Source organism: Oncorhynchus clarkii, chromosome 7, assembly GCF_045791955.1.
Source record: "Oncorhynchus clarkii lewisi isolate Uvic-CL-2024 chromosome 7, UVic_Ocla_1.0, whole genome shotgun sequence".
In the NCBI taxonomy this organism is placed as follows: domain Eukaryota; kingdom Metazoa; phylum Chordata; class Actinopteri; order Salmoniformes; family Salmonidae; genus Oncorhynchus; species Oncorhynchus clarkii.
In genome coordinates, this window is record NC_092153.1 from 72687840 (window position 1) to 72759928 (window position 72089).

The 72089-nt window shown below is 41.8% G+C and overlaps 1 protein-coding gene across 1 annotated transcript; it reads right to left on the minus strand.

Moving 5' to 3' along the window:
• Positions 1-6908: 6908 nt before the first annotated feature.
• Positions 6909-44565, minus strand: LOC139414442 (V-set and transmembrane domain-containing protein 2-like protein). The gene is made up of 4 exons (XM_071162357.1): positions 44225-44565; positions 10868-11034; positions 9007-9048; positions 6909-8854 (listed from the first exon to the last, which is right to left on the minus strand). The coding sequence occupies exons 1-4, from the start codon at positions 44337-44339 to the stop codon at positions 8540-8542; spliced, it is 639 nt and encodes a 212-aa protein (XP_071018458.1). The 5' UTR covers positions 44340-44565; the 3' UTR covers positions 6909-8539.
• Positions 44566-72089: the final 27524 nt, after the last annotated feature.

Genomic DNA, 72089 nt, shown 5'->3' on the forward strand with positions numbered 1-72089 from the left:
ACTTAGGCAATGTCATTTACAAAATAGCGTCCAGCACTCTACTCAGAAAATTGGATGCAGTCTATCACAATGCCATCCGTTTTGTCACGAAAGCCCCACATACTACCCACCACTGCGACCTGTATGCTCTCGTTGGCTGGCCCTCGCTTCATATCCGTGGCCAAACCCACTGGCTCCTGGTCATCTTTAAGTCGTTGCTAGGTAATGCCCCGCCTTATCTCAGCTCACTGGTCACCATAGCAGCACCCACCCATAGCACGCGCTCCAGCAGGTATATTTGACTGGTCATCCCCAAAGCCAATTCCTCCTTCGGCCACCTTTCCTTCCAGTTCTCTGCTGCCAATGACTGGAACAAACTGCAAAAATCACTGAAGCTGGAGACTCATATCTCCCTCACTAGCTTTAAGCACCTGTACATAGCCAATCTGTAAATAGTCCATCCAACTACCTCATCACCATATTGTTATTTATTTTGCTCCTTTGCACCCCAGTATCACTACTTGCACACTCATCTTCTGCACATCTATCACCCCAGGGTTTCATTTGCCATACTGTAATAATTTCACCACTATGGCCTATTTATTGCCTCACCCCCCTTATCCTACCTCATTTGCACACACTGTATATAGACTTTATCTATGTATTGTTGACTGTATGTTTGTTTATTCCATGTGTAACTGTGTTGTTGTTTGTGTCGCACTGCTTTGCTTTATCTTGACCAGTTAGCAGTTGTAAATGAGAACTTGTTCTCAACTAGCCTACCTGGTTAAATAAAGGTGGAGTAAAACAAATACAGATTGGACACATGGAAATTCCTTTCCTTAGCCATTAATCATCCACTGAGTCCACTGAGCCACCAGGATGGAGCAAATGTGCCAGGTATTTTTGCGCAAACGAAACTGTTAATTTCAGTCTATTCACACAGACTCCATTTCAAAGGAAACAAGAACTCATTAAAATCAGGTGTTGCCAATTAGTGGGCGTGGCCAACACACCTGAACACACTCAACAAGATAGAGGATATAGAGCATTTTGTAGACGCTGAGAATGGAATGTATATGTTTTTAAATAACATTCTTAAAACATTCTCTGAGAGTTAATCAAGTTCTTGTAGTTTTTATGGAAAATGTTTACATTCTCAGAACAATTTGAGAACATGACTTTAAATAGAATCATAATGAAACCTGTTGGAAATGTTATGCTGAAGAACTGAAATTCTTAACGTTCTCTGAACTATTTGAGAAAATTACCAAAGTCAAACTAGAATGGAGAACGTTCCTAAAACATTACCAAAATTGAAATGAAAAGTAACCATGTTTTAACTTTTAGGAAACGTTATGTTAAAGAAATGAAATACCAAGAATATAAAGTTGTTTTTGTAAAATGTGTTAAATGTGCTGAGAACTATACTATTTTGCACGATTTCCAGAAAGTTTTGGAAAGGTTGTATGCAAAATAACCATATGATACCCACTATCTCAAAAAGCTCTAAGAAACATCTGGTTCTCAGAACATTATGTGCTAGCTGGATAATGTCCGTCATTGGATGATGTTGCCATAAAGAATAGGTGTGCCATTAAGTACATACAGTTGAAGTCGGAAGTTTACATATACCTTTAGCCAAATAGTTTTAAACTCAGTTTTTCCTGCAGCAAAGCACCCCCACAACATGATGCTGCCACCCCCGTGCTTCATGATTGGGATGGTGTTCTTCGGCTTGCAATCGTCCCTCTTTTCCTCCAAAAATAACGTTAGTCATTTTGGCCAAACAGTTATATTTTTGTTTTATCAGACCAGAGGACATTTCTCCAAAAAGTACGATCTTTTTCCCCATGTGCAGTTGCAAACCATAGTCTGGCTTATTTATGGCGGTTTTGGAGCAGTGGCTTCTTCCTTGCTGAGCAGCCTTTCAGGTTATGTCGATATAGGACTCGTTTAACTGTGGATACAGATACTTTTGTAGATGTTTCCTCCAGCATCTTCACAAGGTAATTTGCTGTTGTTCTGGGATTGATTTGCACTCCAGTATGTTCATCTCTAGGAGTCAGAACGCGTCTCCTTCCTGAGCGGTGTGACGGCTGCGTGGTCCCATGGTGTGTATACTTGCATACTATTGTTTGTACAGATGAACGTGGTACCTTCAGGCGTTTGGAAATTGCTCCCAAGGATGTACCAGACTTGTGGTGGTATACCATTTTTTTTCTGAGGTCTTGGCTGATTTCTTTTGATTTTCCCATGAGGTCAAGTAAAGAGGCACTGAGTTTGAAGGTAGGCCTTGAAATACATCCACAGGTACACCTCCAATTGACTCAAATTATGTCAATTAGCCTATCAGAAGTTTCTAAAGCCATTATATAATTTTCTGTAATTTTCCAAGCTGTTTAAAACTTCTTAGGGCTGCAATCCCGTTACCGGGATCGATATGACAACAGCCAGTGAAAGTGCAGGGCGCCAAATTCAAAACAACAGAAATCTCATAATGAAATTTCCTCAAACATAGATGTATCTTATACCGTTTTAAAGGTAATCTTGTTGTTAATCCCACCACAGTGTCCAATTTCAAATAGGCTTTACAGCGAGAGTACCACAAACGATTATGTTAGGTCACCACCAAGTCACAGATAAACCCAGCCATTTTTCCAGCCAAAGATAGGAGTCACAAAAAGCACAAATGGAAATAAAATTAATCAATAACCTTTGATGATCTTCATCAGATGACACTCATATGAATTCATGTTACACAATGCATGTATTTTTTGTTTGATAAAGTTCACTAGTTCCAAAACCATCCTGTGATATTGCATAGCCCCATCCATTTGACAGAAATACTCATGATAAATGTTGATGAAAATACAAGTGTTACAAATGGAATTATAGATATACCTCTCCTTAATGCAACCGCTGTGTCAGATTTAAAAAAAGCTGTACGGAAAAAGTAAACCATGCAATAATCTGAGAACGGCGCTCAGAAAAAGAATACAATTATCCGCCATGTTGGAGTCAACAGAAATCAGAAATAACATTATAAATATTCCCTTACCTTTGATGATCTTCATCAGAATGCACTCCCAGGAATCCTAGTTCCACAATAAATGTTTGATAATGTCCATTATTTATGTCCAAGTAGCTACTTTTGTTTGCGCGTTTACTACACAAATCCAAACGCTTGTGCATGTCCAGCCGAACGTTGGACGAAAAGTTCAAAAGGTTATATTACAGGTCGTAGAAACATTTCAAACTAAGTATAGAATCAATCTTTAGGATGTTTTTATCATAAATCTTCAATAAAGTTCCAACCGGAGAATTCCATTGTCTGTAGAAAAGCCATGGAACGCAGGTCGCTCTCATGTGAAATGCGCGTGACCAGGACCTAGCTCTCTGCCAGACCACTGACTCAAAGAGCTCTCATCCGGCCTCACATCACAGTAGAAGCCTCATTCAAGTTTCTAAAGACGGTTGACATGTAGTGGAAGCCCTGTGAAGTGCAACTTGAACCATATCCCACTGTGTATTGGATAGGGCTGAGTTCAAAAACTACATACCTCAGATTTCCCACTTCCTATTTGGATTTTTTTCAGGTTTTTGCCTGCCATGTGAGTTCTGTTATACTCACAGACATAATTCAAACAGTTTTAGAAACATCAGAGTGTACTAATAATATGCATATATTAGCAAATGGGACTGAGGAGCAGGCCGTTTACTCTGGGTACCTTATTCATCCAAGCTACTCAATACTGCCCCTGCAGCCATAAGAAGTTTTAATTAAAGGCACAGTCAACTTAGTGTATGTACATTTCTGACCCACTGGAATTGTGATACAGTGAATTATAAGTGAAATGATCTGTCTGTAAACAATTGTTGTAAAAATGACTTGTGTCATGCACAATGTAGATGTCCTAACTGACTTGCCAAAACCATAGTTTGTTAACAAGAAAATTGTGGAGTGGTTGTAAAACAAGTTTTAATGACTCCAACCTAAGTGTATGTAAACTTACGACTTCAACTGTATGTAGGACCTTATTTTTATCACCCTGTTGCTGGAGACCTTTCCTGCTAAAATGTGTATTTGTGGTTTAAAAAGGCTTCTGATGTTCGTATTTCCACTTTGACATTTTAGACTTGATTTTCCCTTATGAAAAATGTATCCATCAAATACATTTGGGTTTCAGTTTGTGGTGGCACTGTGGTAACACTCAACCCACACACAATATCATAAAAAATATCCCCATGCTTCTGAAATTCTGTTCTACCAGACATCTCTAAGAAGAATTCGGGGAATTTTATCCCGGGAATATGCCATGTTGGGAAGGTTTGGTGATACTACCTGTTAAATACTACCACTAAACCTTTGCACTGGGTATAATCCATTCACTTCCATTGATTCTACACCACCAATCTCCTACAGGACTTCAGCTAAAGAAACATTAAGAGCAGGTTAGAAGGCATAAGCAGGCTATGATGGGAAGTGTTGGTGAGGGGACCAAGGTGCAGTCAGAAGAAACAGGTCTCCAGTCTTGGCTGTAAAGCTCAGTTGACCTCAGTGAGAGGAGCTAGTAATCCATCAGTTTACATATAGTACCATGCAAAAAGCTGAGGGAAATCAAATCCATGGGGGAAATGCACAAACAAATTCCAAAATGTTGATGTAACGGTCTGGTTCTGGTTAGGTTCAGCTCTATGGTTTTTACGAGTGGACCTCCATTTTGTGGTGCACAGCCAAGTTAGCCACAAGGAAGATTATATGCACTGATTGTTCATTTTATTGTTAACTTTGACAAAACATTACGTTGTATTTATAAAATGTCAGATACCATAAAATCTGCTGCTACCAAGAGATGGTGACAGGTTTACAAAACCACTCTCCCAAGAAATTCTGAATTATTTATCTCTTACATTATGATTTCCTGTTAAATAATTTGATTGTTTGAAAACAAGCTAAACAAGTACAAGTATAAGTTGTAAAGCAAATGCGCAAACACAAACATACTATTATTCTGAAGGTAGTTTTACCAATGACCTCAGACAACTCTAACCTGGCCTTGGCATATTCTCAACATTGCAGCTGTTGTGTCATGTTGATGCATTGATCACTTCAGCGTGTTCATCTGGGCTGGATTTCCTACAACATTTCCAGACACGCTTAAAGTGACAATCAGCAGTTGAAACAATAACAAAGCATTCTCCCCTTCCGTTTCAGTAAAAAACTGAGGGATGGAGCTGGAGAAATGTGACCACTCTCAAATTCATATACAGAGCTATTGATGCAAGGACTGACCATCCCTGGTATTGAAATTATAGTTTTTGACGCTACATGGTGCTTCTTTACATTGGCTTTGTTTACAAACATTGTAATAAACAAGCTTATATTTTGGGTTCTGATGGGGTATAATGGTTGAACTAAGCTCATGATTCTTCAAGAATCAATGGCTACATGTAATTGATGTGGTAACTGCAGATTGCCTCTTTAAGAGCACTACAGTGAACTAGGTCTGCTGAAATGAAGAATGTTTCCAACCATCTGAAAAGACCTGAACTGCCTCACATCCATGCGGGAATTACCTCACATGCATACGCAAAGACAATATGGTTCCCCCTTATCTACGAGCTTTAACTGTAACTTCACAGTGGATATTTTGGCATCAGCAGAACCTCATGAACATAACCGTACTTTTCTAAGTTAGGAAGACAGAGAATTGACTGCATGGTTCATGGTGCAACCTTTTGTTACTGTGGTCCGTGATTGTAAAATCCCTCCACTGAAAACTGCACCAGAGTCGTTACTGAGAACGTACATTTTAAAGGGATAAAGTAGTCTCAGATACGTGTAATGGCAGGTTAGGGTCCTGTTTTTGTTATGGTCAATATGGTCAGCAGGTGATAGGATGTGTAACACGGACCTCTATTGTTTAAACAAGGAAGTGCAATGAAGCAGGCTGAGAAGCACTGGTCATTGTAATTCATTGTTAGGACTGTGTGTGGCAGTAGTGCACTGCAAATAGAGGCTAAGAAGATGGGAAGAGTGAAAAGGGGGGATGTGTAACACTTTATATTCTGTTGTTGTGTCCTCAAACCAACATAGACCAATTGAAGGGACCAAATATATATATTAATAAATATGACAGGAATAGTTCCATATATTTCCTAAAATATTTCACAATGGCAGCATAACATTGATGATGTTGCATTCCACTTCCCATCTTTCCTTTTAAATGTTCAGAGAATATAACCGTCACCTTACCTTCCAATGATATGTAATGAATGGTTTAACTTTTTTTTAAACATAGAACTCTGTCCGTCAGTGTACAGTGACAACTTCATTGTACTCCAAAGCAACTTTTAAGAGAAGCGTAAAAAAACAATCAATTGATCCACACCTCGTATATTTGAATGCACTAATTGTAAGTCGCTCTGGGTAAGAGTGGGTGCTAATTGTCTAAAATGTAATTTTCAGGATTGTACAGTTAATATATCATTCATGGATTATTCAGGGTTTTGTTAAATATGTACCTGTCCGTTTATCTTGTAAATACTAACAGGTGGTACATAGTCTGTCCTAAAATCTCAAAACACTGCAATAATGAAGCTTCTATTCTCCTTACGGCTTCTATTCTCCTTACAACTATATCTGACAGATGCTTCAAAAGGTGTTTGCTGGTGTATTCCTGATCACAGCAAAGCAGATGAAGAATAATACAAGCATCCAGGGTCCTGTTGTGCATTTAAGACCTCTCTTTCCTTCGCATATTTCAAACAGCGCACTCCGCCTATTGAGAATCAACTGTTTCATCAACCATCAAGTTCAAATGTTTTGATTTCTGTGAATTACTTTTTTTTCTCTGACAGGAGATCACGCAGACATAACAGTACTTTAACTGAAACAATCAAATAAATTATCTAAAGACCAAAGGTTTCCCATCAAATTAATGTATTTAACAGAATAGATATCAAACAGCAGCATTTAGATTGAAGAACAAACACTGTCAAGAAGACAAACATTAAAAGAGTTGAAAAAAACATACCTTAAATGTCATTTTAACTCTACTGATGAAATAATTGCACAAAAAAGAGCTACACTAGTTGGAAATAGAATGACAAAAAAGCAAGGATTAACATACTCTGGGGAGGTTTCTCTGACACAGATTAAGCCTAGTCCAGGATTAAAAATCATTCTCAATGGAGAATTTCCATTGAAAGTGCAGGCTTAATCTGGGTCCAGAAAGCCAACCCACTATGTGCCATATGATTCATTTGGTTACTTAGCACTGAATAAATTGTGTGGTGTTGATAGGAAAAGTGTGTGTGTGTGTGTGTATTGTGTGAAGACAATATTATACCATTTATTCCAAGTAATGAAGGCATACATGTATGTTTGGATTTCCATTAGACTTTCTAGAAGTGGTTTAAATAGTTCCATTTTGCTTTATCGAAAGGGTGTAAGTACAAACCAAAAAACAACTCTCAAAAGTACTTTCACGGACCTTGATAAAATAAAAAGTGTAGTTTGCATGTAAATACTGTAGCTTTTTTTGGCATACATTTCCATAAAACACCACTGAGGAACGAGGCATTTCAATGTATACATCATTGAGAGCAAAATCTCCCTATCCAATCAATCTATCATGGGTTGTGTTTTTCTCTCCTTGTCTCCTTTACTTTATAACTACAGATAGGGAAAGATCTGGATTGGTTCCTACTATATTGCCTTGCCCCTTTCCAGACATTTCACATCAGTGCTTAAGAAGGAAAGGAGACAAGGGAAGGAAGGAAATTCAGACTTTTGAGACACAGGCCTTACCTCCATCTCCTCTCCAGCCAACAATATCCTCATCTTCACCCATCACAATCCCAGAGTCAGAAATCATGTACAAAGCATTTAAAGGTCAAATACAAACATATTTATCTCAATGTCAAATCATTTTTGGGTAACAATTAAGTACCTTATTGTGATCATTTTATTTGGAAACTGCAAAAAATAAACACAAATAGGTTCTTAGCAAAGAGCAATTTCTAAACCAAGAATGTTGATAGGACTGTCTGGGAGTGGTCCGAGTGGGGAGGGGAAACTATCTGCCAGAGAGGTCTGGAACTCTTTCTTATTGGTCCATTATGATGTCACAAGGCAGGCCAAACTCCTTCCCACCGAAACAGCTATTACACTAAAAGGGCACAATCATCATTTTGACAATTTCACAGTATTAATCAAACCTCATGGTGTGGAAACATATATAAAACACAGGAAAACACGTTTTTGATTGCACTGGGGCTTTAACGAAAGCAGCGAGAAATAACATTACATTGAGAACCAAGATAACGTACGATCATGCCCTCTGGTGGTCTCTGACAATCCTAATCCAAACAATCATAAATAAATGTAAGACAAACAAACAAGCCAAACAAATCGATTCAGAAATTAACATATAAATTAAGCAGAAAGAGTCCTGTTTTTGTCCAGGCCTCTCTGTGGGTGTTAAAACAATCATCCTTCTTATGAAAATCGGGAACATGCACTCCTGTTCTTCCCATCTGGACACAATAACCTCTAGAGCACACAGCTCTCAGTGCAGTCCGTGGTGCTGTCATCGGCCGAACGCCTCTTCAGTTCCCAGCCCTCTGTTTGGTGTATGTCCGCCTGGCTCCCCTGTCCCCTGTGCCGAGGCTCCTGAGGCAGGGTGTCTGCGGAGATGTGGCCCAGGCTTCGTTCAGCCTCCACCTGCAGGTAGGCCCGGACGCGGTGGTGTTGCGCCACGCTGCCGCTGAAGTCGATAACACGGCACTCGTACGTGCCCTCGTCCGACCGCTTGATGTTGGAGAGACGAAGCTTGTGGGAGATGTTGCTCCCGGCCACTTTTACCACCTGTGGCAGAAGATAATGTATTTGTAAATCTTAAGCATATTAATCCTATTCCTCGGTATCAATAGTTTGTACGTTGACAATGAGTTAATCATGTTTAGCTTACAGTCAATTTAGTTTCCAGTGCAGTACTGTACACTGATGTGTCTACTCACACTTATTTTGGCGGCATCTTTAGACATCTCCATGGGAACCACCTATAAGGAATTGATGGAAAGAAGTCAGGCACATGGCTGAAATAACAATAGCAAGTGACATACAGTATCAGTGTAGATAAGAATCAAATATCACTTGAAATATGTCGACCCTTTCAAATATGTTACACGTCAGATCATCAACAAATGAAAATGTGTTGCAGTCCACCACCTAAAATGGTATGTAGTACTGTGTACATATTCACACATCTGCAATTCATAATCTTTAGTACTGTGATTAAATAAACAATTTCCTATCCACACTGGGAAGTCTAATATTTGGTTATTATGTCACTGGGTAGCCTAATATCTTGGTTGTTATGTCACTGGATAGCCTAATATCTTGGTTGTTATGTCACTGGGTAGCCTAATATCTTGGTTGTTATGTCACTGGGTAGCCTAATATCTTGGTTGTTATGTCACTGGGTAGCCTAATATCTTGGTTGTTATGTCATTGGGTAGCCTAATATCTTGGTTGTTATGTCACTGGGTAGCCTAATATCTTGGTTGTTATGTCACTGGGTAGCCTAATATCTTGGTTGTTATGTCACTGGGTAGCCTAATATCTTGGTTGTTTTTATGTCACTGGGTAGCCTAATATCTTGGTTGTTTTTATGTCACTGGGTAGCCTAATATCTTGGTTGTTTTTATGTCACTGGGTAGCCTAATATCTTGGCTGTTTTTATGTCACTGGGTAGTCTTATATCTTGGTTGTTTTTATGTCACTGGGTAGTCTTATATCTTGTTTGTTTTTATGTCACTGGGTAGTCTTGTATCTTGGTTGTTTTTATGTCACTGGGTAGTCTTGTATCTTGGTTGTTTTTATGTCACTGGGTAGTCTTGTATCTTGGTTGCTGTTGTGTCACTGGGTAGTCTTGTATCTTGGTTGCTGTTGTGTCACTGGGTAGTCTTGTATCTTGGTTGTTTTTATGTCACTGGGTAGTCTTGTATCTTGGTTGCTGTTGTGTCACTGGGTAGTCTTGTATCTTGGTTGCTGTTGTGTCACTGGGTAGTCTTGTATCTTGGTTGCTGTTGTGTCTGATAGCTAGCTATTTCGGGGCATCAAGTGAATAAAATATCTGTGAAAGTTGGGGAGGGGAAGGAATTATTTTGGGGCATAGGTATGCATTATGCATCGAACAGAGATGTGGAAAATCTATTTCTTCCTTTGTGCCAATTATAGTGTCTAGTACCACAGCAGGAGCTCTAAGTTTCCCTAAGTTAGAGAAGTCAACCTGCTCCCACAGTGCTAGAAAAATGCTAATCAGCAATTATCTATTCTTTCCTGTGCCAAGGGCTGCAGCTAATGTTTTCCTCTGCCTGCTGTATTGTAGGCTAATGTGGATTCAGTCAATTCAGTTCTGTCCACAGTCATGTACATTATCTCTTTGTATGGTAATAGTGCGTTAACAAAGTCTATGTGGGCTTAATGAATGTTTTTTGCATGATGATGATAATCAGATACAGGGCTCCTCTTTTAAGAAACAAGCACATAAGTCAAGTGAATAATGCATTGACCTGTAAGGGAGGAGGTTATACACATGCCGACAAACATATCTCAAATTAGGATTTAGGGCTTCATTTGTAACCTTTCAACAGACAAACCAGGGTTGACAGTTACTAATCTCTTAGTGGCTAGGTCTACATTGTTTCATTGTGCTAATCAAGTCCTGAGCAAACACAAGCACTGCTACTCTATGTCGAGCAGAATCACAGACAGTTACTCGGATTCAATAACTCACAGATGTCACCCCCGGGCCAATAAAACTCTCCCTTAAATAAAATTCTCCCTGCGACCATGACATTTCTCTCAGCGGCTCACCTGATTGGTGGTCCAAGTAGGTTTCTCTGGCCAGTCTCTGTGGTTCTTCATGTACCACCACTGGATCTCCAGGGAGTAGGAGGGGCCCGCCCCCCGGAACGAACAGGCCATCTCCACGTCCTGACCGCTCTGCGTTGTGATGTCATGAGGAACCTCCGTGAAGACAGCTGAGTGAAGAGAGAAGGAATGAAAAGAGAGAGAAGAGTATTTATGCACCTGAAAAGTGACTCAAAAACGTGACCGACCAATCAAGCAATCAATGAAACAAATGACTCTAACATCTGTACAATCTGTAACTTTCCTTCCCAGTGAAGAAAAGCCACCCCCAAAGTTTACAAACAGGTGATGGCGTACCACTGGAAATAACGGTTATAGATCAAAGGTTAAAAATCCAAATCTTTCTCCTGAGACGGCCTCTGAATGTTTAATGTTGCCAAACATTTTGCTACAGAAAATGAAAAAGACTGTTTCTTATTGGACAAGTCCGGGTAGTCCCTTCATATTTCAGTCCCTTTTCTTCCATTTGGTGCCTAATGAATAGGACCCAGCTCTGTTGACTCAGACAACGTCATGTGTGGGCTTTTTTTGTTTTCCGTTCCTAATCCTTCAGGGGGCCAAAGTAGCCTGGGACATTTCTCAAACGAAAACATCACTCCCCCATATCCCTTATCTATCCTCACACATCTAGCTATTAGGCTAAATCCTCTTGCCAGTTCTGTTTAAAACACATTGCTAATTCAAGAGACTAATCCTCCTTTATAACTTCACCACCACAGAGACTTCCTCCACCGAGAGCTTCAGTCTTATAGACAAGTCTATAAAAGATAAAGTAGTCAATGGTATTTTGTTTAAGCGATGTGCTGTTGTTTAAGATGCACCATCTGCCGACTATTACGAGGATAAAACTTCAGCAAGAAACAACAGGCGGATGAAGATAATTAAGTTGAAGGGCACTTTGGGGATTTTTGGGAGGATTTTTTTTGCATGTGGTTGGGAGATGTGTCTTCAAGAAAGGGAGATATGTTTTGTGTGTCTTAGTTAATTTGTATAGACATTGGAAATGTATCAGACAAATGTTACTTTACTGGATAATCTAATTATATTTTTGAATCATGCTTCTTATGGATGTTGTCCTTCAGGTAATGAGAAGCATGAGTACAAAATGTATCATAATACATAACTACTTCCATAGATTATGAGAGGTGGTGTCAGAGGAAGGCCCTAAAAATGGTCAAAGACCCCCGCCACCCCACTCATAGACTGTTATCTCTACTGCCGCATGGCCAGCGGTACCAGAGTGCCAAGTCTAGGACAAAAAGTTTTTACCCCCAAGCCATAAGACTCCTGAACCGGTAATCAAATGGCTACCCGGACTATTTGCATTGTGTTCCCCCCCCAACCCCTCTTTTTACACTGCTGCTACTCTCTGTTGATCATATATGCATAGTCATTTTAACTATACATTCATGTACATACTACCTCAATTGGCCCGACCAACCAGTGCTCCCGCACATTGGCTAACCGGGCTATCTGCATTGTGTCCCACCCCCCCACCCCTCTTTTATGCTACTGCTACTCTCTGTTCATCATATATGCATAGTCACTTTAACCATATCTACATGTACATACTACCTCAATCAGCCTGACTAACCTGTGTCTGTATGTAGCCTCGCTACTTCTATAGCATTGCTCTGTCTTTTTACTGTTGTTTTATTTCTTTACTTACCTATTGTTCACCTAATACCTTTTTTGCAGAACCTGTAAGTAAGCATTTCACTGTAAGGTCTACACCTGTTGTATTCGGCGCACGTGACAAATAAACCTTGATTTGAGATGTGTCTTATCTATAAAGATATAGCATGATCGAAGTGTTACATGTCACAATCCTTCTCCTTGAAAGCCTATTGTTTTCCTACTGTCTTACCCCTTGTGTTAGAACATGTAAGGAAACATTATACCTGTCATATAGCATCCTTCCACACAGTATCACTGTATCAGGCCTCTATCAATTCAAGGTATTTTCCAGGGGTCTCCAAATCTCATCCAGGGTGTGCAGGCTTTTACTCCAGCCCAGCATAACACACCGGTTTCAAATAATCAATTAATCATGATCTTCGATGTGGACCATGATTAGGTGAATTAATTGAGTTAGTGTTGGGCTGAAACAAAAGCTTGCACACCCAGTAGCTCTCCAGGGCTGGACTTAAGAGTTCCCTGGTCTATGCAACGCCATGCAGGGCAACCGGTTAATTTTGTACCACATCCATCATGTTGATCTATTATCATACCGTGCTAATGAAAGTGGTTAACAATGTGTGGTGAAACTATATGCATGTTCAGTACATTCAGTTCCTCATCTACAAAGTGTAGAAGTTGAGCCTGAGGTCATGTGGTGGTAATCTCATCACACCCCATTGAGTCTCACATTTTAGACTTTAAATGTCTCTATTTTTCTCTCTCTCTCTCTTTCGCCATATTGATTTTATATGACTATGTACTTACAGTGGTGAAGTATTGTGGAAGTGAGTGCTTTGTCCTGTATAAGTGGGTCTCTCCTATTTGTTCACCTTATACTCTTGCACAAATGTTGTTTTTCAGTAAAGAGACCTTGCAGAGTAGCTCTAAGCAAATAACATTTTGCAAAGGACACAAAAGGAGGACAAAAGTAAAAGGTCTGTAAGTTAAAACGTACATAACCACTGCTGTACTTCAAAAGCCAAATGTTTTAATCCTGAGAGGAAAGCATGTGTCCATCTGGGACCATAAAACAGACAAGTGTGAGAGCGCCACAGCAGCAGCCAATGTGTGGTGTTCAAATTAGGCCTACATTCCATGAGACTTTTGAAAAAAAAAACATGTAGTGATTGACATTAACCTGTTTATCCACTTGTCCGTCAGACAAGGAGGTGACTGAAAATGTTGTGTTGTTTGATGCAAGAAACTACTTTACAAAATAAAGTTAATTAGTATTCCTATACAATTATTACAGAGAAACAGGCTAATTATGCTACCCTCTGCCTATTGGCTACTTAGCTTATTCAAGCCTGTCACAAAATACAACACTGACCCTTTAAGACAGAAAAGAAGCTCTTTACCTGACTTCTTTTTCAAAGATGGCTAAAAAAAAGAACACGTTTTGTGCTCTTGTAGGAAGCAACCACTCCTCCATTGTTGACTAGAAATTAGCTATAACTGGGCTAATAACTCACTTACTAGCAAAGAATATGAACAAATGTGCAAACATGGCTGCATGCAGCTCTCACTTTGATTTCAAAACAAGACCACTCATGCTATAAACATTGTCCAGTTCATAGTGAATGGCACAGATCCATATATGGCAATGGTCTATTTGCATATAGGGATACTGCAGCTTGAATTGGTTATGGTGCACCGGTCTCTGTAGATTATCGGCCTGTCATGCCTGTCAATGCAATAGAATCTTACTCCAATGTGCTCTGCATACAAGAAAATCTCTTGCATAGTTTGTTTTTGTTTCGGTATTGTTTCGGTATGTTGCATTGAAAGTTGATTCAATCACAATTCCCACAGTAGAGGTAAAAATTTATAGTGTTAACTAAAGAGGAAAACTAGAAAGTTTAATCTCGTGCTTCTCTGTGCAGGCTGATATTTCATCTGCGCACGCGCACAGCTTGGAGGGGACATTGCTCCACATATCTCTATTGGGGTACCACAGGGTTCAATTCTCTGGCCGACTCTTTTCTCTGTATATACAGTGCCTTGCGAAAGTATTCGGCCCCCTTGAACTTTGCGACCTTTTGCCACATTTCAGGCTTCAAACATAAAGATATAAAACTGTATTTTTTTGTGAAGAATCAACAACAAGTGGGACACAATCATGAAGTGGAACGACATTTATTGGATATTTCAAACTTTTTTAACAAATCAAAAACTGAAAAATTGGGCGTGTAAAATTATTCAGCCCCCTTAAGTTAATACTTTGTCGCGCCACCTTTTGCTGCGATTACAGCTGTAAGTCGCTTGGGGTATGTCTCTATCAGTTTTGCACATCCATAGACTGAAATGTTTTTCCCATTCCTCCTTGCAAAACAGCTCGAGCTCAGTGAGGTTGGATGGAGAGCATTTGTGAACAGCAGTTTTCAGCTCTTTCCACAGATTCTCGATTGGATTCAGGTCTGAACTTTGACTTGGCCATTCTAACACCTGGATATGTTTATTTTTGAACCATTCCATTGTAGATTTTGCTTTATGCTTTGGATCATTGTCTTGTTGGAAGACAAATCTCCGTCCCAGTCTCAGGTCTTTTGCAGACTCCATCAGGTTTTCTTCCAGAATGGTCCTGTATTTGGTTCCATCCATCTTCCCATCAATTTTAACCATCTTCCCTGTCCCTTCTGAAGAAAAGCAGGCCCAAACCATGATGCTGCCACCACCATGTTTGACAGTGGGGATGGTGTGTTCAGCGGTGTTGCTTTTACGCCAAACATAACGTTTTGCATTGTTGCCAAAAAGTTCAATTTTGGTTTCATCTGACCAGAGCACCTTCTTCCACATGTTTGGTGTGTCTCCCAGGTGGCTTGTGGCAAACTTTAAACAACACTTTTTATGGATATCTTTAAGAAATGGCTTTCTTGCCACTCTTCCATAAAGGCCAGATTTGTGCAATATACGACTGATTGTTGTCCTATGGACATAGTCTCCCACCTCAGCTGTAGATCTCTGCAGTTCATCCAGAGTGATCATGGGCCTCTTGGCTGCATCTCTGATCAGTCTTCTCCTTGTATGAGCTGAAAGTTTAGAGGGACGGCCAGGTCTTGGTAGATTTGCAGTGGTCTGATACTCCTTCCATTTCAATATTATCGCTTGCACAGTGCTCCTTGGGATGTTTAAAGCTTGGGAAATCTTTTTGTATCCAAATCCGGCTTTAAACTTCTTCACAACAGTATCTCGGACCTTCCTGGCGTGTTCCTTGTTCTTCATGATGCTCTCTGCGCTTTTAACGGACCTCTGAGACTATCACAGTGCAGGTGCATTTATACGAAGACTTGATTACACACAGGTGGATTGTATTTATCATCATTAGTCATTTAGGTCAACATTGGATCATTCAGAGATCCTCACTGAACTTCTGGAGAGAGTTTTCTGCACTGAAAGTAAAGGGGCTGAATAATTTTGCACGCCCAATTTTTCAGTTTTTGATTTGTGAAAAAAGTTTGAAATATCCAATAAATGTCGTTCCACTTCATGATTGTGTCCCACTTGTTGTTGATTCTTCACAAAAAAATACAGTTTTATATCTTTATGTTTGAAGCCTGAAATGTGGCAAAAGGTCGCAAAGTTCAAGGGGGCCGAATACTTTCGCAAGGCACTGTATCAATGATGTTGCTCTTGCAATGTTGCTCTTGCTGCGGGCGATTCCCTGATCCACCTCTACGCAGACCATTCTGTATACTTCTGGCCCTTCCTTGGACACTGTGCTATCTAACCTCCAAACGAGCTTCAATGCCATACAACACTCCTTCTGTGGCCTCCAACTGCTCTTAAACGCTAGTAAAATCAAATGCATGCTTTTCAACCGTTCGCTGCCTGCACCCGCACGCCCGACTAGCATCACCACCCTGGATGGTTCCGACCTAGAATATGTGGACATCTATAAGTACCTAGGTGTCTGGCTAGACTGTAAACTCTCCTTCCAGACTCATATTAAACATCTCCAATCCAAAATCAAATCTAGAGTCAGCTTTCTATTTTGCAACAAAGCCTCCTTCACTCACGCCGCCAAACTTACCCTTACCCAAACTCACCTTATACCACCCACCACTGCGACCTGTATGCTCTAGTCGGCTGGCCCTCGCTACATATTCGTCGCCAGACCCACTGGCTCCAGGTCATCTACAAGTCCATGCTAGGTAAAGCTCCACCTTATCTCAGTACACTGGTCACGATCGATACACCCACCCGTAGCACGCACTCCAGCAGGTGTATCTCACTGATCATCCCTAAAGCCAACACCTCATTTGGCAGCCTTTCCTTCCAGTTCTCTGCTGCCTGTGACTGGAACGAATTGCAAAAATAGCTGAAGTTGGAGACTTTTATTTCCCTCACCAACTTTAAACATCTGCTATCTGAGCAGCTAACCGATCGCTGCAGCTGTACATAGTCCATCTGTAAATAGCCCACCCAATTTACCTACCTCATCCCCATACTGTTTTTATTTATTTACTTTTCTGCTCTTTTGCACACCAGTATCTCTACCTGCACATGCCCATCTGACCATTTATCACTCCAGTGTTAATCTGCTAAATTGTAATTATTCGCCTACCTCCTCATGCCTTTTGCACACAATGTATATAGACTTTTTTTTACTGTGTTATTGACTTATTGTTCACTCCATGTGTAACTCTGTGTTGTTGTCTGTTCACACTGCTATGCTTTATCTTGGCCAGGTCGCATTTGTAAATGAGAACTTGTTCTCAACTAGCCTACCTGGTTAAATTTAGGTGAAAAAAATAATAAAATAATCCTCAGACCCTATTGGAGGAGAAGGTCAGAGGGGCGGGACCTCTGGCTTTCTCATCCGATGGCATTTGAGAAGGAGATGAGGAGAGAGGGCTCGAGGAGTATGCAACTGAGATCTTGGCCTTGACCTCAAACCAAACCCTCATCCTCATATGAAAGAGAAGTGAAGTTTGAAATGTGAAATTCTGTTAGCCTGCTGCTGTTAGCTAAGTTAGCTAATTGGTTATAATTAAGTTTGCTAATTGGTGTTAGCTAAGTTGTTTGCTAATTGGCATTATCAAAGTTTGCTAATTGACGCTAGTCATTCAAAAGAATTGCATTACCCATGCAATTAGATCACTACAGATGCTAGTATTATGAAGCTGTAATGATGGTTATTTTTTGGTGCATATAATTTCTGTTCCGTAATTAAGACAATTAGGACATGCTTGTTTGCCAGCTGTATTTTATACAGGCATAATCAAGAGCAGGCATAAACAACATGACACTGAATCAAGATTGAGACAAGCAGTTTCTTAACTTGATGTTAAAATGTCTAGTGTTACGATATAAAAATGTCAATTTGTTCGCCTTTTTGAAAGAATTTTAGCAGCAATCAGGTCTTCAGAAAGGGATTGATCTATGGACACACCAATATAAGTTACAATTCGTTTAGATTCAATCTCCTTGCCTGCACAGTTTATCTTCATCTTGTGAGCCCTTAGCAATCTACGTTTTGTTCCAAACAAAATCGATTCAGTTTTTCCTAAATGTAGCAACAATTTGTTGTCAGAACCAATCTCTAACAAAACACAATTCCTTACTCAGGGTCTCCTCTATGTAAACTGTATCCTTCCCTGATATGCCTTTGCATTTGCATTTTAAAGCCTGATGTTACTGAATAGAGTCTTTTTGTGTAGCCATTACATAACCTGATCAAATTTAGGACACACATTCCACCCCACGTGCACTTATTAAGATGCACTTATTTTATCATGTCCGTTAACTGAGAGTATGTACCATGTCATAAACAGCAACAATCGGGGGAAGAGTTGCAGGGGAGTGGAGATCATTTGAATGAGCCAACTGGAAGCTATGGATGATTAGAAGGCCATAGTAAGTGAGTGGTCAGGTTCGGAGTTTCAGACAGGTAGATCTTGACATGCATTACAACAAAAATATATAGGCCATATATAGGCCTTAATCGCCAAATGAATGGGAGAGCTTGTCACCATCTAATAACATGGCAATAAGAATGAAAGTTTGGCTCCAGTATGGTCCACTATAGTTAACTTATAGGTGTATAAACATTAGACAAACTCAGATTTTGGGGTGCACTTCTCCTTTAAAATGACAAACTGTATATTTAAAGGTGATTAGAAGGGTGGTGAATCAGGACAGCTGTATTTCTCATCCTCATTCTCATCAATAATAATCTTTCTGAGAGCCTCTGCTGATCAAAAACACTAGAATATTTAGGCTGCGGAGAGAGAGAGAAAGGCCCAAATGTGTAATTGATATTCCATCAGGCCTGTGGATCTGTGACACAGCTGGGAGGGAGGGAGTTAAAGAAAGAAGGAAAGAGAAAGGGGGGGTGACTGACTGACTGAGCTCCCACGAGTCGTGCCCTGGATGCTCCACTGCTCACAGCCAGGCAGTGGCCTCATTTGTGAGGAGAGAGAGAGGGAAAGGGACAGAGGGCGAGGAGAGTGGGAAAGATGCGATACACCCAACAACACTTATTGAGGGCATTGTACACTGTGTGAAAACGGCTCACACATGAATAAGGGGTGCCTACACACAGTGGACATACTCCAAAGGGTGTATAACACAGAACAGAGTGACACTATCATTCTCGTCTTCTGAATCATGAGCAGTGTACAGGCAGGTACCTTCCTTTTGAAAAGTTCTTTAGCGGGACATCCAAATTCATGTGTAGCCTAAACCCAAGATGGGAACAGTGATTGTGGCAGTCTACTGACAAGAGCGTTTGTTACACAATACAGACAGTTGTAGGCTTAGCATATCCATTTCACTAACTGGCTGTAAGCTAAACATTAACATGAATAAATAGGTGAAGGATGGTGGTTGATCGAAAGAGAAGATTAACAATAATCATCATAGCAAAGACAGACACAGTGTATAACATATTTTTAAACAACAAACTACATCTTGGGTTCATGATCATTTTCATATGAGCAGAGAAAGAAAAGCAATGAATGTAGTTTTGATCAGATTTCAGAAATCGGATAGAATTAAATGCATAGAGATATAATGAATTGAAAGGACGTACCATTGACTTGAATTGGGACGCCCGTTCTATTGACATATTTCTATGCATTTCATCCTATCCGATTACCGAAACCCGATCAGATCACTTTTGAAAAACTGGACCCTGACGGTATAGCCTAACAGATAAAACCCTAAAGCAAGGTCATCTCAAGGACAGCGCTATACATGGAGCCCTGTGTGAGGCTTAGATATGGGATTCCGCACCACAGTAGGATGGTCTTAAAAAGATCCTGTACTTTCAATTCCCACAGCCCAAAAGAGACGTACTAAAAAGACTCATTCTGCAGACTCAAGCTTTTTCACTCTCTTTTCCCTCCCTCCCTCTCTCTCGCTTCCTATCTTTCACTCTCTCATTCTGTGTATCCTTTTCTTGTTCCTGATCATTTCTCTCCCTCTCCCTCTTTCTCTCTCTCTTCCTCTCTCCCTACCCTAAAGTTTCAAAAATCAAACGCGTTGCTGTCTTCCTCTCAAAAAGACCCTCATCGTTCTCTCTCTTGGTTCCCCTCACTGTCACCACCTATAAATCCATGATAATTGAGAATTTCAATAAGCATTTTTCTACGGCTGGCCATTTCCACCTGGCTACAAGCCCCCTCCCTCCCAGATCTCCTTTACCCCTATATGGTTACTAGGGGGATCATTCAGCAAATACCTGATAACATTATTTTGCATGACCTACATTCTCCCATGACCTACAGTCTTCGTAAGCCAAGTTAACAAACAGATCACCGACCATTTCGAGTCCCACCGTACCTTCTCCGCTATGCAATCTGGTCTCCTAACTGGTCATGGCTGAACCTCAGCCACGCTCAAGGTCCTAAACGATATCCTAACCGCCATCGATAAAAGACAATACTGTGCAGCCGTCTTCATCGACCTGGCCAAGGCATTCGACTCTGTCAATCACCGCATTCTTATTGGCAGACTCAACAGCCTTGGTTTCTCAAATGACTGCCTCGCCTGGTTCACCAACTACTTCCTAGACAGAGTTCAGTGTGTCAAATCAGAGGGCCTGTTGTCCGTTGTCTGGACCTCTGGCATGCTCTATGGGGGTGCTACATGGTTAAATTCTCGGGCCGACTCTTTTCTCTTGCTGCTGGTGATTCTCTGATCCACCTCTACGCAGACGACACCATTCTGTATACTTCTGGCCCCTCTTTGGACACTGTGTTAACAACCCTCCAGACAAGCTTCAATGCCATACAACTCTCATTCCCTGGCCTCCAACTGCTCTTAAATGCAAGTAAAACTAAATGCATGCTCTTCAACCGATTGCCGCCCGCACCTCCAGCATCACTACTCTGGACAGTTCTGACTTTGTGGACAATATGTGGACAACTACATATACCTAGGTGTCTGGTTAGACTGTAAACTCTCCTTCCAGGCTCACATTAAACATCTCCAATCCAAAATTAAATCTAGAATTGGCTTCCTATTTCACAACAAAGCATCCTACACTCATGCTGCCAAACATACCCTCGTAAAACTGTCTATCCTACCGATCCTTGACTTTGGCGATGTCATTGGCGATGTAATTTACAAAACTGGATGCAGTCTATTGCAGTGCCATCCGTTTTGTCACCAAAGCCCCATATATTACCCACCACTGCAACCTGTATGCTCTCGTTGGCTGGCCCTCGCTTCATAGAGAGAGAGAGGTTGATATTATATATATATATATATATATATATATCAACTTCTCTACATATATATATCAACCTCTCTCTCTATATATTTCTCAACCTCTCTCTCTCTATATATATATATATATTAACATCTCTCTATATACACTGCTCAAAAAAAATAAGGGAACACTAAAATAACACATCCTAGATCTGAATGAATGAAATATTCTTATTAAATACTTTTTTCTTTACATAGTTGAATGTGCTGACAACAAAATCACACAAAAATTATCAATGGAAATCAAATGCATCAACCCATGCAGGTCTGGATTTGGAGTCACACTCAAAATTAAAGTGGAAAACCACACTACAGGCTGATCCAACTTTGATGTAATGTCTTTAAAACAAGTCAAAATGAGGCTCAGTAGTATGTGTGGCCTCCACGTGCCTGTATGACCTCCCTACAACGCCTGGCATGCTCCTGATGAGGTGGCGGATTGTCTCCTGAGGGATCTCCTCCCAGACCTGGACTAAAGCATCCGCCAACTCCTGGACAGTCTGTGGTGCATTGTGGCGTTGGTGGATGGAGCGAGACATGCTGTCCCAGATGTGCTCAATTGGATTCAGTTCTGGGGAACGGGCGGGCCAGTCCATAGCATCAATGCCTTCCTTTTGCAGGAACTGCTGACACACTCCAGCCACATGAGGTCTAGCATAGTCTTGCATTAGGCCCCCCAAAGAAATGCCAACCCACACCATGACTGACCCACCGCCAAACCGGTCATGCTGGAGGATGTTGCAGGCAGCAGAACGTTCTCCACGGCGTCTCCAGACTCTGTCACGTCTGTCACATGTGCTCAGTGTGAACCTGCTTTCGTCTGTGAAGAGCACAGGGCGCCAGTGGCGAATTTATCAATCTTGGTGTTCTCTGGCAAATGCCAAACGTCCTGCACGGTGTTGGGCTGTAAGCACAACACCCACCTGTAGACGTCGGACCCTCATACCACCCTCATGGAATCTGTTTCTGACCGTTTGAGCAGACACATGCACATTTATGGCCTGCTAGAGGTAATTTTGCAGGGCTCTGGCAGTGCTCCTCCTGCTCCGCCTTGCATAAATGCGGAGGTAGCGGTCCTGCTGCTGGGTTGTTGCCCTCTTACGGCCTCCTCCATGTCTCCTGATGTACTGGCCTGTCTCCTGGTAGCGCCTCCATGCTCTGGACACTACGCTGACAGACACAGCAAACCTTCTTGCCACAGCTCGCATTGATGTGCCATCCTGGATGAGCTGCACTACCTGAGCCACGTGTGTGGGTTGTAGACTCAGTCTCATGCTACCACTAGAGTGAAAGCACCGCCAGCATTCAAAAGTGACCAAAACATCAGCCAGGAAGCATAGGAACTGAGAAGTGGTCTGTGGTCACCACCTGCAGAACCACTCCTTTATTGGGGGTGTCTTGCTAATCGCCTATAATTTCCACCTGTTGTCTATTCCATTTGCACAACAGCATGTGATATTTATTGTCAATCAGTGTTGCTTCCTAAGTGGACAGTTTGATTTCACAGAAGTGTGATTGACTTGGAGTTACATTGTGTTGTTTAGTGTTCCCTTTATTTTTTTGAGCAGTGTATATATATATATATATATATATATATATATATATATATATATATGTGTGTGTGTTAATCTCTCTCTCTGAGTGTACAGCCCCTTGTTCTGCTCTCCTGTTTTGGCATACAGTGATGCTCTCACACTACCAGTGGCACACTAGAGCTGGGTTTCCCAAACTCCGTCCTGCCTCTCCCCACTGGGTGCACGTTTAGGTTTCCGCCCCTGCACTACATAGCTGTATATGTGTGTATGTGTGGGACTGCAATGTGTGTGTGTTAGAAGGGTTTGTTGGTGTGTGTGTTAGGAGGGTTTGTTGGTGTGTGTGTTTAGAGGGTTTGTTGGTGTGTGTGTGTTTGTGTTTGTACGCGTCTGCGTTTGTGTTTGTGTATGTGTGTGCCTGCGCAGAGTGGGAAGGACGTCTCTAGGTAGGAATGCCATCCATGATGTCCTTTGATACTGTGAGAGAGGATGGATGTATGCAGCCATGCAGCCATGCAGCCAATTTACACCCACTCCACTCACAACCCCCTCCTCTTCCCACCGACCCCTATGACTCTGTACTCGCTAATCCCGCAACATGCTCCCTCTCCACAACACCCCCAGCCCCACAAACAATCCTGGATTCAGGAAGCTGGCAGATAGATTCATCCAAGCACAGAGAATTATAGCCATTTCAAAGATCAAAGATGAAAACAAGAACCGTATCCTCTGTGCAGAGAAAGGAAGGGAGACAGGGACAGAGTACATCTGAGAAAAAAATTACACGGAAGAGTGATTCTCTACGCAATGACTACATGCAAGGAAAACAGTGTATTCCTTTGCAAAAACAACACGGTTAAGTTCTTAATTAGAGTCGTTGTTTTTCTTAATCATACAGTGGTTGAGAGTGTTGTCATGTGGTGTTGTTTTAAATCAGCGAATTAGCTGTTTCTCAGTGTTGTTTGTGCTTGTTTATGCCTGTTTTAGAAACGTGAAAATACCTGGGTTTCATATCAATATAATTCAAAATGTAAATACAGAGTAAGAAAGAAAGAAAGACTATAGATCTATAGTATCAAGATAGAAAGACAGACAGACACACACAGAGACACATGGTGATGATAGAAAGACAGACAGACACACACAGAGAGACATGGCGATGATAGAAAGACAGACAGACACACACAGAGACATGGCGATGATAGACAGACAGACAGAGAGACACAGAGATACATGGTGATGATAGAAAGACAGACAGACACACACAGAGACATGGTGATAGATAGACAGACAGAAACACACAGAGACACATGGTGATGATAGAAAGACAGACTATAGATCTATAGTATCAAGATAGAAAGACAGACACACACAGAGACACATGGTGATGATAGAAAGACAGACAGACACACACAGAGACATGGCGATGATAGACAGACAGACAGAGAGACACAGAGATACATGGTGATGATAGAAAGACAGACAGACACACACAGAGACATGGTGATAGATAGACAGACAGAAACACACAGAGACACATGGTGATGATAGAAAGACAGACTATAGATCTATAGTATCAAGATAGAAAGACAGACACACACAGAGACACATGGTGATGATAGACAGACAGACACACACAGAGACACATGGTGATGATAGAAAGACAGACAGACACACACAGAGACATGGCGATGATAGACAGACAGACAGACACACACAGAGACACATGGTGATGATAGAAAGACAGACAGACACACACAGAGACACATGGTGATGATAGAAAGAAATACTATAGATCTATAGTATCAAGATAGAAAGACAGACAGACACACACAGAGACACATGGTGATGATAGACAGGCAGACACACACAGAGACACATGGTGATGATAGACAGGCAGACAGACACAGAGACACACGGCGATGATAGACAGGCAGACAGACACAGAAACACACAGCGATGATAGACAGGCAGACAGACACAGAAACACACAGCGATGATAGACAGGCAGACAGACACAGAAACACACAGCGATGATAGACAGGCAGACAGACACAGAAACACACAGCGATGATAGACAGGCAGACAGACACAGAAACACACAGCGATGACAGACAGGCAGACAGACAAAGAGACACATGGTGATGATAGACAGGCAGACAGACACAGAAACACACAGCGATGATAGACAGGCAGACAGACATAGAAACAGACAGACACAGATATGTCACAGTGGCTGGGAACAGACCTGGCTCAAAGTAGTATTTGCTTTATTTTATAAATTTTTTATTTAACCTTGAACTAGGCAAGTCAGTTCTTATTTACAATGATGGCCTCAGTTACTATATGTGCGCTTGGGTGGGCAGGGTTTGTACACTTGGGACTATTCCATTGGTGTAATTGCACCAGGGAAGCTAAATCAAGGGCATCTAAAGTGTTTGGAAGGCAATAAATACTATGTTGACCCAGGTCTGGTTGTGAAACCTAGCCTAAATACTAACAGAAAATGTAGCTTGTAGTACACTGTCAGTCATAGTTGTCTAGGGGTTAGTTTCATTCTATACCATTATGTTCAGTCGTGGCCAAAAGTTTTGAGAATTACACAAATATTAATTTCCACAAATTTGCTGCTTTAGTGTCTTTAGATATTTTCATCAGATGTTACTATGGAATACTGAAGTATAATTACAAGCATTTCATAAGTGTCAAAGGTTTTTATTGACAATTACATGAAGTTGATGCAGTCAATATTTGCAGTGTTGACCCTTCTTTTTCACGACCTCTGCAATCCGCCCTGGCATGCTGTCAATTAACTTCTGGGCCACATCCTGACTGATGGTAGCCTATTCTTGCATAATCAATGCTTGGAATTTGTGGGTTTTTGTTTGTCCACCCACCTCTTGAGGATTGACCACAAGTTCTCAATGGGATTAAGGTCTGGGGAGTTTCCTGGCCATTTAACCAAAATATCGATGTTTTGTTCCCTAAGCCACTTAGTTATCACTTTTGCCTTATGGAAAGGTGCTCCATCATGCTGGAAAATGCATTGTTCATCACCAAACTGTTCCTGGATGGTTAACAGAAGTTGCTCTCGGAGGATGTGTTGGTACCATTCTTTATTCATGGCTGTGTTCTTAGGCAAAATTGTGAGTGAGCCCACTCCCTTGGCTGAGAAACAACCCCACACATGAATGGTCTCAGGATGCTTTACTGTTGGCTTGACACAGGACTGATGGTAGCGCTCACCTTGTCTTCTTCGGACAAACTTTTTTCCAGATGCCCTAAACAATTGGAAAGGGGATTCATCAGAGAAAATGACTTTACCCCAGTCCTCAGCAGTCCAATCCAAATCAAATCAAAGTTTACTTACAGGCTCTAACCAATAAAAAAGGTATGTGCGAAAAAAAAAAGATATGTGTGTGTGTGTGTGTGTAGGTAAGTAAAGAAATAAACAACAGTAAAAAGACATTTGAAAATAAGAGTAGCAAGGCTATATAGACACTGGTTAGTCAGGCTGATTGAGGTAGTATGAACATGTAGATATGTTTAAAGTGACTATGCATGTTTAAAGTGACTATATATGGTGAACAGAAAGTAGCAGTAGCATAAAAGAGGGGTCGGCGGGTGGTGGGTGGCAGGACACAATGCAGATAGATAGCCCGGTTAGCCAATGTGCGGGAGCACTGGTTGGTCAAGCCAATTGAGGTAGTATATATATGAATGTATAGTTAAAATGACTATGCATATATGATTAACAGAGTAGCAGCAGTGTAAAATGAGGGGTAGTCCGGGTAACCATTTGGTTACCTGTTTATGAGTCTTATGGCTTGGGGGTAAAAATCTGTTGAGAAGCCTTTTTGTCCTAGACTTGGCACTCCGGTACCGTTTGCCATGCGGTAGTAGAGAGAACAGTCTATGACTGGGGTGGCTGGGGTCTTTGACCATTTTTAGGGCCTTCCTCTGACACCGCCTGGTGTAGAGGTCCTGGATGGCAGAATATTAGTCTGTCCCTGATGTTTTTCCTGGAGAGAAGTGGCTTCTTTGCTGCCCTTCTTGACACCAGGCCATCCTCCAAAAGTCACTGTACGTGCAGATGCACTCACACCTGCCTGCTGCCATTCCTGAGCAATCTCTGTACTGGTGGTGCCCCGATCCCGCAGCTGAATCAACTTTAGGAGACGGTCCTGGCGCTTGCTAGACTTTCTTGGGCGCCCTGAAGCCTTCTTCACAACAATTTAACCGCTCTCCTTGAAGTTCTTGATGATCCGATAAATGGTTGATTTAGGTGCAAACTTACTGGCAGCAATATCCTTGCATGTGAAGCCATTTTTGTGCAAAGCAATGATGACGGCACGTGTTTGCTCGCAGGTAACCATGGTTGACAGAGGAAGAACAATGATTCCAAGCACCACCCTCATTTTGAAGCTTCCAGTCTGTTATTCAAACTCAATCAGCATGAGAGTGATCTCCAGCCTTGTCCTCGCCAACACTCACACCTGTGTTAACGAGTGAATCACTGACATAATGTCAGCTGCTCCTTTTGTTGCAGGGCTGAAATGCAGTGGAAATGTTTTGGGGGGGATTTAGTTCATTTGCATGGCAAAGAGGGACTTTGCAATTAATTGCAATTCATCTGATCACTCTTCATAACATTCTGGAGTATGTGCAAATTGCCATCATACAAACTGAGGCAGCAGACTTTGTGAAAATTAATATTTGTGTCGTTCTCAAAACTTTTGGCCATGACTGTACAGTAAGTACAAACACTACCCAATAGCAACAGATGATGCCAAACACTTTGCTATTAATGCATGAGTTCAATATATTGGCCACTAATGCTGACTGAGAAAGCTAACGCTAACCATGAGGCCAGATACTATAGGTGCTCTGGTGTTAGATTAATTAGCATTAACCTGCCACAATCCACTCATTCCTACTAATGGCTGACTGAGATAAGTGGTAGAGGCTATTAGTGAGTTTATAATACTGGCCACTAAGGCTGACTGAGATAAGTGGTAGAGGCTATTAGTGAGTTTATAATACTGGCCACTAAGGCTGACTGAGATAAGTGGTAGGGGTTATTAGTGCTGTCTTCAACAGATCAGAGATCAGATACTGGCCACTAAGGCTGACTGAGATAAGTGGTAGGGGTTATTAGTGCTGTCTTCAACAGATCAGAGATCAGATACTGGCCACTAAGGCTGACTGAGATGAGTGGAGGTTATTAGTGCTTTCTTCAACTGATCAGAGATCAGATATTTGCCAGAGAGGCTAACGCTAACCACGAGGCCAGATACTATAGGTGCTCTGGTGTTAGATTAATTAGCATTAACCTGCCACAATCCACTCATTCCTACTAATGGCTGACTGAGATAAGTGGTAGAGGCTATTAGTGAGTTTATAATACTGGCTACTAAGGCTGACTGAGATAAGTGGTAGGGGTTATTAGTGCTGTCTTCAACTGATCAGAGATCAGATACTGGCCACTAAGGCTGACTGAGATAAGTGGTAGAGGCTATTAGTGAGTTTATAATACTGGCTACTAAGGCTGACTGAGATAAGTGGTAGGGGTTATTAGTGCTGTCTTCAACTGATCAGAGATCAGATACTGGCCACTAAGGCTGACTGAGATAAGTGGTAGAGGCTATTAGTGAGTTTATAATACTGGCCACTAAGGCTGACTGAGATAAGTGGTAGAGGCTATTAGTGAGTTTATAATACTGGCCACTAAGGCTGACTGAGATAAGTGGTAGAGGCTATTAGTGAGTTTATAATACTGGCCACTAAGGCTGACTGAGATAAGTGGTAGAGGCTATTAGTGAGTTCAACTTCCTGGCTACTAAGGCAGACTGAGATAAGTGGTAGAGGCTATTAGTGAGTTTATAATACTGGCCACTAAGGCTGACTGAGATAAGTGGTAGGGGTTATTAGTGCTGTCTTCAACAGATCAGAGATCAGATACTGGCCACTAAGGCTGACTGAGATAAGTGGTAGGGGTTATTAGTGCTGTCTTCAACAGATCAGAGATCAGATACTGGCCACTAAGGCTGACTGAGATGAGTGGAGGTTATTAGTGCTTTCTTCAACTGATCAGAGATCAGATATTTGCCAGAGAGGCTAACGCTAACCATGAGGCCAGATACTATAGGTGCTCTGGTGTTAGATTAATTAGCATTAGCCTGCCACAATCCACTCATTCCTACTAATGGGAGCTAGGTGGCTTTAACTAACACTGCTACTGTGTGGGGTCAGAGCAGAGGAAGTTAGGAAGGAGTTACATGTGCTTTAAAGCCTGTTTTGAAATAAGCTCTTCTGGTCATTATTGGTTTTGTTGTGATCAATATGGTTATTGTATTTCATAGCAATGTAAAACACCATGTAGGTGGGTCCAATCTAAAAAATAAGCAGGGTTGGGCCTGGTTAGTACATGGATGGGATGACCACATGTTATTATAGTTTGATTATGGTGTAAGGCTCTTGATTGTAGCTAATATCTAACCTAATATTTTTCAATCAAAATAGCTCTGCCTACACACCCACACATAAATACATACAGTGCATTCAGAAAGTATTCAGACCCCTTGACTTTTTCCACATTTTGTTACGTTACAGCCTTATTCTAAAATGGATTCAATCGTTTTCCCCCTCATCTATCAACACACAATACCCCATAAGGGAAAAGCAAAAACAGGTTTATAGTCATTTTCGCAAATGTATATAAAACAAATAAAGATCGCATTTACATAAGTAATCAGACCATTTACTTAGTACTTAGTTGAAGCACCGTTGGCAGCAATTACACCCTCGTCATACCCAAGTCTTCTTGGGTATAATGCTACAAGCTTGGCACACCTGTATGTGGGGAGTTACTCCCATTCTTCTCTGCAGATCCTCTCAAGCTCTGTCAGGCTGGATGGGGAGTGTCGCTGCACAGTTATTTTCAGATCTCTCCAGAGTTGTTCAATCGGGTTCAAGTCTGGGCTCTGGTTGGGACACTCAAGGACATTCAGAGACGCCACTTCTGTATTGTCTTGGCTGTGTGCTTAGGGTTGTTGTCCTGTTGGAAGGTTAACCTTCGCCCCAGTCTGAGGTCCTGAGCGCTCTGGAGCAGGTTTTCATCAAGGATCTCTCTGTACTTTGCTCCGTTCATCTTTCCCTCGATCCTGACTAGTCTCCCAGTCCCTGCTGCTGAAAAACATCTCCACAGCATTATGCTGCCACCTCCATGCTTCACCGTAGGGATAGTGCCAGGTTTTCTCCAGACGTGACACTTGGCACTCAGGCCAAGGAGTTCAATCGGTTTCATCAGACCAGAGAATCTTGCTTCTCATGGTCTGAGAGTCCTTTAGGTGCCTTTTGGCAAACTCCAATGAGTCTGTAATGAGCTTTTTATTGAGGAGTGGCTTCTGTCTGGTCAATCTACCATAAAGGCCTGATTGGTGTAGTAAGTAAGTTAAGAACAAATTCTTATTTACAATGACGGCTACGCCGGCCAAACCCGGACGCCGTTGGGTCAATTGTGGGCCGCGCTATGGGACTCCCAGTCATGGTAGGTTGTGATACAGCCTGGAATCGAACCAGGGTCTGTAGTGACGCCTCTAGCACTGAGATGAAGTGCTGTGCCACTCGGGAGCCCCAAGTGCTGCGCCCTTCTCCCCCCGATTGCTCAGTTTGGCCGGGTGGCCAGCTCTAGGATGAGTCTTGATGGTTCCAAAATTCTTCCATTTAAGAATGATGGAGGCCACTGTGTTCTTGGGGAGCTTTAAGTCTACAGAAATGTTTTGGTATCCTTCCCCAGATCTGTGCCTCGACACAATCCTGTCTCAGTGCTCTACAGATAATTCCTTTGACCTCATGGCTTGGTTTTTCCTCTGACATGCACTGTCAACTGTGGGACCTTATATCGACAGGCCTTTCTAAATCATGTCCAATCTATTTAATTTACCACAGGTGGACACCAATCAAGTTGAAGAAACATCTCAAGGATGATCAATGGAAGCATGAGCTCAATTTCGAGTGTCATTTATTTTTTAATGAATTTGCTAAAATAAAAAAATAAAAAACATTTTTTGCTTTGACATTATGGGGTATAATTGAATCCATTGTAGAATAAGGCTGTGACATAACAAAATGTGAAAAAATTCAAGGGCTCTGAATACTTTCCGAATGCACTGTATACCCACAAACTCACTCACCCACCCACCCACCCACACACAAACACACCCACTCACCCACCCATCCACATCAACACTTCTTCATGCTGAGCACACACACTCTATCTACAACACATGCCCAAATTATCACCACTAGCAAATCATGCTCGGACAAGGAGCTCTGCCTCTTTCTCTCTCCCAGTCTCCCTGCCTTATCGACCTGACAGTTGTCAAATTGCCTTGCAGCTCAGTATGCAGGCTTCTCTTCCAGCTGCCTATGAAACATGACTTGTTGACAAACAGGCTATTTCCCAAGGTGCTTTGTGCCAATATTAGGTTCTGACAGGCCTGCTCAGCAAATATCTGACATGTTCATGACTTAAATCAAATTAGTGTGGTGGGAAAATCAATCCGCTAAACTTAGCTGGACGTTAAAACAACATGGCTCATACATCCAGTCTGCTTCAATGGCAACTCGCCGCTGAGAACGAGCACAGAAAACAAGCGGAAACATTTGAATTTGAGATTTTAAAAAACACCACCTTTGTGGTATTTTGTACCACCAGAAAAATAATCCAAGGAGGGAGAGCATTGTCTAACTTGACCCATTCTTTTTCAGTTAACTTGAAAATTGCAATACTCAGCCTTGCTAGCCAACAACTTTAAATTTGATAGATGGTGCAGATCCGAGCATGAAACTAATAAAGGCAGTGGTGTCATAATCCTCCCCCGGCAATGGCAGACGATGCTCGTTTGGAGATGCAGCACATGCATTTTTAAACGCCCTACGCACACATGTAGTTGTTCACTGTATTGCTTGGAGTGCTATGATAGAAATGTGGTTGTGTCACACAGAGACTGCCGGCTGCTGTCGACTGAAGCCTCATTAAAAATGAAAAGGGGAGAAATAATGAAATAAAATGGAAAGTGCCGTAGGTAAATAAATATATAAACAACTTAATATATATAGCGCAATCTCAAGAGACCCTACTCCATATATTCGCTTCCTCCTCCCAGTGAGTCCAACATGAAATGAGATGGATAAATCCAGATAGTGATCTGTCTATCTTTTTTTCTTTCATTCTCTTTCATTCTCTTTCATTCTCTTTCTTTCTCTTTCTTTCTTGTCTCTCTCTCTTTCTCTGTCAGACTCTCCAAAGGGAATTGAATGAGTTAGGCCGAATCACAGGAGTCTAATTAGCATGGGCAAAAGCCCATGGCTAATAAGTGTCTCACCACAGCAAAGAGAGAGTGTGTGTTTGTGTGTGCGTGTTGTTTGGTCGAGTGGGAGTCTGGAACTGAGAATCAGATGCCTAATCAGGCTAAAGACAGACAACATTGGGGTTGGGGATGGGGGGGTTAACACCGTGTTGTCCACTCATTCTCTCTATCCATTCACCACTCCCCGTACTGCTTCCTTTCTCACACTTGCTTTCTGTCTAAAGGCTAAATAGTCCTCCGCAGCCAAGAGTGTAGGGACTGAGTCACCGGGCCGTTCCAATCTTTCGCCTTTGTGTGTAGTTACTGTGCTTGCAACTTTGTAACTGAACTGCCATATCATGGAAGAAAGCACTTTTAAACAGTCGTTTTAGAAACTTGAAGAATCTCTGAAGCTTAATTTGCATGCAGATCCTGTAGTAATATGACATAATAAGAAATGACTTATTACAGAGGTAGTTACCATATTATGCTAACTACCTCTGTAATAAGTCATTACTTATTATTATTACATAGTCAGTCTTATACCTGCATAGAGGGATTTAGGAGCACCATCATCCCACACTTAAATACACTGAGAGGCTGTGAGTGATACACGGCGTAAAGTATTTGATGTAAGAGCAGTGCCTGGGAACAGTGGGGGAATCAATCTCGCCATTAAGTGAAAAATGATATTGAAATGTACCAACCTGAGGTGAAAGACTGTAAAATCAAAGGGTAATTGAATCATCGCTTTGTGTCACATCCAGAGGGTGAGAGACAGAAAATAGATACATGAAGCTATAAGAAAAGAGATATACACTGAGTGTTCAAAACATTCAGAACACCTTCCTAAAATTAAGTTGCACCCTCCTTTGCCCACAGAACAACCTCAATTCGTTGGGGGATGAACCCTAGAAGGTGTCGAAAACGTTGCACAGGGATGCTGGCCCATTTGGGTGGTGGACCATTCTTGATACACATCGGAAACTGTTGAGCGTGAAAAACCCAGCCGCGTTGCAGTTGACACACTGGTGTGCCTGGCACCTATTACCATTACCCCATTCAAAGGCACTTCAATATTTTGTCTTGCCCATTCACTCTCTGAATGGCACACGTACACAATCCATGTTTCAATTTTCTGAAGGCTTAAAAATCCTTCTTTAACCCGTGTCCTCCCCTTCATCTTCACTGATTGAAGTGAATTTAACATGTGACATCAATAAGGGATCATAGCTTTCACCTGGATTCACCTGATCAGTCCATTAAATGGAAAAAGCAGGTGTTCCTAATGTTTTGTGCACTCAGTGTGTATCCCAGTTTTCCAGCACAAAGAAACCCTACGTATCCCTGCACCCAGGCGAATGCATATATCCCTTGAGTAGCACCCTTTGGAAAAGAAAAATGTGCATTAAAGTGATTAATGAGTTACGGTAGTCAGAAGGGAATAGCTGCTGTAACAAGCTGTTGCTTCTTGTAGATGGGTAATTTATCATATTCAGTGTAGTGTAGTGTAATATTGTGAGGTAAAATTAACATACACTGAGCTTACAAAACATTAGAAACACCTTTATAATATTGAGTTGCACACCATTTTGTCCTCAGAACAGCCAAAATTCATCGGAGCATGGACTGTACAAGGTGTCGGTAGCGTTCCACAGGGATGTTGGCCTATATTGACTCCAATACTTCCCACAGTTGTGTGAACTTGGCTGGATGTCCTTTGGGTGGTGGAATATTCTTGATAAACACGGGAAACTGTTGAGTGTGAAAGGCACTTAAATATTATGTCTTGCTCAATCACCCTCTGAATGGCACACGTACACAATCCATGTCTCAATGTCTCAAGGCTTAAAAATCCTTCTAGAACCAGTCTCCTCCCCTTCATCTATACTGATTGAATTGTTAACAGATGACATCAATAAGGGATCATAGCTTTCACCTGGATTCACCTGGTCAGTCTATGTCATGGAAAGAGCAGGTGTTCCTCATGTTGTGTATTCACAGTGTACATTATATTGTCTATAAACACTTCAAGTAGATAATGTATTTAAATGTATTTGTTGTTGTTAAACACTTCATCATACAATAAAGACCAAGAGAAAAACTCCCCTAAAGTATGTTATCAACTTGTTATTGTCAATAAACCTTTGGATAGTAGAAAATCTCAATATCACCCTTCTCTAATGCGTTGAGGGATTTCACTGGAATACAGTTGCTGTCGGACACTCATAACCAAAATATGAGAAAAAGTCATAATACTGATAAATAAAAATCTAGTCTGGGAATTTGCTGAGAAGCCAATAAATGCCAAGGCAGCTTAAGGTCACCGTCAGGTCGAGCTGGCAGAATCTCCTTGGGGAAATAATGGCTTGTTGCAAGACCTTCAGCCTCCATTCAAGCTGGAAGGTAAAATAATGAAATAAGAATGAGCCGGTAATCAACCGAGGAGCTGTCTGTCTGTAGTTGCCGATACTCGGGCCTTGGGAGTGAATTTTTCATAGCCTTGGGGACAGGTGGCTCAGAGGCTATTTCCTCCCTCCTTGCAGTGTATGTGTGTGCTGCGCGTGTGCGTGTGTCGTGCACAGATGTAGCTGCCTGTGTTGACAAGAGTGGCTGGGAGCTAACTGCAGCTCCACATCACTTTTCTCCATCAGAAGACCCTGGGGTACAACGCTGTTGGACTTCATCTCAACACTCTGCCCCTGAGAGGGTTTTTCTGGCACACCTTTTGATGAGCTTAATGGTTGTGCAGTGCAGAATGGTTATACTGCTAGTAATGGACTTAGCATCTAAGTGATGTCTGTCTCTATATCCTTTCCATTGCCTAAGTTCACATGGTTGTTGAACTCAAATTAGGGTTTGATATTCCGGAATTATTCACAACTTGGATGCCAAGTCCCATGTACCTCCAGTAAATATCATGCACAGGTGTCAGAGAGTCAAATATGAAGAATTCCATCTCATGGAACTCCTTTAGTTTATACAACTATCTCTTTACTAGATGCACGTGAAGGCTTTGGAATAATGGAGTCTTCAAAACCCCTATTTGAGCGAGAGATTCACCAGTTTTGCACAGCGAACCTCTTGAGTTTTGAACCTCAAGGTGAAGCTTTCTACAGCCACGGTGTGAATGAGAATAGATAAGACCTTGCACAAAGCTCAATCCCCCAGGCTCCCTGCTAACTGTCACGTTATGTGGACCTATTCTTCAAAATGTTATACCGCCTGTGATCTTGATTTGCCTAAGTCTCCTCTCAACAGATCAAAGGCTCAGAGCATTTCTTTTGATTTTCCCCGCCATTATTCCACTGCCATGTCTAGCCCATAAAACTCCTCAGGAACCATAATGTTGCTACACCACATTCAATTGGTAGAGAAGCACCTGCCTATTTCAGAATATGTGTATTGGTCCTACAATACTTGGATGTAGTGGTGTAAAGTACTGAAGGAAAAATACCTTAAAGTACTACTAAAGTAGTTTTTTCAGGTAGCTGTACTTTACTATTTGTATTTTTGAATACTTTTACTTCACTACATTCCTCAAAAAAATATGTACTTTTTACTCCATATATTTTCCCTGAAACCCAAAAGTACTCATTATATTTTCCATACTTAGCAGGACAGAAAAGTGGTTCACTCACTTATGAAGACAACATCCCTTGTCATCCTTACTGCCTCTGATCTGGGAGGACTCACTAAACACAAATTATGTCTGCATGTTGTAGTGTGCCCCTGGCTATCCTTAAATTTTAAAAAACAAGAAAATTGTGCCATCTGATTTTCTTATTATAAGCAATTTGAAATGATTTATATTTTCACTTTTGATACTTACGTATATTTAAAACCAAATACTTTTAGACTTTTACTCAAGTAGTATTTTTATGGGTGACTATCCCTTTTACTTGAGTCATTTTCTATGACGGTATCTTTACTTTTACTCAAGTATGACAATTGGGTACTTTTTCCACCACTGCTTGGATGACCAACTACCATATTGAAATGTACTGTATGTTTTTGTATTTCCAAATTCCTACATTTTGATTAAATATCAGAAAATGTGACACTGGCGACGTAGACTTCTTCCTGGTATCAGACTAACACTTCGATAGTAAATATTTCACAACTTCTAATTCATGTTCTAAAAACAGTCCATTTCTTCCACAGAAAGTCATCTATAAAACCAGGGTTTCCATTAGCCGGTAATAGCCCGCTTTTGGACATATAACACAATTCAGTGAAATTAAATTGGTGAGTGTGTACAGGATATTCGTTATGGATCTTATTTATCTCGTGTCCAGCATAAAGATACAGAGCCGTTGAGCAAAAAGTCTGTCAGACAGTACGAAGGCCTCTGCAACAGCATCTCAAACAGCAAAGGGTTAGGCAATGGAAAGAAGGCTTCATCACTGTGCCACACAACACTTTGCAATGAGCTGGAGGCAGTCTGCATTTTGAAAACATATACTTAATTGTTTGAATCCTGAACATTTTACTACATATTATGAGGTATGCTGTTTCAAAGTCTATCCAAAATCGTATCAAATTAATTATTTTATATAAACGTTAATTCATTGTCCAGTAGCCAAAGGCACAATCCTAGTAATATAAGCAACCCATGCTTTTGACAAAGGTGTATCCCGCTAATTACATTAGGGAACGGACATTCACACGTAGCCTATTGCCTTGTACACATTGCTGCACATATAATGTGAAGAAATAATAGTTGATCAACATTTTAAGCTAAACGTTCTGATCTGTTGCATCAGACTCATTACTTCTCAACTTATTTTTTGGCAGCCTAGGCCTACTGGTTGTATGAATGTGGGATCTATCGTCCCACAGTTGTCCCAGAGTCGGTTAGGAATAGGGCATTTCTTTCTCGACAAGCTGTCCAATAGAATAGATCAACTTTTCTACTATTGACATAGGCAAATTATTTTGCTGTTTGTTACTCTTCTTATTGGCTGAGGAAAAGTACATTTTATTCTAAAATGTTCAAAGTACGCATGAGAATTCGGCAAGAAGGACCGCACATTGTTGCATCCGCAACTTGCATGTTCTGTTAATAGGAATTACCATAATCTAAATGTGATTTCTGTCATTCTGAACCCTTATCAGGTTACGCAACGTCTCAAATGTCCGGTAAATTAAAATGCTGCTGGTCAAATGTCTGGCATCACATTTTCCTAAGAGAAAACCTATATCATACAGTCATATAGTCTTAGAGAACTATTTGTGTGTAGAATTATTGTGGATTGATGCTTTAAAGTTCAGTCTTAAATACAAAGCGAAGCTCTCACTTCCTGTCATTCCTCTCCACTCACCCACCAGGTCTCTGACATCACCCTCTGCTGTGACAGTGGGAGTGTCCAATCTGTTGGCCCCTCCCTCACAGCCAGAGTCATATTCAATTAATGCCAAAGAAAACTGCATTATGAATTCATACAGTATGCCCAGACTGTGAATTTAGTGTAAATACAGATTACATGGTGAAACCATGGTGGTCCCGTGTGGCTCAGTTGGTAGAGCATGGCGCTTGCAACACCAGGGCTGTGAGTTTGATTCACATGGGGACCCAGTAAGGAAATGTATGGACTCGCTCTGGTCAGGTTGTATAGGCCTACAGATGTTTTTTTAGATACCTCTACATTATACATCTACATTTTTGCATCTACACTACTGCTTAATGCAAATAGGGGAAACTGCTTCCAGGTACACATGGAGATGCACTCTACATTGTTTTCTACCTTGCTTGTCTCTATACAACCTTCCGAGACCTGAACCTGTGAGATTGACAGGGTCAAAGCAGACCTAGACACGTGTCAAAGAAACCAGGTGTTGTTAGACCTGACCACTTCACCTTGCCTTCCGATGCCAGACAATGTTCCACCTAGCTGCACAGGTGTTAGACCTACATATCTGTACATGAGCTGAGCAGGGGACCATGCAGGGGCAACGGCGCCACGGACGAATGTTCTTATCTGGGGCTGAGCCTGGGTCTAACAAGTGCTTTCTGGAACACTGCATGGGCTTCTGTAATCTACATGAAGGCACAACTCCCAAGCATCTGGGGAATATATCAACCCACCAGTGTTTGGGCTGATAGAAAACCTCCCATAGGGATTACTTAACCCCAAAGGGATGCAGCTCTATTTTCTGTTGAGAGAGACAATCTCATCCAGGAGGGAAACAAAAGGCTATTTTTCCAGGTCTCCAAACGGAGAACATCATTCACGCAAAACTGAAAGCGAGAGCCAACGCATTTAATCATGGAAAGAGGTCTGGGAATATGGCCGAATACAAACAGTATAGTTATTCCCTCGCAAGGCAATCAAACAAGCAAAATGTTGGTATAAGGACAAAGTAGAGTCGCAATTCAACGGCTCAGACAGAAGACGTATGTGGTAGGGTCTACAGGCAATCACTGACTACAAAAAGAAAACTAGCCACATCACAGACACCGACGTCTTGCTTCCAGACAAAATAAACACCTTCTTTGTGCCTGCTTTGAGAATAATACAGCGCAACCAACGCTAAGGACTGTGGACTGTAAGACATTTAAACGTGTTAACCCTCGCAAGGCTGTCGGCCCAGACGGCATCCCTAACCGCATCCTTAGAGCATGCACAGACAAGCTGGCTGGTGTGTTTATGGACATATTCAATCTCTGCTTCAAGATGGCCACCATCGGTCCTGTACCAAAGAAGGCAAAGGTAATCGAACTAAATGACTATAGCTCCATAGCACTCACTTCTGTCATTATGAAGTGCTTTGAGAGACTAGTCAAGCATCACATCACCTCCACCTTACCTGCCACCCTAGACCCACTTCAATTTGAATACCGCCCAAATAGGTCCACAGACGATGCAATCGCCATCATACTGCATACTGCCCTATCCAATATGGACAAGAGGAATACCTGTGTAAGAATGCTGTTCATTGACTACAGCTCAGCATTCAACACCATAGTACCCTCCAAGCTCATCATTAAACTTGAGGCCCTGGGTCTTAACCCCGCCCTGTGCAATTGGGTCCTAGGCTTCCTGACGGGCCGCCCCCAGGTGGTGAAGATAGGACCCCCCTTTCCACATCAACGGGACAGCAGTGGAGAAGGTGGAAAGTTTTAAGTTCCTCGGCGTACACATCACAGACAAACTGAAATGGTCTACCCACACAACAGGGCCTCAGGAGGCTGAAGATATTTGGCTTGTCACCTAAAACCCTCATAAACTTTTACAGATGCACAATTGAGAGCATCCTGTCAGGCTGTATCACTGCCTGGTACGGCAACTGCACGGCCCACAACCGCAAGGCTCTCCAGAGGGTGGTGGGGTCTGCACAACACATCACCGGGGGCAAACTACCTGCCCTCCAGGGCACCTACAGAACCTAATGTCACAGGAAGGACAAAAAGATCTTCAAGGGAAACAACCACTGCCTGTTCACCCTGCTACCATCCAGAAGGCGAGGTCTGTACAGGTGCATCAAAGCTGGGACAGAGAGACTGAACAACAGCTTCTATCTCAAGGCCATCAGACTGTTAAACAGCCATCACTAACACAGAGAGGCTGCTGCCTACATACAGACTTGAAATCATTGGCCACTTTAATAAATAAATAAATAAATAAATGGATCACTAGTCACTTTAATAATGCCACTTTAATAATGTTTACATATCTTGCATTACTCATCTCATATGTATATACTGTATTTTATACAATCTATTGCATCTTGCCTATGCCACTCGGTCATCGCTCATCCATGTATTTATATGTATATATTCTTATTCCATCCCTTCACTTAGATTTGTGTGTATTAGGTAGTTGTTGTTGAATTGTTGGATTACTGTTAGATATTACTGCACTGTCGGAACTAGAAGCACAACTATTCCGCTACGCTCGCAATAACATGTGCTAACCATGAGTATGAGACCAATAAAATTTGATTTGATTTGAGTACAATCTGAGTTATAGCTATGCCCTTTTATGAAATCCCCCCCTGAGCCATTCTCTTTTGTAGATGGTAAGATGTAGACTGTGGAGAGAACATCACAGTTAAACTCCATTTTAATTAACTCCCTCAGGGAGTGATGCGTGCTAATTGATTTTTCTACCCGTCCAAGATAGTCAATCCATCCAGCGCCAGTATACGTCACACTCATTCTTATTGATTTGGCTAAAGCTAACATGCTAAGGAGAGAGAGCTCCTGGGACCAGCTGGGGAAGCACAATGATAAAGTGTTTATCGCACACGATCAAATTAAATATTATAGCAGCCTGCAGATAGAGACAACCTCCTGGATAAACCTCTGTGACAGGGAAATGGCAAAAATGCTGTGCCACAAATACCAATTAGCAAGCTTCTACGGAACTCCATTTTATACTATATGAACAGAAGTATAGAGACACCTGCTCCTTGAACATCTCATTCCAAAATCATGGCCATTAAAATGGAGTTGTTCCCCCCTTTGTTGCTGTAACAGCCTCCACTCTTCTGGGAAGGCTTTCCACTAGATGTTGGAACATTGCTGTGGGGACTTGCAACCATGAGGTTGGGCACTGATGTTGGGCGATAAGGCCTGGCTCGCAGTCTGCGTTCAAATTCATCCCAAAGGTGTTTGATGGGGTTGAGGTCAGGGCTCTGTGTAGGCCAGTCAATATCTTCCACACCAATCTCGACAAACCATTTCTGTATGGACCTCGTTTTGTGTGCAGGGGTAGGAAAGGGCCTTCCCCAAACTGCCCCAGACTATTATTCCTCCTACACCAAACTTTACAGTTGGCACTATGCATGGGTTCAGGTAGCGTTCTCCTTGCATCCGCCAAACCCGGATTTGTCCGTTGGACTGCCAGATGGTTATGAGTGACTCATCACTCCAGAGAATGCGTTTCCACTGCTCCAGAGTCCAATGGCAAGCTTTACACCACTCCAACCGACACTTGGCATTGTGCATGGTGATCTTAGGGTTATGTGCCACTACTCGGCCATGGAAACCCATTTCATGAAGCTTCCAACGAACAGTTCTTGATGTTGCTTCCAGAGGCAGTTTGTAATTCGGTAGCGAGTGCTGCAACCGAGTACAGACGAATTTACGCGCTACAAGCTTCAGCACTCTGCAGTCCCGTTCTGTTAGCTTCTGTAGCCTACCACTTTGCGGCTGAGCCGGTGTTGCTCCTAGATGTTTCCATGACACAATAACAGCACTTACAGTTGACCAGGGAAACTCTAGCAGGGCAGAAATTTGACGAACTTACTTGTTGTAAAGGTGGCATCCCATGACGGTACCACGTTGAAAGTCCCTGAGCTCTTCAGTAAGGCCATTCAACTTAAGGCCAAACTACCAATGTTTGTCTATGGAGATCGCATGGCTGTGTGCAAAATTGTATACACCTGTCTGCAGCAATGGTTGTGAGTGAAATTTGAAGTTGTGTCCACATACTTTTGTATATATAGTGTATGTTTAAGCATGTTGGTAATACTGCTGATAGAGGAATGCATCAACAGATCAGGAAAGTCCATCAATCTTGATAATATAGATTTGTTTATTCATTTGTTTCTTACCTACTTTTTCTCTATTTTAACAGTGCAATAGGAGCAGCGGTCAGTTGTGATTTAATGTATACATGTCTCTCTATGTTTTTAGAGTACGCAGTGTGATGGACTGACTGGATGAAATGTTTGTTATGTGACAATGTATGTGTATGTGATCCTTTTAATGGAAGGTGATGCTTAGGGAAAATATCCCTCCTAGATGGACAATATACTTGTATTCTATTCTAACCTAGCTTCAGGGTTTCAGGGTAGTGGCCCATGAACATTTTGAAAAAATAACAGATCAAGATTAATTTATAAAGATTTAAAACTATTGCTTTCTATAAATAATGGGGCCAATTGTGTGACATTTGGATAGAAATTTCAAAAACATGGCCTGTAACACCATATATAAAGTTGAAGTCGGAAGTTTACATACACCTTAGCCAAATACATTTAAACTCAGTTTTTCACAATTCCTGACATTTAATCCTAGTAAAAAATTCCCTGTCTCAGGTCAGTTAGGATCACCACTTTATTTTAAGAATGTGAAATGTCAGAATAATAGTAGAGAAAAGGATTTATTACAGCTTTTATTTCTTTCATCACATTCCCAGTGGGTCAGAAGTTTACATACACAAATTAGTATTTGGTAACATTGCCTTTAAATTGTTTAACTTGCGTTAATCTCTAGGAGACAGAACACGTCTCCTTCCTGAGTGGTATGATGGCTGCGTGGTCCCATGGTGTTAATATTTGCGTACTATTGTTTGTACAGATGAATGTGGTACCTTCAGGCATTTGGAAATTGCTCCCAATGATGAACCAGACTTGTGGAGGTCTACCATTTTTTTTCTGAGGTCTTTGCTGATTTCTTTTGATTTTCACATGATGTCAAGCAAAGAGGCACTGAGTTTGAAGGTAGGCCTGGAAATACATCCACAGGTACACCTCCAATTGACTCAAAAGATGTCAATTAGCCTATCAGAAGCTTCTGAAGCCATGACATCATTTTCTGGAATTTTCCAAGCTGTTTAAAGGCACACTAAACTTCTGACCCACTGGAATTGTGATACAGTGAATAATAAGTCTGTAAACAATTGTTGGAAAAATTACTTGTGTCATGCACAAAGTAGATGTCCTAACCGACTTGCCAAAACTATAGTTTGTTAACAAGAAATTTGTGGAGTGGTTGAAAAACAAGTTTTAATGACTCCAACCTAAGTGTATATAAACTTCCGACTTCAACTGTATATATATATATATATATAACTTCCCAAGCAAGTCACAGAGTAATCCTCAACATATCATACCAAGTGCGTTCACACCTGCCATATCTGGGTCTGAACCACCTGCCCTTTCTGGGTCTGAACCACATGCCATTTCTGGGTCTGAACCACATGCAATTTCTGGGTCTGAGCCACCTGCCATATCTGGGTCTGAGCCACCTGCCATATCTGGGTCTGAGCCACCTGCCATATCTGGGTCTGAGCCACCTGCCATATCTGGGTCTGAACCACCTGCCATTTCTGGGTCTGAACCACCTGCCATTTCTGGGTCTGAACCACCTGCCATTTCTGGGTCTGAACCACCTGCCATTTCTGGGTCTGAACCACCTGCCATTTCTGGGTCTGAACCACCTGCCATATCTGAGTCTGAACCACCTAACAAGCTGGTTCTGAACCACCTAACATATCTGGGTTTCATACCACCTGCCACAAATCTACAACTCCCTTCCAGAAATATTCTCCTGCCACCAATGTACACCCTTGCACTCCTCGACTTCACAGCAGACAAACTAAGCAAATGTTGGCATACAGTGTCTCTAGACAATCAATGTACTGTATATCCTCCAACAAACATAAAATGACATGGTTGATTCATAGCTTTGGGACATGAACATTGATTTTCCTCTTACCTGTATTGTTCTGTCAGTAAATTGGCCCAAGATGCACTGCTACCCAACTGGTAATACCATTTACAAAAGCCAACAGCAATTGCTCAAAACAGTTGAGCCAAGTAAAGCATTGTCAGATATGATCTAGCTTGAACTGCTCCTCACAAAATGGCCATTGAGTTCATAAAATTGCATTGTACTATAGGATACATGTAACAGTTGTTCCAGATTGATGTCAACTCTTTCACCTTTTCAGTACTAAAACTTGCCATACAAATTATTATTGCATTTATAATAATAACCAAGCAATGTTCACTGAGATAACTTCCCTACACTGTTAAGCCTATCTTAAAAGCCAATTTCAGAAAAAATAAAAAAAACAAGTTAATATTGCTGATCTTGTATTTCATTCATGAACTGTGTTTTTTAATATTCTACTGATATTCATTATTGTAGGGACAAAATGATCTTGTCATAACTTCGTATTCGAAACAATAGCCGCAGATATCATCTCGGCATCAGTCAACCCTGCCCAATCACTCTAGTCGTGAATAATGTATGGGATACATAATTACCGCGACAGTAAACCTACCATTTCCAGATATATGATTGTCCACCTCGGGCACAGCCGGTTTGGAAGCAGCGTTAAGTTGACTATAGAGTCCCATATAATGTAAAATCCCTATTATCACTCGAAATGATCCCATTGCTGTTGTTCTTGTTTCAAGTGGCGGACGAAAATCTCACATTAGACAGAGCACGTTTACTAACTTGTATCCAATCCGTCCTGGATGACAGTCCCCTCCGAAATGCAAAATAACCCCCGGACAAAAAAAGTGCGCTTTCCTGCGCAAGGTGTAGACTGACAGTAGCTTGGCCAAATTTATAAGCACTGTTGGTTGCCTGTGCTTCCGCTAGCAAGCATCTCCAGTTGAGGCGGACGGAGAAAGGCATGGAGGTAAGTGCAGCGGCTTGCTGATAAAGTAAATTAGGCGGAGGGATCTAGAATAATGACACTGTTCTAAACTTTTATGGCAAGTTATATTTAGGTATCAGGCTGTTTTACATCTCATTTTATGAATACTCATTATACAAAATATATGTTCAATAGTCAAATCTCCTGTATTGTATTCTTACCTGTCTATAAGTCGTTCTGAATTTAGTAGCTAGGCAACTCTCAAGATGGGCAAGGTTTACAATTGTGTTTTGCAATTACATTGCGTATAGCAATCTATTTATCCATCAGTTTATTTAAGAAGCACTACAACATATCTTCAAATCTGCCAAAATCATTGAGAAATCAAAAGCATTTGAAAATCATTCCACTATGGTAAGATATACACTGAGTGTACAAAACATTATGAACACCCGCTCTTTCCATGACAGACTGACCAGGTGAATCCAGGTGAAAGCTATGCAGTGTAGATGAAGGGGAGGAGATGGGTTAAGGAAAGATTTTTAAGCCTTTAGACAACTGAAACATGGATTGTGTATGTGTCATTCAGAGGGTGAATGGGCAAGACAAAAGATTTAAGTGCCTTTGAACATGTTAGCTGGTTTGTATGAAGAACTGCAATGCTGCTGGGTTTTTCACGCTCAACAGTTTCTCGTGTGTATCAAGAATGGTCCAACACCTAAAATACATCCAGCCAACTTGACACAACTGTGGGAAGCATTGGAATCAACATGGGCCGGTATCCCTGTGGAACACTTTTGACACCTTATAGAGTTCATGCCCGACACGAATTGATGCTATTCTGAGTGCAAAAGGTGTGTGTGTGTCTACTCAATAGTAGGAAGGTGTTCCTGATGTTTTGTACACTCACTGTATATGTGCTTATATGTGATGGTTTTATTCTCAGCCATACTGTAAGTGGTTTGATTCCATATGTTACTGTCCTTTTCTGAACCACTGGAGGATTATGTCAACTAACCTGCTGCCATCATAATTACCACTGGGCATTACAGCATTATTAACCTAGGTCTCTGTGCTACAGCTGTTAGCCTAGCACTGCATGTCCTCCTATGGGTCTCGTATTGGCATGCAGAGAGCTCACAGGCTCTTAATGGACATCAAGATTAAATTAATGCCCTGGAATTTTAATGGTCAAGCTGGCTGGCTACTACTCATAGTGTGGTTGAACATCCACACAGGGCATTAATAAAATGACACGAGCCTCCTTCATCATACTGAATGAGCTACATCTGGCGAAGCCATCCTCTATACATGTGAATCAAGGAGGAAATCCTTTCTGGTGTAGAAAATACAAGTGTTTGCTGGTTACTATAGGCTACTGTGTAGCCTTGGATGTGTGTGAAAGGTTTAGCAATCTACAGTATGGCTGACAGAACTGCTCAAGCAAACACAATTCCTACAGTCACACACAATGCAAGATTGAGCTTTGAGTGTAGGCCTGCTTACATTACAATTGGAATGTATTGAATGGCCCAACTCTCACTGCAGCAGGAGTGACCTTGGATAACATAGTCTCCTCACAAGTGGCCCAGCCTCTTTATTCCATCTGGCATGACATGTGCTATCTGTGAAAGCTTTAAAGCATATTGCGAAGAGAAATGTTCCTTGAGTTTTGTCCAGTTTCAGTATAAGAATTCACTGAGGAGGTCTAGTTCAAAGTGTTTCAGTATAGGAATTCACTGAGGAGGTCTCTCATTGGACAAGATTAGATATTGACTGAGGCTTGGATACAATATGTGAAAATTAAAATGTATCTGGGTATCAGAGGAGGCTGGTGGGGGGAGCTATAAGAAGACATGCTCATTGTAATGGCTGGAATGGAACTAATGGAACGCAGTGGTGTAAAGTACTTAAGTAAAAATACTTTAAAGTACTACTTAAATCGTTTTTGGGGGGTATCTGTAGTTTTACTTTACTATTCATATTTTTGACTACTTTTACGTCACTACATTTCTAAAGAAAATTATGTACTTTTTACTCAATACATTTTCCCTGACACCCTAAAATACTCATTACACTTTGAATGCCTCGCAGGACAGGAAATGGGTCTAATTTATACACTTATCAAGAGAACATCCCTGATCATTACTACTGCCACTGATCTGGAGGACTCACTAAACACATGCTTCATTTGTAAATTATGTCTGAGAGTTGGAGCGTGCCCCTGGCAATCTGTAAATAAATAAAAACTAGAAAATGTGTCCGTCTGCTTTGCTTAATATAAGGAATTTGAAATTATTTATATTTGTACTTTTACTTTTGATACTTAAGTACATTTTAGCAATTACATTTACTTTTGATACTTAAGTATATTTAAAACCAAATACTTTTAGACTTTTACTCAAGTAGTTTTTTACCTGGCGACTTTCACTTTTACTTGAGTCATCTATTAAAGGTATCTTTACTTTTACTCAAGTATGACAATTGGGTACTTTTTCCACCACTGATGGAACGGAGTAAAACATGTGGTTTCCAAATGTTTGATGTGTTTCAAACCGTTCCAAATATTCAATTTCCAGCCATTACAATGAGCCCATCCTCCTATATCTCCTCTGCTGGTTATTTCCAGGTGCTGTGTGAGGACTCAACATTCTCTTTTTAAAAGTTCAACAAATTCAACAAACAAACCTGCTTGTAGGCCTAGCATGACTTTAAACGTGTTTAGCTCTACACTTTTCTAAGTATACCACAGTTGATCAAATGAACAGTTAATAACTAATAATGAGACTAATAGCCAGCTATGTGTCTGGGTCTTCAAGAGAGTGTAATCTAGCCTCACTTAATATTCAGACCTCGCACTGATTTGTTTTGCTTGAGAGGGTACTTAATTACCATTAGCAGTAAGGGGGACTATTTCTCCTGTTGACAAAGCTCCACAATGTTCAACTCGGGGGCAGACTGCTAGGAACATAGTTGTGGAGTTCCGGAAAAGGCTGCAGTTGGTAATATTATTGGCACATGAAGATGATTCGTCATTTTACCAATCCAATTTTCTATATTGAACTTCCAATTTTATATGAGATTGAACTTTAGAGAGCAATATGAAGATATTACTGTCGTCGAGAGTGAAAAGTCTTTATTTCTATTTATTTATTTCTAACATTTAGCTTTATCAAATGAAGTTTTTCGGTTTGAATATCATCTATTTGAGTATTAAACATACATCTGTCTATGTTCTATCAAACCTGAAAATGTGTTTCTCTCTCTCAATAAGTCATACAGAAGGACTGAATCTTTTCAAGACCTTAAAAAGCAGTTAACCTTTAGGATCTCGTAAAAACTCTCCCTTTTTGACTTTGTGTCAGGTGCAAAAGCATCTCAAACTCCATGTCTTTTCTTCTCCCCAGGAGCTCCACTCCTCTGCTCTCTCCCTAGAGTTGTCAGCTCCAGGCTGCAGCCGAGGAGCTTTGGGGGAAAGTGAAGCTAATGTATGCAGACTTGAGTCGCTGAGAAGGACATCAACTGCCTGGCAGCCCTGAACTCCACACCTCCCGGCGCTAAGTGCTTGAGAGAGCCCATCCAGAGATGGTGTGTGTGTGTGTGTGTGTGTGTGTGTGTGTGTGTGTGTGTGTGTGTGTGTGTGTGTGTGTGTGTGTGTGTGTGTGTGTGTGTGTGTGTGTGTGTTTCATAACAATGATTATAGTCAACTTAGTTAATGGTTTAACAATAAAGCTATAGTATTTAATTGAAACAATGACCAAGTGTCACCTTGCCTCTGTTTTGGTCAAATGCTAAGGGAAGGGTTTTCTATGGTTTGTTGTGCCTCTCCCTCTTTATATTTACAAACATATTTATTGTAGAATCCTCCCCATTGGTAGGTCTCCTTGGAGACTGAGTTGGCCCAGGTCTGCAAACCTGGACCTGATTGCCTGGCTAACACCTAACTCTCGAAGTCCTCCTGACTTCAGAGTCTGGAATGGCTCTTTGATGTTGTTGGCAAAATCCATTGTTAATGAAGGGGGATGTGCTTTTACTGGTTGGCTCTCCTCTGTGTCTTTCTCGATCAAACACCCACACGCACAGCCACTCACATCCCCCAGTGCTGACCACTTCCATTACAACGAGAGGCCTCAACTCCCGAGGAAAAAAACACATTTGAGAAAACCAATCAAACCCGTTGCTTAATTTCTAAGCAAATATTGCATTAACAAACAAACTCCTTTCCAGACCAGTGTGGTCATAGCTCTCCCTGTTGCCACAGTATGAGTCATGTCAGCCAGGCTATTATCAAGCTACCAAACAAATGAGGTTCCATCTTTGGCCTGTTGCTGGAGGGAGAACACCACTGCCGTGTAGCTGCTGGCGCCACCACTACCACCACCACCTAGTCCACGTCACATTAAGCCACCAATGGCCTACAGCCAGAGGGGGATCAAACGTGTGAGTTTGGTTGAATACTTCTGTTTAAAAGGGTTCCCTGCTCATGCATGTTATCCTCTCCCCCTCTATTGTCTGCTTGGACCAGACCATGGGCTGTGTGCCACAGACGCCTGATGACAATGGACAACAAGGAACGACTGCCGAACGACTACTGACAAACGAACAAAGAAACGTACCAACGGCAGATGGTACGGCCATTTGGCGACAGCCATTTTGACGACCCTCCAACAGCATGGACATTATTCACTTGGACTGAGTTTGTTGTGCGCCTGTGAATGGTGTTTTTTTTACGTGTACTCCCTTAAAAACCTTTACAACCTAGTCTGTCTGGTGGCCTGCGATTTAAAAAACCTGTACTTGATGTTTATATGTACAGTTGAAGTCGGAAGTTTGCATACACTTATGTTGGAGACATTACAACTCGTTTTTCAACCACTCCACAAATTTCTTGTTCACAAACTGTAGTTTTGGCAAGTCGGTTAGAACATCTACTTTGTGCATGACGCAAGTAATTTTTACAACAATTGTTTACGGACAGATTATTTCACTTATAATTCACTGTATCACAATTCCAGTGGGTTAGAAGTTTGCAAACACTAAGTTGACTGTGCCTTTAAACAGCTTGGAAAATTCCAGAAAATGATGTCATGGCTTTGGAAGCTTCTGATAGGCTAATTGACATCATTTGAGTCAATTGGAGGCATACCTGTGGATGTATTTCAAGGCCTACCTTCAAACTCAGTTCTTCTTTCCTTGACATCATGGGTTAAATCAAAAGAAATCAGCCAAGACCTCAGATAAAAATTGCAGACCTCCACAAGTCTGGTTCATCCTTGGGGGCAATTTCCAAATGCCTGAAGGTACAACGTTCATCTGTACAAACAATAGTACACAAGTATAAACAGCATGGGACCACGCAGCCGCCATACTGCTCAGGAAGGAGACGCATTCTGTCTCCTAGAGATGAACGTACAACAGGCCCCTCAGGCGCGACGCCCACTGAAGGCCCATTCTGCTAACCTGCTAGGCCTGCTATTTGCCTAGAGCTACCTGCAACCCTACTAATTCCACGACTGGTCTATCGACGTTACTGCACAAAGAGGCAAAAACAGACTTACTCCCACCGCGACATCCCCCAAAGGCTAATTTGCTAGCCCCGGTCTACTAACTGCTAGCATGCCTGCCCCGGTCTGCTAAATGCTAGCCCCTGCTAACTGCTTGCTTGCTAACCCGGTCTGCTAACTACTAGCTTGTTTAGCCCTGGCCTACAAACTGTTAGCGTGTTAGCATCGGCCTGCTAACTGTCTGAATCGCCGTGGACCCATATGTTCACTTGGCCACGCATGCCTCTCTCTAATATCAATATGCCTCGTCCATTACTGTCCTGGTTAGTGATTACTGTCTTATTTCACTGTAGAGCCTCTAGCCCTGCTCAATATGCCTTAACCAACCATGTCGTTCCAACTCCTACATATGCGATGACATCACCTGGTTTAAACGTCTCTAGAGACAATATCTCTCTCATCATTACTCAATGCCTAGGTTTACCTCCAATGTACTCACATCCTACCTTACCTTTGTCTGTACACTATGCCTTGAATCTATGCTATCGTGCCCAGAAACATGCTCCTTTTACTCTCTGTTCCGAACGTGCTAAACGGCCAGTTCGTATAGTCTTTAGCCGAACCATTATCCTACTTCTCCTCTGTTCCTCTGGTGATTTAGAGGTGAATCCTGGCTTAGGAAAACCACCAAAAACCTTAATCTCCATCGCTAGCTATAACATTTTCCACCAAGATAGAACTGCCAAAGGGGGCGGTGTTAGCCTGCAGAGTTCTGTATTAATATCCAAGTCTGTACCCAAACAATTTGAGCTTCTACTTCTAAAAATTCACCTTTCCAGAAACAAGTCTCTCACTGTTTCCGCTTGCTATAGACCTCCCTCTGCCCCCAGCTGTGCCCTTGATACCATATGTGAATTGATTGCCCTCCATCTATCTTCTGAGCTCGTGCTACGAGGTGACCTAAACTGGGACATGCTTAACACCCCGGCCATCCTACAATCCAAGCTTGATGCCCTCAATCTCACACAAATTATCAATGAACCTACCAGGTACAACTCCAAATCCGTAAACACGGGCACCCTCATAGATGTCATCCTAACTAACTCACCCTCCAAATACACCTCTGCTGTTTTCAATCAAGATCTCAGCGATCACTGCCTCATTGCCTGCATCCGTAATGGGTCTGTGACCAAACGACCACCCCTCATCACTGTCAAACGCTCCCTAAAACACTTCTGCGAGCAGGCCTTTCTAATTTACCTGGCCGGGCTATCCTGGAATGACATTGACCACATCCCATCAGTAGATGATGCCTGGCTATTCTTTAAAAGTGCCTTCCTCACCATCTTAAATAAGCATGCCCCATTCAAAAAATTTAGAACTAGGAATAGATATAGTTCTTGGTTCACTCGAGACCTGTCTGCCCTTGACCAGCACAAAAACATCCTGTTGCTTTCTGCATTAGCATCAGGGAAGTTAGGAACAAAAATACACAGGCAGTTCGGAAAGCTAAGGCTAGCTTTTTCAAACAGAAATTTGCATCCTGTAATACTAACTCAAAAAAGTTGTGGGACACTGTAAAGTCCATGGAAAATAAGAGCACCTCCTCCCAGCTGCCCACTGCTCAGAGGCTAGGAAACACTTTAACCACTGATAAATCCACTAGAATTGAGAATTTCAATGAGCATTTCTCTATGGCTGACCATGCTTTCCACCTGCCTACGCCTACCCTGGTCAACTGCCCGTCACCCTCCACAGAACCCTGCCAAAGCCGCCACCATTTCTCCTTTACCCAAGTCCAGATACCTGATGTTCTGAAAGAGCTACAAAATCTGGACAACCTACAAATCAGACGGGCTAGACAATCTGGACCCTCTCTTTCTAAAATGATCTGCCGAAATTGTTGCAACCCCTATTACTATCCTGTTCAATATCTCTTTCTGAGATTCCCAAAGATTGGAAAGCTGCCGCGGTCATCCCCCTCTTGAAAGGGGGTGACACTCTAGACCCAAACTGCTACAGACCTATATCTATCCTACCCTGTCTTTCTAAGGTCTTCGAAAGCCAAGTTAACAAACAGATTACCGACAATTTTGAATCCCGCCGTACCTTCTCCTCTATGCAATCTGGTTTCAGCCACGCTCAAGGTCCTAAACGATATCATAACCGCCATCGATAAGAGACATTACCGTGCAGCCGTATTCATCGACCTGGCCAAGACTTTCGACTCTGTCAATCACCACATTCTTATTGGCAGACTCGACAGCCTTGTTTTCTCAAATGATTGCCTCGCCTGGTTTACCAACTACTTCTCTGATAGAGTTCAGTGTGCCAAATCAGAGGGCCTGTTGTCTGGACCTCTGGCAGTCTCTATGGGGGTGCCACAAGGTTCAATCCTCGGGCCGACTCTCTTCTCTGTATACATCAATGATGTTGCTCTTGCTGCTGGTGATTCTCTGGTAGACCTCTACGCAGACGACCCAATTCTGTATACTTCTGGCCCCACTTTGGACACTGTGTTAACTAACCTCCAGACGAGCTTCAATGCCATACAACTCTCCTTCCCTGGCCTCCAACTGCTCTTAAATACAAGTAAAACTAAATGCATGCTTTTCAACCGATCCCTGCCGGCACCTGCTCGCCCGTCCAACATCACTACTCTGGACGGCTCTGACTTAGAATACGTGGACAACTACAAATACCTAGGTGTCTGGTTAGACTGTAAACTCTCCTTCCAGACTCACATTAAGCATCTCCAATCCAAAATTTAATCTAGAATTGGCTTCCTATATCGCAACAAAGCATCCTTCACTCATGCTGCCAAACATACCCTCGTAAAACTGACCATCCTACCGATCCTTGACTTCGGTGATGTCATCTATAAAATAGCCTCCAACACTCTACTCAACAAACTGGATGCAGTCTATCACAGTGCCATCCGTTTTGTCACCAAAGCCCCGTACACTACCCACCATTGCGACCTGTACGCTCTCGTTGGTTGGCCCTCTCTTCATACTCGTCGCCAAACCCACTGGCTACAGGTTATCTACAAGTCTCTGCTAGGTAATGCCCCGCCTTATCTCAGCTCACTGGTCACCATAGCAGCACCCACTCGTAGCACGTGCTCCAGCAGGTATATCTCACTGGTCACCCCCAAAGCCAATTCCTTTGCATCCAGTTCTCTGCTGCCAATGACTGGAACAAACTGCAAAAATCTCTGAAGCTGGAGACTCATATCTCCCTCACTAGCTTTAAGCACCAGCTGTCAGAGCAGCTCACAGATCACTGCACCTATACATTGCCCATCTGTAAACAGCTCATCTATCTACCTACCTCATCCCCATACTGTATTTATTTATCTTGCTCCTTTGCACCCCAGTATCTCTACTTGCACATTCATCTTCTGCACATCTTCCGTTCCAGTGTTTATTTGCTATATTGTAATTACTTCGCCACCATGGCCTATTTATTGCCTTAACTCCCTTATCTTACCTCATTTGCACTCACTGTATATAGACTTTTTGTTTTCTATTGTTCTACTGTGTTATTGACTATGTTTTGTTTATTCCATTATTCCATGTGTGTGTTTACTCTGTGTTGTTGTATGTGTCAAATTGCTATGCTTTATCTTGGCCAGGTCGCAGTTGCAAATGAGAACATGTTCTCAACTAGCCTACCTGGTTAAATAAAGGTGAAATAAATAAAAATAACCTGAAAGGCCGCTCAGCAAGGAAGAAGCCACTGCTCAAAAACCGCCATAAAAATGCCAGACTACGGTTTGCAACTGCACATGGGGACAAAGATCATACTCTTTGGAGACATGTCCTCTGTTCTGATGAAACAAAAATAGAACTGTTTGGCCATAATGACCATTGTTATGTTTGGAGGATAAAGAGGGAGGCTTGCAAGCCAAAGAACACAATCCCAACCGTGAAGCACGTGGGTGGCAGCATCATGCTGTGGGGGTGCTTTGCTGCAGGAGGGACTGGTGCACTTCACAAAATAGATGGCTTCATGAGGGAGGAAAATTATGAGATATATTGAAACAGCATCTCAAGACATCAGTCAGGAAGTTAAAGCTTGGTCGCAAATGGGTCTTCCAAATGGCCAATGACCCCAAGCATACTTCCAAAGTAGTGGCAAAATGGCTTAATAATGACAACAAAGTCAAGGTATTGGAGTGGCCATCACAAAGCTCTGACCTCAATCCTATAGAAAATGTTTGGGAAGAACTGAAAAAGCGTGTGCGAGCAAGGAGCCCTACAAACCTGACTCAGTTACACCAGCTCTGTTAGGAGGAATGGGCCAAAATTCACTCAACTTATTGTGGGAAGCATGTGGAAGGATACCCGAAACATTTGACCCAAGTTAAACAATTTAAAGGCATTGCTACCAAATACTAATTGAGTGTATATAAACTGCTGACCCACTGGGATTGTGATGAAAGAAATAAATCCTTCTCTCTACTATTATACTAACATTTCACATTCTTAAATTGAAGTGGTGATCCTACCTGACCTAAGACAGGGAATTGTTTCTAGGTTTAAATGTCAGGAATTGTGAAAAACTGAGTTTAAATGTATTTGGCTAAGGCGTATGTAAACTTCCGACTTCCAACTGTACATTGTTTACAAAACATTGAAGTAAAACAAGCTTATATTTTTGGTTCTGATGGGATACGACAGTGCAACTATGTTCATGGGTTATTTATTTTATATTCTTCAAGAATCAATGGGTATATCATTAATTTATCATTCCAAAAAATGGATTTAGCAAGTAAGAATTCTAGCATTCAATCAAGTTGAGGCATTGGTCACAATAAATTGACCGCTTTCTCAAAGACAGGTTGTCAGTATGTGTAGGCAAAAAATTGCCTGGCAATATGCTAGACTCTTTGCAAATTATTGTAAGTAGTAAGGGTTTTCTGGGGGGCTTTGCAGTTCTATGACATCTGTTGATATTCCAAAAAGGGAATTGGAAATTTATCTTGAAAATGCCATCTTTTGATTGTAGTTACTTTTTTCACCACTCTTGTTTACCTCATCTTCCATTTTAATGCTCCTTCTCGCCTAGAGATCTCAACACCTTCATGAATATTAAAGTGTGCTTCGAGCTTCAGAGTCTTGGAGAAACCAAATATCCAAAGCTTTACTGCACATGGTAACAGCTTAAATGTGGGCAAAGCCATTTGCATGCTCAATCGTTCCCAGTGTTTTCAGGCTGTTTTGGGAAGCTGATGCTATCCTTTACACAATCTGCAGGGATTTAGCTCCGGAGGTGTTTAAGTTCATGGGCTTCTATTTCTCTGATGGCTGAGGCTTTTTAGCATGTACATAACATGGTTATTTACTTATAACATGTTTGAGTCATGACGTAGGGAGTGGGAAATGTAGATTTGCATAGGTAAGGACATGAAGGGATTTACACTTTGAGGATAGTTTCTCTTGGGGTCAGCGAGAGACTGTACAACGCAATGGAATAGAAACAGGTGTAAATTTGTCGAAGCCTGCTTTTGTCTTTTAGAACCTAGGAAAGTGTCAGTACATTGTTTTGACGGCACTAAAATAGCACTTGTAACAACTCATTTCTCGTGTTATTTGGTAACACAAGTTCTCAACAGAAGAAATACATGTTTTTTCACACCCCAACAGTCCCATCAATTTTCAGTCAGGCGTTTCTCTGGCCAGCCCTTTCCTCTCTCTCCACCTGTCATCCGGCTGACCGTCCAGGAAAATGTATATGATTCTAAAATCTCTCCACCATTTCCTGGTTCACTGACTGCGGCTTCCTGCTCCAGTAAATCTTTCGCTGTTCATTTCCAGAGCAATTCCAACCCGGCTACATCGGAGAGCGGAGATGTCAAGAAGCCACCCAGCAGCTGGAGGTTCTGAACATTAACTTGCTCTAACATTCACTGCCTTCCTCCCAGGGGCTAACGTGGCTTGACAGAGTAATGAAATGAATATGGATGCAGGTATGGAGAGAGGCCATTGGCTGTGATGAATGCACCGCACATGACACGCATCAGGCATGATGTCTCTGGCTGTTCGGGGAACATTATGCAATCACATTTGGCATTCCATCACATCAACTGCATTGGGGAGACATGCATGGTCTTGTTTGTCCATATATGAATAGTCAAACACTTTAGGCTCTATTGAAGCCTTGCCGCAGATCATCCCTTGGGCAGTATATCCCTATCCATTTGGCAGTGGGAGGGATGGATAACTGTCAACAGACACAGACTCTCACAAAATTTGACAAGCAGAAGACAGATGCACTAATACAGGCGGTGCATTACAGTGGTAGCGGTCTATGAAGGTCCATGGTAGGCTGCACCACAAGGAAATAAGTTGTTTCTACACTGCTGTGCTTGATTACAGCACCTAATCTACACTTGGCAATCAATTAAGCTTCGTAAGCACCCATTTAAAATCTCTTCTCTGTGGATTGTCTGTGTAGGGTAGTCTATGGGGAACTCGACCAGCACTTAAGGGTCTATTCAAATCAAATCAAATCAAATTTATTTATATAGCCCTTCGTACATCAGCTGATATCTCAAAGTGCTGTACAGAAACCCAGCCTAAAACCCCAAACAGCAAGCAATGCAGGTGTAGAAGCACGGTGGCTAGGAAAAACTCCCTAGAAAGGCCAAAACCTAGGAAGAAACCTAGAGAGGAACCAGGCTATGTGGGGTGGCCAGTCCTCTTCTGGCTGTGCCGGGTGGAGATTATAACAGAACATGGCCAAGATGTTCAAATGTTCATAAATGACCAGCATGGTCGAATAATAATAAGGCAGAATAGTTGAAACTGGAGCAGCAGCACAGTCAGGTGGACTGGGGACAGCAAGGAGTCATCATGTCAGGTATTCCTGGGGCATGGTCCTAGGGCTCAGGTCCTCCGAGAGAGAGAAAGAAAGAGAGAATTAGAGAGAGCATATGTGGGATGGCCAGTCCTCTTCTGGCTGTGCCGGGTGGAGATTATAACAGAACATGGCCAAGATTTTCAAATGTTCATAAATGACCAGCATGGTCGAATAATAATAAGGCAGAACAGTTGAAACTGGAGCAGCAGCACAGCCAGGTGGACTGGGGACAGCAAGGAGTCATCATGTCAGGTAGTCCTGGGGCATGGTCCTAGGGCTCAGGTCCTCCGAGAGAGAGAAGGAGAGAATTAGAGAACGCACACTTAGATTCACACAGGACACCGAATAGGACAGGAGAAGTACTCCAGATATAACAAACTGACCCTAGCCCCCCGACACATAAACTACTGCAGCATAAATACTGGAGGCTGAGACAGGAGGGGTCAGGAGACACTGTGGCCCACTCCGAGGACACCCCCGGACAGGGCCAAACAGGAAGGATATAACCCCACCCACTTTGCCAAAGCACAGCCCCCACACCACTAGAGGGATATCTTCAACCACCAACTTACCATCCTGAGACAAGGCTGAGTATAGCCCACAAAGACCTCCGCCACGGCACAACCCAAGGGGGGGGGGGGGGGGGGGGGGGGTTATTAACACATGCGGTGTTAACACACCATTATTAGAGTAAGCATTTTGCACAGGAGGTGATGCAATTTCATTCGCATCCCCACTTTTAGCAGCCTGTGGCATTTCCACACAGTGGGCGCTGATTGCAGCAAACTGCTTTTTAATCTACAACCACTTTTAATCAGGGTCTCTCACCCTTCTCTCTTTCTCTCTTCTGCTTCTGTCTTTTCTTCAACCTCCCTCTAGTCAACTGCTTCAGTGACACTTCATGGCAAACGTGGCAGTTGACAAAAATATCTGCTTCACATTTTTTTCAGCATCGGGGAGGGAGGTGGGGTGGGAAAACATCAGCTCATCCTCCATCTTATACTTGCCATTTGATCTTCCAGGACTGCTTCAGTCTTTAACATGAATTTCTCTGCAATACTCAACACTTCAATTCACAATAATGTGGTTCAACCAAGGGAATGTATATTTTACCACATACTTTCCCCTGTTCAACCCCCGGTTAATCCTCCTGTTCATCCCCCTGTTAATTCACCCCATCGTCCCTTTCATCCAAAATAGGCCTCATTCCAAGAATGCAAAGTGAAACGCACACAGATATGTGTAACAACATTCAATACCTTCACAAGTATGCACATAGAAATTCAAGAGATGGATGTTAATCAAATAGCTTTGAGAAGCAGACCCACACAAAATGAGGTGTAGCCCAATGTGGAATAATGAGGGGAGAAATGAGGGGATAAGAGAAAGATGGTATATACAGTGCCTTTGGAAAATACTCAGACCCCTTGACTTTTTCCAAATTTTGTTACGTTACAGCCTTCTTCTAAAATTGATTACATTAAAAAAAATCCTCCGAAATCTACACAAAATACCCCATAATGACAAAGTGAAAACTATGAGAGCTCAGGTGAGCTCAGGTGCATCGTGTTTTAATTGACTGGACATGATTTTGAAAGGCACACACCTGACTATATAAGGTCCCACAGTTGACCGTGCATGTCAGAACAAAAACCAAGCCATGAGGTCGAAGGAATTGTCCGTAGATCTCCAAGACAGGATTCTGTCGAGGCACAGATCTGGGGACAGGTTCAAAAACATTTCTGCAGCATTGAAGGTCCCCAAGAACACAGTGGCCTCCATCATTCTTAAATGGAAGAAGTTTGGAACCACTAACACTCTTCCTGGAGCTAGCCGTCCGGACAAACTGAGCAATCGGGAGAGAAGGGCCTTGGTCAGGGAGGTGACCAAAAACCCGATGGTCACTCTGACAGAAATCCAGAGTTCTTCTGTGGAGCTGGGAGAACCTTCCAGAAGGACAACCATCTTTGCAGCACTCCACCAATCAGGCCTTTATGGTAGAGTGGCCAGACGGAGGCCATTCCTCAATAAAAGGCACGACAGCCTGTTTGGAGTTTGCCAAAAGGCACCTAAACACTTCCAGAGAAACAAGATTATCTGGTCTGATGAAACCAAGATTGAACTCTTCAGCCTGGATGAAAAGTGTCACTTCTGGACACTTGGCACCATCTCTACTGTGAAACATGTTTTTCAGTGTCAGGGACTGGAAGACTAGTCAGGATCGAGACAAAGATGAACGGAGCAAAGTACAGAGATATCCTTGATGAAAACCTGCTCCAGAGAGCTCACAACCTCAGACTGGGGCCAAGGTTCACCTTCCAACAGGACAACGACCCTAAGCACACAGCAAAGACAATGCAGGAGTGGCTTCGGGACACGTCTCTGAATGTCCTTGAGTGACTCAGCCAGAGCCCAGACTTGAACTCGATAAAACATCTCTGGAGAGACCTGTGCAGCAACGCTCCCCATTCAACCTGACAGAGCTTTAGGATTTGCAGACAGGAATGGGAGAAACTCCCCAAAAACAGTTATGCCAAGCTTGTAGCGTCATACCCAAGAAGACTCAAGACTGTAATTGCTGCCTAAGGTGCTTCAACAAAGTACTGAGTAAAGGTTCTGAACACTTATGTAAATGTGATATTTCCATTTTTCTATGTTAATACATTTGCTGAAAATTCAAAAACCTGTTTTTGCTTTGTCATTATGGGGTATTGTGTGTAGCTTGAGGAAGAAATAAACAATTTCATACATTTAACAAAAGATGGAAAGATCAAGGGTCTGAAAATGGTCTGAATGCACTGCATCCTATACTGAAAGCTAATGGCATTTAAATACAAAGTCGAATCATGCATTTGTTCCTGGAATTCCATGTCCGTTTTCTAGCATCCACAATGGGAGATCCAACACAGTATGAATAGTGGCCTCTAAGTATGAATGCAGTATGATTTTAGAGCCAATCAATTTGGATTGTTAACCGTAGTGAGTTATAGGCCCCCATCCTTCCGCGTCATATATGCAGTTGCGCAGTTGACACACACACACACACACACACACAAGGGTTAGTTCTAATTAATGTCACTCAATTCAGGAAGTGATTAGAACAACAAATTCAAAAAGGTTTGAAATAAATAGCCTCTCCTTTTCAGTTTTGAGGATTCATTGAAAGTTAATGCAATATTTTCAAATCTGGAATTGGAATTTCAGTTTATTTCCTAAATTAACTTGACCCCATCTCTGATATGCACGCATGCGCACACACACAAATAAATATCACCCCTCACCTAAAATCCCTTCAAAATAACAGAAAGTTGGCCACCCTTGGATAGAAGATAGGTTAAGAGAGGAGTTAAGAGAGGAGTCTTTAAAGTGCTGTCAGCCAAATCCTCAAGCACAGAGGCTCTGTTCCGTTGGCTCAGCTTCAGTCTTCCAACAGATGGGTTTTTATTACACTGTTTCATGTTCGACAGTGCCAGCCTGGCCCAATGAACTGGCATCCTCTCCAACACCCCTAGCCAACCCCCTAGGGGATTCATGTGTCTTTTGAAAAACAAGGGCCTGGTGTGATGTGCCAAGCTGTAAAAATGCATCACTGGAGAGGAAATGAGTACCGTAAGTATGGCCCAGCTTTCTAAAAAACAATGATAACAAAGGGACAGCCCTGTTTACAGAGGCCAACGTCTGAAAATCAAACTTGTTTTTTTCCCCCAGGCCAAACTTGACTGATTGCTAATTAGGTGACGTGACTATGATAATGAAAGTGAAAAATGCTATATGAAGGTCAATCTCTCTTTTCAAGCACACATGGCTGCCAACTCTAATGCTTTATTAGGCTATGAGTAGTTATTTAATTAAACAAATTCTTCATTGTGTGTGCTCTACTCTTTTGTGAATTATGACCTATATGTTTTGTTGTGCTGGCAGACCAATGTCTCTCTATTTTACCATGCTGAAGACTGAAGACCATTGCTTTATAGGATTTTCTCTACCTTGTATTTCCGTTATGTACATTAAAACAGCAAACGATGAAGCCTGGCTGTGGCAAAGGTAATCAATCCAGTGTCTTCTGTCAGCTGTGTGTGGGCAGGCATAATGAACACAACCATGGCTGAGTGCAGAAACAGATGACAGTGAGAGACGTGAGACGCCAATAGCACGGAGAGTCTTTGCTGTCCACCCACTCAAAGCCCTTCTCCTCCAGAGTCCTACTCTCTGATTCTATAGCGCTTAGATAGACACATTTTGTACACATAGGGGGAGGGGGGATTTGTAATTGGACACAGTTCCTTTTCCTTGGCTGGCTGTGTGATCCCATGCAGATCCACTCTGTTATATATGTGATCCCATGCAGATCCTCTCTGTTATATACAGTATGTGATCCCATGCAGATCCACTCTGTTATATATGTGATCCCATGCAGCTCCTCTCTATTATAGAGTTGGCAGCTGTAGCACCACACGGGACAGTTTGTCCACATCTGGCTGCCGTCCCTGACAGGAACATGGAACTTGGCATGTCTGAGAGCATGTAATTGTTCTTCCAGAGGTTCTGTGCGACAAAGCGCTTTCTCTTCAGGATGAAAGTAGCAGGTTGCTGATCCCATTATGCGGGAAAGGCTACAGGTTCATTTATATTGTAGCAGAAACTCTACCCATAGAACAATACACAACCAGGAGTTGTAAAATATGCCCTTTGATGTGTAGGTCTTCTGTGACATTTAATACAAAACAACGTTTTAATATTAAAATACAGTAGACAGTGTACACTATATGGTATTTAGAAATGGATTTATTTTTCTGCGGTAAAATGGAAGTTTTGTCAGCCAAAGAGGATAATGTGTGAGCTTGTGCGTATGCTACATCAACACATTCTGAGGAAGCTAATGAAAGTCTTCATTACAATTTTCAAGACTGTGGGATTGCAATGGAGGAGAATTTAAGACATAGCAACAAAGAGGCCAAGAACACATTAAAATGTCTTCAGCTATTAGGCATAGTTTTGGACTAGTTAAGTAGATACAAATGGTTGCACTTGTATCTGTGATAGGTGAAACTGATTGGACAAGACAACAAGAACGTATTCAGCGCTTCTTCATCATTAGACTGTGAAAGGGTTGACAAAACAAACCTAATTCAAAAGACAAAAATACATAGCAATGACATGTTGGTACTACATATACTGAGGACCGGAACATTTTATTTTTCTTCCTGTGGGTTTGTCAATGCTCAACCACAGATAGAACCTTGAAAATGACATTGATTCAGTCTCTTATTGTACGCTACTGTATTTTCATTAGCAAGGATTCGTGCAAAGATTTGTACGGAATTTAAACCCATAAGTGACCCCTACAAACAAATGCATTTATCAGACATATCTCATATTGTTATTTTAAAGTACTTGGAATAGTTTTGAGCATTTTCTCTTAATCCAGAAGTCTGAGGATCAGTTTGCCTTCAAGGGACTTAACTCAGTGCTTGACGCAGATCCCAGGAGTCTGAATCTGTATTGACAATGACGTCCATGCGAAGAAGAATTACTCTGACACTTGCCAGTTATTTATTTCTCAACAGGGAGTTTCTCTCCATTTAGGTCACTGCTTTTATCTGCAGTTTTCTAGTGCTTAGCACTCTGTGTTTACACGCCCCGTCTCATCTGTTTACTACTGAGACCTCAGCGTTTCCATGCTAGAAAGAAACTGAGGCAAGAAGAAATGGTGGAGAGAGAGAGTTCCTCTGAAGGTACACAGGCGGAGTGGAGAGAGAGAGAGAGTTCCTCTGAAGGTACACAGGCGGAGTGGAGAGAGAGAGAGAGTTCCTCTGAAGGGATAGAGGCAGAGTGGAGAGAGAGAGAGTTCCTCTGAAAGGATACAGGCAGAGTGGAGAGAGAGAGTTCCTCTGAAGGGATACAGGCAGAATGGAGAGAGAGAGAGAGTTCCTCTGAAGGTATACAGGCAGAGTGGAGAGAGAAAGAGAGTTCCTCTGAAGGGGTACAGCAGAAAGGAGTGTTGAGAGGTACCGGGAGCTGAGATGTGAGAAACTCCACATGCGTGAGTGGCATTTTAAGGCCATCCCAAATTATAGTGATACAGCCACGCTAAGATGATCCAGAGGTAGGAATACAGCACTTAGTTCCCTGTCAATCAGTCAACAAGACATTTTATTAGTGGAATACAGACCTAACATTACCACTGTCAGTTGATAAGAATTGATTGAGTTAGGGGTTAATTACTTTTTAATTGCTATAGTTCAGGATATTTACAGAATCTGATTAACGGATTAGAAAATGTTTATGCTTATTTTCAATGAGGGCTGCTTCAATTAAGCGACTCAACATTGGTCCATTTACTGTGATCGTGTAAATCATATCAATGATCACTGGGAACATATTTAATAATGTTGTTCAAGATTACCCCACAAGGGATACCAGTAATAGATTGGCCAATCAGAAAGGACGAAGGTTGTCAATATCCCTGGTACACAGAGACTGGCCTAATAGAGGACTGAACAACAGGCTCACTTGGGTGATTATGCCTTGAAGCGAGTTAGCATAAAGGACCTCTAGCAGGAGCTCCCGCCAGGCAAGAAGTCAGAGATACAACGTCTCGGTATTTGCTCAGTAATTAAATAAAGCTATTTTCCCACCGCATGAGGGCTCAGATAAACAAGAGTCAGAGGTCTGGAAGGGATTAGGATAAATAGGAGAAAGGAATGTCTAAATCAAAAGGTGAAATACATTAACATGATATCAGTTTTACTGAAATGTCCACAGCTTTTCAGAAAGCCATCTCAAATGATAGTAATATAGGTCACAGAACTCGCCACATGCGTGGCTGAATATCATAATCTACCCATGAGTATTCATATAAACTCTAATTAACTGCCATATCGTGTAATGATGATACCTGCATGCCTCATATCAGCATGGCCACGTATTGTCTATGTCTGCAAGCATTTAACAGGCTAGAAGACCTTCTACTGTAATAACATCCACTTCTTCGATTTCCATGAAGTAAAAATACATTTTCTAAAAGGTTCAGCATTAGCTGATGTTCCCCATTTTATGTAGGTATTGTAAAACTTCTGAATAAGGGAAAGACCTTTTCAACCGTTCGCTGCCTGCACCCGCACGCCCGACTAGCATCACCACCCTGGATGGTTCCGACCTAGAATATGTGGACATCTATAAGTACCTAGGTGTCTGGCTAGACTGTAAACTCTCCTTCCAGACTCATATCAAACATCTCCAATCTAAAATCAAATCTAGAGTCAGCTTTCTATTCCGCAACAAAGCCTCCTTCACTCACGCCGCCAAACTTACCCTAGTAAAACTGACTATCCTACCGATCCTCGACTTCGGCGATGTCATCTACAAAATAGCTTCCAATACTCTACTCAGCAAACTGGATGCAGTTTATCACAGTGCCATCCGTTTTGTTACTAAAGCACCTTACACCACCCACCACTGCGACCTGTATGCTCTAGTCGACTGGTCCTCGCTACATATTCGTCGCCAGACCCACTGGCTCCAGGTCATCTACAAGTCCATGCTAGGTAAAGCTCTGCCTTATCTCAGTTCACTGGTCACGATGGCAACACCCACCAGTAGCACGCGCTCCAGCAGGTGTATCTCACTGATCATCCCTAAAGCCAACACCTCATTTGGCCGCCTTTCGGTCCAGTTCTCTGCTGCCTGTGACTGGAACGAATTGCAAAAATCGCTGAAGTTGGAGACTTTTATCTCCCTCACCAACTTCAAACATCTGCTATCTGAGCAGCTAACCGATCGCTGCAGCTGTACATAGTCTATCGGTAAATAGCCCACCCAATTTTACCTACCTCATCCCCATACTGTTTTTATTTATTTACTTTTCTGCTCTTTTGCACATCAGTATCTCTACCTGTACATGACCATCTGATCATTTATCACTCCAGTGTTAATCTGCAAAATTGTAATTATTCGCCTACCTCCTCATGCCTTTTGCACACAATGTATATAGACTCTCTTTTTTTTCTACTGTGTTATTGACTTGTTAATTGTTTACTCCATTTGTGTTGTCTGTTCACACTGCTATGCTTTATCTTGGCCAGGTCGCAGTTGTAAATGAGAACTTGTTCTCAACTAACCTACCTAGTTAAATAAAGGTGAAATAAAAATAAAATTAAAAAAATATATACAACAGAATGCCTTCAACTGAACTGTGTCCTCCACATTTAACCCTCAATCAGAGGGGGCTGCCTTAATCAACATCTTCGGCACCTGAGGAACAGTGGGTTAACTGCCTTGCTCAGGGGCAGAATGATAGATTTGGACCTTGTCAGTTTAGGGATTCAATCCAGCAACCTTTTGGTTACTAGCCCAACACTCTAAACACTAGACTACCTGCCGCCCCAATTATGGACTGCTCCAAATGCGCACAGCCATAAAAACGGCAGTGCTGTGACAACACCATTAGCACAGATGAGTGTCGGGAGTTAAGACACTCAGGTGATCAATCCCAAGGACCCGCTGCCCTGCAGACAGACAGATTAGCTTTAGCAGTGGTGCAGCTATAATGACCTATATCGGGCGCTAATCCATTTGCACTCTACCTGGCACTGATACCATCTGGGCAGAGGAGCAGTCACAGGAATAGACACTGACCTTGTGACCCTGTGTTTGGGTTTAAACACAAGGTCGTGACCCTGACATGTTTCCACCAAATGTTAAGTGGCCAGGTTTCATATTTACAAACATATGTCATAATCCCTGTGTCAGCTTTGATTGTATGCGTGTGCACAGACACAACTGCACACACAGTCATTATCGGCAATACTTTGAGGTTCAAGGATGATCACTAGATCAAAGGTTGTTTAGTTGTTGGTTGTTGTGTCTGCGGTAGATAAGCAGCAACGTTCCCTAAAAAAAATTGCCACTGTGCAAATATATGAAAATAACTTAATTAATAACTTTAATTTACAGTTTTGACAGTGGTCAAGTAGGCCACTGTGGCTATTTGATCATAACGTTGGTCTAAATGATTAGCCTACCATAAAAACAATGGAGAAAATACACCCCATAACATTTTAACATGGAAATAGCTGTTCTATAATTCAGCCTACATTACCCAGATAGCAGACATTTCCGAAACCACTTGCAGCAACTGTTTGGCACTGCTGGCTTTGCCCTGGCAGCGGCCGGTCCTATGTGGGCCAACAGTGGGACAAATATGACAAATTATCATTTAATCATTATGGCAGGTCAAAATCTGGCCCGATTGTGGCTTGCGATATAATGCCAACATATATATATATTTTTTTTAAATTAAATATGCACTGTACATCTTCTTGCACTCAACATTGTATCCCTCTCATATGTACACATCAATTTCACAGTTCTATTTAATTTATTTTAACTGCCTGTTTGCACATTTTCTGTACCCTTTGATCCATTGTTATTAATCTTTTAGATTGTGTATTAATACATTTTGTACTTGCTGTTGTTGGCCGACATGCAAGTAAGCATTTCATTGTAAGGTATTACTCTAGTTCTTGCATATGACAATAAACGTACTTGACTTGACAATGGATTGCAATTAACCCCGTTCTTTTCTGCTATACAAAGTTTAACCTATTGTATTGACCTGGCTAAATCATGAATGAACAACTGTCCAGACAGGTTTGAGTGTACGAATTCCCAAATAAATCAAGGATATCCGTATAAAACAACGGTGACCATCTCGTTAAGACCAGACGTAAGAGAGAGGTCTTAAACTTGTAATGCTCCACCCCCCTCCCCACCCAGCTAGCTAACTTCATGAAATTGTCAAGTTAGTTATTTTTTCCTACCTGACCTTTATATAACTTAGCTAGCTAGCTATCAAAAATATACGTGTGCTAGTTTGGCAAACATTAGCATGTAGCAGACATTACTGTATAGACGAGAAGGCAGAAAGAGTTTCTGCCACTTGCGGTTTTTAAAAATCTCTTAAGGATCGGACCCTTCTTTTCAATTTCCACCTAAAATGACATACCCAACTCGAACGGCCTGTAGCTAAGGACCTGAAGCAAGGATATGTACATTCTTGATACTATTGGAAAGGAAACACTTTGAAGTTTGTGGAAATGTGAAATTAACTTGGGAGAATAGAACACATTAGATCTGGTAAAAGATAAAACAAACAAAAATGTTTTTCTTTGTTTTTTACATCATCTTTGAAATGCAAAAGAAAGGCCTTACTAGGATGCTTGGTGTAATTTAGATGTTGTCCACTAGAGGGCAACAGTGTGTGTGCAAAGGTTCAGACTGATACATTGAAGAATGACTACCCTACATAATGTTTGCATCAAGTCTCCCAGGTGTCCCTCACGAGTTTGACTAAATGTACCCAAGTGGCTGAATTGGTCAATTGATACATTTCCAAGTACATAACTATAGAGAACATACAAAATGCTATGGTAACAACAAATTTAAATTTACACACTCCCAAGAATGTCATACATGATGGATCATTAGCTCCCCTACATAAAAGGTTACTAACCTTCACACCTCTAGACGGCTGGGCAGGATGGGTGTGGAGCCAGAAACAGCAGAGGGGTCAGGCTGAAGAAGTCAGTTCCTACATTTGAATGGGGGTGGAGGACTTGAATGTAGTTTGTTTCAAATTAGCTTCCAAGGTCATGATACTTTCTACCACTATTGAGGGTAAAAAAAATCTGAACTCAAGTTATTTTATACTTATTTTATTTAACCTCTATTTTAGCATAGGGTGAGCACTGCATCAATACATCAAATACATACAGTTGAAGTCGGAAGTTTACAAACACCTTAGCCAAATACATTTAAACTCAGTTTTTCACAATTCCTGACATTTAATCCTAATAAAAATTCCCTGTTTTAGGTCAGTTAAGATCACCACTTAATTTTAAGAATGTAAAATGTCAGAATAATAGTAGAGATAATTATTTATTTCTGCTTTTATTTCTTTCATCACATCCCCACTCAATTAGTATTTGGTAGCATTGCCTTTGAATTGTTTAACTTGGGTCAAACGTTTCAGGTAGCCTTCCACAAGCTTCCCACAATAAATTGGGTCATTTTGGCCCATTCCTCCTGACCAAGCTGGAGCACGCTTTTTCGGTTCTACCCACAACGTTTCTACAGTGAGGGAAAAAGTATTTGATCCCCTGCTGATTTTGTAAGTTTGCCCACTGACAAAGAAATGATCAGTTTATAATTTTAATGGTAGGTTTATTTGAACAGTGAGAGACAGAATAACAACAAAAAAATCCAGAAAACGCATGTCAAAAATGTTATAAATTGATTTGCATTTTAATGAGGGAAATAAGTATTTGATTCCTCTGCAAAACATGACTTAGTACTTGGTGGCAAAACCCTTGTTGGCAATCACAGAGGTCAGATGTTTCTTGTAGTTGGCCACCAGGTTTGCACACATCTCAGGAGGGATTTTGTCCCACTCCTCTTTGCAGATCTTTTCCAAGTCATTAAGGTTTCGAGGCTGATGTTTGGCAACTCGAACCTTCAGCTCCCTCCACAGATTTCCTATGAGATTAAGGTCTGGAGTCTGGCTAGGCCACACCAGGACCTTAATGTGCTTCTTCTTGAGCCACTCCTTTGTTGCCTTGGCTGTGTGTTTTGGGTCATTGTCATGCTGGAATACCCATCCATGACCCATTTTCAATGCCCTGGCTGAGGGAAGGAGGTTCTCACCCAAGGTTTGACGGTACATGGCCCCGTCCACCGTCCCTTTGATGCGGTGAAGTTGTCCTGTCCCCTTAGCAGAAAAACACCCCCAAAGCATAATGTTTCCACATCCATGTTTGACGGTGGGGATGGTGTTCTTGGGGTCATAGGCAGCATTCCTCCTCCTCCAAACACGGCGAGTTGAGTTGATGCCAAAGAGCTCCATTTTGGTCTCATCTGACCACAACACTTTCACCCAGTTGTCCTCTGAATCATTCAGATGTTAATTGGCAAACTTCAGACGGGCATGTAAATGTGCTTTCTTGAGCAGGGGGACCTTGCGGGCGCTGCAGGATTTCAGTCCTTCACGGCGTAGTATGTTACCAATAGTTTTCTTGGTGACTATGGTCCCTGCTGCCTTGAGATCAAGTCCTTTTTTGTGGCACCTGACCACACGACTGAACAGTAGTCAAGGTGTGACAAAACTAGGGCCTGTAGGACCTGCCTTGTTGATAGTGTTGTGTTACGAATCCCTTTTGGCCCGACAGTCTAGGGGGGATGGTAATGAGACCCGTAACATAACTCATGCAATTTATAATAGTGGCAAAGTGTAAAAGTGTGAACGAAATAACCACGACAACTGAAATCTACCGTCAAACTCAGGGTTTATTAACAAACACACGGTAATGGGGGGAGCAGGAAAAGGGGCTGAGTTGGACCCAAGGAAAGAAACAATAAGTATTCAAAAACACCCCTAAGCTAGACTAGCCTACTTTAACAACAGCTAACTAACTAACCAAAAATACAGTGGGTGGTCCGCCCAGTTCTAACTAGTGTATTTAACAAAGTTTACCTACGGGTAGTGTATGCCCATGGGCGACTTGTCTTGTTTCCCCCTTTTCCCACCAGCAAACAAACAACCATAACCAAAAACTATACTCACAGGTGAGGACAAAGTGATATGGAGGTGCTCAAACAAAAGATAGCTCAATACATAAAGAGAGTGAAACAGAGAGCTCTACAGACATGGCATTTACAGAGAGATTGAGCTCTAGGGCAAACAACTGACAGGGTTTTTAAACCAAGGGAAAGGAACTGTGATTGGGTAGGAAACAGGAGGAGGTGTGTCTTCTGATTGATGATTGATTGGTGACTGATTGGGGAGTGATGATTTTCACCTGTGAGGGGAGAAGGAGAGAAAAGAAACACTCACAGGATACACACAGGATACTTGTATCCGTAACATGTTGTTAATTAAGAAGGCAGAGCATAACTTTATTGTTGACAGACTTCTCCCCATCTTAGCTACTACTGCATTAATATGTTTTGACCATGACAGTTTACAATCTAGGGTTGCGCCAAGCAGTTTATTCATCTCAACTTGCTCAATTTCCGCATTATTTATTAGAAGTCTTAGCTGAGGTTTAGGGTTTAGTGAGTGTTTTGTTCCAAATACAATGCTTTTAGTTTCAGAAATATTTAGGGCTAACTTATTCCTTGCCACCCACTCTGAAACTAACATCAGCTCTTTTTTGAGTGTTGCAGTCATTTTAGTCACTGTAGTAGCTGATGTGTATAGTGTTGAGGCATCAACTTACATAGACACTCTGGCTCTACTCAAAGTCAGTGACATGTCGTTAGTGAAAATGGACAAAAGCAAGGGGCCTAAACAGCTACCCTGGAGAATTCCTGATTCTATCTGGATTATGTTTGAGAGGCTTCCATTGAAGTCTAACAAGACAGCCCCCACAATCATTTTATCATCAATTTCTCTCAGCCAATCATCAGTCATTTGTGTAAGTACTGTGCTTGTTTAGTGTCCTTCCCTATAAGCATGCGGAAAATCTGTTGTCAATTTGTTTACTGTAAAATAGCAAGTAGCTGGTCAAACACCATTTTTTTTAGAAGTTTACTAAGGGTTGGTAACAGGCTGATTGGTCAGCTATTTGAGCCAGTAAAGGGGGCTTTACTATTCTTGGGTCGCGGAATGACTTTAGCTTCCCTCCAGTTCTGAGGGCACACACTCTCTAGTAGGCTTAAATTGAAGATGTGGCAAATAGAAGTGGCAATATTGTCTGCAATAATCCTCAGGAATTTTCCATCCAGATTGTCAGACCCCGGTGGCTTGTCATTGTTTATAGACAACAATCATTTTTTCACCTCTTCCACAAAGACTTTACAAAATTCAAAAGTACATTTCTTGTCTTTCATAATTTGGTCCAATATACTTGGATGTTTAGTGTTAGCGTTTGCTGCTGTAATGTCATCTCTAAATTTGCTTATCTTGCCAATGAAAAAGTAATTTAAGTACTTTGCAATATCAGTGGGCTTTGTGATGAATGAGCCACCTGATTCAATGTATTTTCCCAAAATGTAATTTAAGGCTAAAGCTTTTTACTATAATTTTTTATATCATTTATCTTTGTTTCATAGTATAGTTTTTTATTTTTTATTTAGTTTAGTCACATGATTTCTTAACATATGAATCACTACAAAACTTATTGTATGGCCTCTTATACACTATATGAGGCCCAGTCTTTGGAACTTGATATTCCTAGATATGGCTATGATATTGTGATCACTAAATCCTATGGATTTGGATACTGCTTTAAAGCAAATATCTGCAGCGTTAGTAAAGATGTGAGAAATAAATGTTGAGGATTTCAGTCCTGTGCTATTTGTAACTACCCTGGTAGGTTGACTGATAACCTGATCCAGGTTGCAGGCACTGGTTAGTTTGATATTGCAGGTGCAGTTAGAGGGAAAAGCAGTCATCCAATGATTTTGTTTAAGTCTTTTGTCCTCTATTGTTTTTCTTAAAGTACTACTTAAGTAGTTCTTTGGGGTATCTCTAATTTACTTGACTATTTATATTTTTTGACAATTTTTACTTTTATTCCACTACATTCCATACATTTTCCCTGACACCCAAGAGTACTCGTTACATTTTCACAGGAAAATGGTCAAGTTCACACACATCAAATCAAACGGTATTTGTCACATACGCCGTCAATAAATAGTCTGGGTGGCCATTTGTTTAATTGTTCAGCAGTCTTAAGACTTGGGGGTAGAAGCTGTTAAGGCTTGGCGCTCCGGTACGACTTTCTGTGTGGTAGCAGAGAGAACAGTCTATGACTTGGGTGACTGGAGTCTTTGACAATTTTTGGGGATTTCCTCTGACACCATCTAGTATATAGGTCCTGGGTGGCAGGAAGCTCGGCCCCAGTGATGTACTGGGCCGTACACACTACCCTCTGTAGCGCCTTACGGTCAGATGCCGAGCAGTTGCCATACCAGGCGGTGATGCAACCGGTCAGGATGCTCTCGATGGTGCAGCTGTGGAACTTCTTGAGGATCTGGGGACCCATGCCAAATCAAGAGAACATGCCTGGTTTTCCCTACTGCCTCTGATCTGGCAGACTCACTAAACACAAATGCTTTGTTTCTAAATTTTGTCTGAGTGTTGGAGTGTGCCCGACAAAATAATAATAATA

Bases quoted from the DNA above. Each gene is read 5' to 3' on its own strand.
- LOC139414442 (XM_071162357.1), bottom strand. From the start codon at position 44,339: ATGGGATCATTTCGAGTGATAATAGGGATTTTACATTATATGGGACTC. The intron at 9,049-10,867 runs GTGAGCCGCTGA...AATTCCTTATAG, and splicing joins CTACTTGGACCACCAATCAG to GTGGTTCCCATGGAGATGTC. The intron at 8,855-9,006 runs GTGAGTAGACAC...CTTCTGCCACAG, and splicing joins AAGATGCCGCCAAAATAAGT to GTGGTAAAAGTGGCCGGGAG.